The sequence below is a fragment of the Harpegnathos saltator genome, unplaced genomic scaffold, assembly GCF_003227715.2.
Source record: "Harpegnathos saltator strain DR-91 unplaced genomic scaffold, Hsal_v8.6 scaffold58, whole genome shotgun sequence".
In the NCBI taxonomy this organism is placed as follows: Eukaryota; Metazoa; Arthropoda; class Insecta; order Hymenoptera; family Formicidae; genus Harpegnathos; species Harpegnathos saltator.
Window position 1 is genome coordinate 2,801,800 of NW_020230404.1, and position 63,642 is coordinate 2,865,441.

The 63,642-nt window shown below is 45.8% G+C and overlaps 6 protein-coding genes across 9 annotated transcripts in view; 4 read left to right on the forward strand and 2 right to left on the reverse strand.

The window, feature by feature from the left end:
- Positions 1-517, forward strand: part of mgr (prefoldin subunit mgr) — a 1,515-nt gene extending 998 nt beyond the window's left edge. The window contains exons 2-3 of one of the 2 annotated variants that reach the window (XM_011148978.3): positions 1-278; positions 364-517. The exon at positions 1-278 is cut by the window's left edge and continues 257 nt beyond it. In XM_011148978.3, coding sequence (XP_011147280.1) covers positions 1-232 — 232 coding nt within the window. In that variant the 3' untranslated portion in view covers positions 233-278; positions 364-517. Of the gene's footprint in view, positions 279-353 lie in introns of both variants that reach the window. The other variant, XM_011148979.3, reaches the window with a different exon arrangement.
- A 232-nt stretch (positions 518-749) lies between these two features.
- Positions 750-2,445, reverse strand: LOC105187871 (c-Myc-binding protein). The gene is made up of 3 exons (XM_011148977.3): positions 2,068-2,445; positions 1,448-1,569; positions 750-1,196 (listed from the first exon to the last, which is right to left on the reverse strand). Exons 1-3 carry the CDS (start codon positions 2,068-2,070, stop codon positions 1,049-1,051), a joined length of 273 nt encoding a protein of 90 aa, XP_011147279.1. The 5' UTR covers positions 2,071-2,445; the 3' UTR covers positions 750-1,048.
- Positions 2,446-3,194: 749 nt separating this feature from the next.
- On the forward strand, positions 3,195-5,217 carry LOC105187870 (transmembrane protein 267). 2 transcript variants are annotated; one of them, XM_011148974.3, is made up of 2 exons: positions 3,195-3,657; positions 3,965-5,217. In XM_011148974.3, the coding sequence occupies exons 1-2, from the start codon at positions 3,370-3,372 to the stop codon at positions 4,292-4,294; spliced, it is 618 nt and encodes a 205-aa protein (XP_011147276.1). In that variant the 5' UTR covers positions 3,195-3,369; the 3' UTR covers positions 4,295-5,217. The 2 variants fall into 2 exon arrangements, with proteins under 2 accessions (XP_011147276.1, XP_011147277.1); XM_011148975.3 differs by lacking the exon at positions 3,195-3,657 and adding an exon at positions 3,667-3,805.
- A 183-nt stretch (positions 5,218-5,400) lies between these two features.
- LOC112589676 (uncharacterized) lies at positions 5,401-9,799 on the forward strand. Its single transcript, XM_025303903.1, has 3 exons — positions 5,401-6,178; positions 7,549-7,670; positions 8,978-9,799. Exons 1-3 carry the CDS (start codon positions 6,176-6,178, stop codon positions 9,171-9,173), a joined length of 321 nt encoding a protein of 106 aa, XP_025159688.1. The 5' UTR covers positions 5,401-6,175; the 3' UTR covers positions 9,174-9,799.
- A 7,304-nt stretch (positions 9,800-17,103) lies between these two features.
- Positions 17,104-57,593, reverse strand: sim (bHLH transcription factor single-minded). Of its 2 annotated transcripts, none has more exons than XM_025303922.1 (9): positions 57,290-57,593; positions 30,604-30,921; positions 27,080-27,165; positions 26,493-26,582; positions 26,022-26,240; positions 22,581-22,795; positions 21,110-21,216; positions 18,414-18,905; positions 17,104-17,920 (listed from the first exon to the last, which is right to left on the reverse strand). In XM_025303922.1, the coding sequence occupies exons 2-9, from the start codon at positions 30,776-30,778 to the stop codon at positions 17,229-17,231; spliced, it is 2,076 nt and encodes a 691-aa protein (XP_025159707.1). In that variant the 5' UTR covers positions 30,779-30,921; positions 57,290-57,593; the 3' UTR covers positions 17,104-17,228. The 2 variants fall into 2 exon arrangements, with proteins under 2 accessions (XP_025159707.1, XP_011147273.2); XM_011148971.3 differs by lacking the exon at positions 57,290-57,593 and adding an exon at positions 50,145-50,608.
- Positions 57,594-62,435: 4,842 nt separating this feature from the next.
- Positions 62,436-63,642, forward strand: part of LOC105187867 (putative nuclease HARBI1) — a 1,971-nt gene continuing 764 nt past the window's right edge. Inside the window, exons 1-3 of the mRNA XM_011148970.3 lie at positions 62,436-62,922; positions 63,040-63,180; positions 63,269-63,536. Coding sequence (XP_011147272.1) covers positions 62,702-62,922; positions 63,040-63,180; positions 63,269-63,536 — 630 coding nt within the window. The 5' untranslated portion in view covers positions 62,436-62,701. The remainder of the gene's footprint in view (positions 62,923-63,039; positions 63,181-63,268; positions 63,537-63,642) is intronic.

Here is a 63,642-nt window from a genome sequence, read left to right on the forward strand (position 1 = left end):
ACCACCTACAGATAAAGTATGTTTATGGCTGGGTGCTAATGTGATGCTAGAGTATACCTTAGATGATGCGCAAGAAATGCTGACTAAGAATATTGAGGCAGCAAAGAGAAATTTAGGATATGTAGAGCATGATCTAGACTTTGTCCGAGATCAGTTTACCACTATGGAAGTGAATATGGCACGTATTTACAACTGGGAAGTGAAGCGCAGACAAGCAGCTAAACCAACATGAAATAATTCATTTTATTCTTGCATAAAATTTGCCTAAAACCCAGGAGGTAATCTCTTATTGATTTAAAAAGTTTAATATATTCCATTCAATGTGATATATATTAGTTTTAATAATGCACTAGCACATTTCAGGGTACTTACAATAAATTAATAAAATAAAATTTCTGGATATAAAACACCATTAAAGTTGCTGGAAAAAAAGACTTGGGAACTTATTTGATTATAAATCTGATACATCAATAAAGTATTTATGTACATTGTTATTATAAATACATTTGGATTTCCAAACAAACTTTCTGTAATTTGACTACTAACATTTTCTATAATACCTACTATCCTTTGAACAATTTGGATTTTGTCCATATATATATATATATATATATATATATAATCTAAACAGAAGAAAATATCTCCAGCCTTAAGATATAAAAATTATCAAGTATTGGTAAAGATGTATATATAAGGAATAATACAAGTAATATAATAAACGTAAAAGAAGTATTTATTTGAACATTGAGATCTATTCTGTACAAACAATAGACTTAAGTAGATTTCATACAATAAATTTTTCCTTAGAGAAAAATTTTTCTACGAGAACTAAAAACTAAGCTTATGTATCTTAGGTGTAAAGTTTGAATAAACGAATTTATATGAATAATGGAATGTTTGCACAAAAGTTTGGTAATTTGCCTTATATTCTAACTTTCTCAAATGTCTTTCATTATAAGAATAAGGCACATTGTCAGGCTGATTTAAAAAAAAAAAATCAGTACATCTGGGACTAGTATGAACCGTGGTCACTTAACATTCATTTTGGTTACTCATCCGTGGCTTCCTCTATTTCGTACTTTACCAATTTTGATTTCAGTTCTGTAATCTTTGCTTTAGCATCATCCAATTCTTTTTTTAAGGTATCAACCTCTGAAGTATCTTCCATAACACCTCCTAGATGCTTACGTACATACCTGTAAAATATAGATGTCGTTAAAAGTATAAATATATATATATATATATTTCTAGTAATTAACATAATTATAGATATTCAATCAAAAGATGACTATTTTTATTCATATGACAGCACGAGTGAAGTAAAATCAATATTATAATAAAAAATAATATGATACATGGACAAATATTTCTTTTTAGAAAATTCATAGAATAATTTATATGATAAAATATTAAAGACAGATATTTATCAGTGATAAAAAAGGCATACTCTAAAGCATCCGTTGGTTTTTCTGGTTCCTCATAAAGCATCACCAGAACCTTTGTGAGACCCTCAATGACACCGGATCTCTCCAAGTACTTGCGGAACTCTTCACGTTTGATATCAATTGGCTGTAAGCACGGATAAATGTTTAAATACAAAATAAAGAGCAGAAACTAATGCATAGCAAAACTATAGAAGATATAGTGCTAAATATGAACTAATTGTAGGACAAATGACTCTGTTAACATATTAGGCTTTCTGGCTTGATCGCATAAAGCAGAATAATAAAAGCACTTTCGATCTTTAATGAGAAGGCGAGAAAATACAACGACCGTACCAAAGATTGTCATCGATTACCTTTGACATTTTTTTATAGCTATAATGCCTCTATCGTGTTGAGACAGCGAAATTCGTATACTTCGGGCACTCTCGCGAATCTAACAGACGTGTTAATCTTGACATTGACATTTAAGTAAGCTGTAATACGGTTCAGACAATTGACATTACATAAACAAAATATTGACGCATATAAATGATACGCGAACCAAAAGTTACGGTTCGAACCAAGTTGGTTTTTGAGAGTGACACACTAAACCGATCGATTAAGTTCTTAGTTAAATAATTACCATTTTGATAAGGTCTGATTATGCTTTCAGTTAGATTTGTCCCAAGTAAAAAGATTTGTTTCAAGATTCAAGTCGAGGAAGATTCGACACAGTCTACGTTTGCTTCTCTTACTTCGCGTTCTCAAGAGATGAAGAAGAGTTCGAAGCACAGGCAGCGATAACGCAATATACGCTTCTATGAGCGAATCTTGTAGTGATTTCCTTTTGTCTGACTTCCGAGAATAGATGCCCGTTTAGATGCTGTGTTTGCTCTACGTTTATAAGAATCAATTTTGAGAGATGCTCCTTTTTTTATCTTCTCTTCTGTCTCTTGCTCTCCGATCACTTTCTTCCACTCAAAGATCGACACATACGACTGAACAACTAGTACCAACGCTGAAGCGAAAGTTTTTTCTGTAACGAAGTGTGGCTTAGTGCAGAGAGATTGCGGTCCAGCCAATCAATCTTTCTCTCCTACGGGAAAGCGCCAAGCTGATTGGCGATCGTGTTGCTTCTTGTCTCATGCAAATACTGTCGCATCTTCTGTACAGAGCCAGAAACGTTAGGCTCAGTCAGGGGATCAGGGCTGTCAACCGCAGCTCAAAAAGAACACAAAATGCAACGACTGACATTAGAAAATAAGTTCAGTTCTCGATATGTAATATATTAAGTTTCTTTGGATATCTGAAAAAAGACCTTTTCAAACATATAACTTTTTACATACACTTAGCTCTTGTGTCTTCGCACAATACATACTCGATTAGAAAGATGTGTTGGCAATCGCGTTTTCAAACCGTCGTATTTAATACGAGCATAATTTTCGCGAATTTCAGTCTCGTACGTTTTCAGCGTGAAAATGTGACTACCGCCTGTAACATCGCCTGAATCAGCACATTAGTTCTGTTCTTCTGTGTTTGTTAGGGCGAAACTGAAATTCATTGGTACGTCATTTTGAAATTGGAAAATTCCAATTTTAAATTCGAACACCGTCGCCACCGTCTCGCCCGCTACCCATTAACATTAATAGGCCTGTTCGTTTTGTATGCACTGCTGAACTAGTGCATTAAGTTAAAGTGAGACAAACATAGGTTTTCTCACTTCAACCTGTTGCACCAGTTCAGCAGTGCAGACAAAACGAACGCTAGGCCTAATGTGACGCGTCGCGTACGCGCGCGTAACACACGTATAGCCAAGATGGCGGAATATCAGCAGTGATATTTAATTTTGCGGAGAGTCTTCGGGCTTTAAAAAGGATCGCGTGCGACGCATGCGATCGTTGACAAGGTCAGCGACAGGTCTCGGAGAATCAGGAGCTCTCGCACAATGTTGTGTCGCGAGCATGAGATCTACCTACGCACGATTTTGACGTGCGCGATCGGCGCTTGTTCGATGCTTGGCGACCTCGGACTCAAGTATGGCAAAAGCGCGCCGGAGCGCGCGGTGTTTGACAACGCAACGCACGCAACGGTAGGCGGTCTCACGTGGATGCTGGTTGTCGTCCTCTCGCGAAAATCCATCGTACGCAACCTATATGCTATAGTTTCTTGCTTCCTGTTATCATCCTTCATCGATCTGGATCACTTTATCGCGGCGCACAGTTGGCATATCCATGTGAGTAATGAATACGAGTTAGTACTGTAGCGCGAAAGAGACTTGATTTGATTTCTAGATCCAAAAACGATATTGTGATTGAGAAATGAACATTAATGAGAAAAAGCCAATGATCATAGTGATCAGAATGGTTAAGAATGTGAAGGATGTAAGTTATGGTGAAGAATGTAAATTTCATAAACAGAAATTGTGTAGGTGTGTAGTTGTTATGCATGTGTGTGTGTGTGTGTGTACATATATAGGAGGTTAAAAAATGTTACTTATATGATGTTTCTTTTCAATTCAAAATTCACCATATATTTTTCAGGATGCTACACATTTGGAGAAACGACCATTCCTACACTGCACTACAGTTCCTATCGTCCTGTGGATATTTCTTATCCTACTCTCCAGTGTATTCCATTCCCTAAAGCTGCAGCAAGCTTCCTGGATAGTACTAGCTGCCTTCTTGAGTCATCATATACGAGATGGTACCAGGAGAGGTTTGTGGTTCTGTCCCTTTGGATCCACCCGTCCACTTCCTTACTACTTATACGTGAGTCTTTGCATGTCCCTTCCTTACCTATTATATTGGCTCTCGTATCAACATACTTTTGCAGAGAGTAGTAGCGATAATGTTACTCTCATTGATATATGAAAGAGATTTATTCTCTCATTTATATATTATATGCAAACAGTCTGACTGGGGTCGGACATTAAAAGTACAAATTTATTATGTGCAAAACTACTCTAAGTGTTTGTCACATGGAAACTGTCTTTGACAACTAAAGCTCGACTGAGCCAATTAAGCTTTAAGGATAAAATTGATATATACGAGTCTTTTTCTATTTGGCTCACCCAACAAAAAAGTCATATCTAATTTTTATAAAAAAAAAAAAAAACAAAAAACAAGCGAGTAATTGAAAGAATTTTTATACCGTCGCTAAATTATTGCAAACGAATGGAACGAAGTTCGAGCACAACTTATAGGCGAGTCCCACGTTTGTTCTCCACGTTTGCATATTCACGAGTCGATAGACTGTCCATTTTTATGCAAAGCGCCGATATTCTCTACGACTCAACAGCAATTCAATGTTGCGATCGATAATATACACGACATACCATCGTCTACAATATTTGGAGCATGAAGAACATCACGAAACCACTCAACAGCCAGATAACATTTAAATAATGAGCGTAGTGCATATATATATATATATATATATATATTCTTTTAACTTTTAAAGACCATAGATGAAAATTTCATCCGTGCAAATTTTTGATCTCGTCAAAAAAAATGTAACCACACCGACAGTACTAATTTTATAGATATTTATTCACACTATCAGTAGTGGCAACATTATGATAAAACAGATCCAAATTTTCGCATATACTAATATAAACTACTATTATTATAAACAATAATAAGAAAAATTAGTGATATTTAATGGTAGGTGGCTTTTAAAGATTAAATTTATTTTAAACGGTACTTTCTCGGGCGGTATTTTAGCGGGATGAACACAAAGAACCAAAGTACGTCGATATATATTCTATTATTGCTAAAATATACAAGGAATACGACACGTTTTGCAGTATCTGTCTATTCCTTCCTTCTTCTCTCTGTCACAATATTCCCAGTACCTTCTTGACCAGTACGTCAAGTCTCCTCTGCTTATACAAGCAGTATCAAAATTTACAGCGAAACACCAGACGCATCTAGCGCGTCGTTATTATGTTATTCTTATATAATGTCGGTTCGCAACGTCACGCAACGAACGAATGAATGAAAACGTCGACAGACGGGCAAAATCGCGAGCAAACATTCGCGGCACACGCCAAGTCCCGCGCGCAGGTGAGCGCAAAGGTGCGTCGCGCGAGTGGCAGCGCGTGCACACACATCCCCGCGCGACACGCTGTGATCGCTTTGGAGGGGTTTATCAGCGTCCAGCATTGCTTAGCTGGCGCGTCACACCACCACGCTTTGCTTCACCACACTTAGTCGCTTGGTATCCGTTTGACTAGCCGGCTTTCCCGCATTTGTGCGCATTGTCCCGCACGAGCGACACGACTCGTTACTTTGTGTTTGTCGTTAATCGCGCCGCGATAACGCGAAAAGAGTTGCGGCCGTCTCTCTCCCTCCGTCTTTCTCACAAACACACCTGTCGAGTTCTCGCGGCTTCTCGGTCACGATTTCCTTCGTCGCGCGTCGTCGTCGTCGTCGTCGTCGTCGTAGATAAGCGGATCGTAGTGAATCCTCGCGGGATCTTTCTTGGGTCGAAATTGAGGGAGTCTCGACTCGATGATTTTCGAGCGCGAAATGCTCAGTAGGGCTCCATGAGGTGCGCTCGGCAAATTCTTCGGGATTTACGATGCCATTGTGCTGCGAAAGATACGCGGACGAACGCGATAACGCGCTGATATCTTGATATCTTGAGCAAGCGCGCGCGCGACATCTTACACGGACGGCCTGCGCGCGCGCGCGCGCGCGCGCCAGGTGTGTGTTCTCCTCGCGGATTCTGCTTCGCTCGCTATACTCACGATGGTAAGTACACACTAGATATTTTCTCCCATTTGCATTGTTTACATGTCTCGAATGATCTCGTGGACGATCCTTGACCGAATTCGCTAGAGTCGTTCTCGCGTGAAACACGCGCGCGAAATGTTTTTCCTTGCGGAGTTCCTGCCCGCGTCCTTTGCCGCGCGCGAACGTCTAGAATTAGCGCGCGGGTGTCGCGTCGTTAGTGGTCGGCAGCTTCGTAGACGGCTTCGTCGTAGACGTTGTTTACGCGAGACAAGTTGTCGCGAAAAGGATCATACATAGCCTTCGCGGCGAAGCGAAGCTGCCGCCGTTCGGTGCATCTCCGACTTCCATCCAACTTTAGCCTCGTGTGAGTCACGTTGAACGTTTAATTTTCTGTCACGCATTAATTTCAATCGGTCGAAATGTTTTACCATCACATACACACACTAATACACGCGATATCTCTTACGGTGGATGTTTACGGTACAAGGAGTCGCGTGAGTCGCAATTTTTGGGCAGGGAGATTAGTTGAAAATAACGCTGGTCGTATCGATATTGAGAGAGAGAGAGAGAGAGAGAGAGAGAGAGAGAGAGAGAGAGAGAGAGATGCAGGTGTCTTATTAGAATCGGAACGCACACGGCTCCGCGATATTATCTCGAATAGAACATCAATAATTCCATATCGATGAGTAAATATTCCTTCAATGGACGATAGCTGTGTGATTCCATGAAGAATGACACAAAAGCGCACTTGTCGATTAATCTTTTAGAGCCGCTTCGATAAGAACGGTATTCCAGAAGAAAAGTTCAAAGCCCGCGGAAAAGGACGCGACCGATCGCAGATTCCCTTCTCGCAGATCGTTCTCGCCCGTTCTTCCCCCGTTCTGTGGAATGGAGGTAGAAAGTGTTTACACGGTTGTACATCTCAGTATACGCTACGGCGTTGTAATCGATCACGTCCGTTCGCAGGCCTCGTTATTAGAGATGCAACAATGCGTACGCGAGGCCGGATGGCGTAAACGATGAAACGCGCGCGCGATAGATATTCATGAGATCAATTCTTATTGAGAGAATCTCATCAGTCGCGCCGTGTAAATGACGACGCGTGTGCGGAAGGTGCTTTCATGCTTGGTGCCTGGGTGACGCAATCGCGCGGGCTGAACGTTGGCTTGTCGCGAGTGCGCCCTTGCGAAACCCTTCGAGGAAGCGGACATCGTTCGTGCGTAATAAGCAGATAAGTAGGCAATAATTAATTCGATTCGCTCCGGTTTTGCTGTTAAATCCTCGGGTTAGTTGCTGTTTAACATACCCTTTCTCCTCCCTCTCTCCCTCTCTCTCTCTCTCTCTCTCTTGCTCCAAAAGAAAAAGTGACTTTGTATTCTTCTTTCTAGGAGACTGCCGACTTGACGCTATATTTTTACATTGCGTGTGGTATCGCCGCCGGCGCGCTTATCTTACTTTTCATTTTGGTGGCCGTGCTATTCGTGAAAGTAAATCGATTAGCTCGGGACGGGTAAGTATCGCTTGTTCTTAGCTTGGCCGATAGTCCACGCGACGATCGAAGGAAGGCTTCGATAGCGGCGTTATTACCGACTGGAATGCTCCAGTAAATATCGCTCCAGTAAAAATGCTCGAGCGAATATGATCGTTACGGGAACATTCGGATTTAAACTCGAGCGATATTCGAGCCTCTCGGTGAAAGCGCGCGTTTGAGAATATCACGGGCGTCTCCGCGCTCGCGTAACGCGTTTCAAAATTTCCGCAGCTAAATTATACCGTGGATGGATATATTACTCTGTATATTACTGACCGATCGAGACATCAGCCGGATATTTCACTAGGACTTTATCGCGCACGGAATGTCGTCTTTCACATACGCGGTGGAACATTCTCGTAAGATGAACGTCTTATGTTGATAACGATTTCTTACGTATCACAGTAATCTCAATCTCGACGTTTCTTTATTATAAAATTACTCGTACCTTGCTCCTCGAAAGAAAAAGAGGATTACATTCTTATGTTACAATATCTATCTATCGATGAAACATCACACCATGATGATGAAGAATTGATCGATAAAATGACCGAGATGCCATCGGTCGATTCATCGTTAATGAGCTCGTTAGTAAATTTAAAGATATGTAATTTCAATCACCCAATCATGGGTATTGCCCATGGATTACTGTTGTACGTATAAAGTGTAAACGCCAGACACGGCAGTTCGACATCTCACTACGAGTTCTAACGCGTTCGTCCAATCGCTTCGTTCGGCAAAAGAAAAGCGAAAGGATGCTCACGTTTGTGTAGGCCGAGCGGAATTTTCGCGTTTTTCTATCGCGACAATGGCAATATAGTAGACGTTTCATTTGTGAGTCACCTGGTCGGCGACAAGATCGCTGATAGCGTATCTTTATTGCTCGTGATGCGATCATTTGGCTTATCTCGTCCAAGAATGTGAGGTAGGAGCATTAAGACGGCGAGAGAAGTCACCTTGATTTTAGACGCGCGAACAATTCCTAATTTCCACGTAAATCTGTAGCGAGTTCCTCTCGATAGCGTCGTTCCTTCTCTCGCTTGTGTGAATCGAATGTAACTTTTCCGTAACTTTCGCTATCTGCGTCAAAGACGCAGATTCGCGCAGATTCCTTTTCTTCTGAATCGCTTCAACACGAAAAATCTCGAAAAAACACTTGGACTCTTCTTGATTCCTCGACGTATCCCCCTCCCCGATAGGATAAATCCTATCGAGCATCCTTCTTCCTCTCGTTACGACGCAAGTTATCGCCATCGCCGAAAAGTTGAAACTGAACATTGATCTAGGTCCAACCAACTAAACAGGCAGACAAACATGATGGCGGACTTTTGTTACACCAATCCCACAATCGTGCCAGGGGAATTGCTGTCTCGTCGTGGCTTTTCCATGTATAGCGGGGCCGACAATTTCGACGAGGAGTTGGGCAGGAGCAAGAATTCCATTCAGTATGGGACTTATCATGAGGCACGGTCGAAATTCTAATTCATCGATCAGACTGACGCCGCGTCTCTTCAGCGCGTCGTGTAACAATGGCGCGCGCGTTTACTCATGCCGATTAATCGACCACTGATGGGATCGATTAGAGATTAAGTAATTTATCGCCTCAGTTTAAGTCATTGCGTTAATTGTTATTAATGTGAAGTATATATATTTACTCTCTAACGTCTAAATAGGTTTTTGTTGTATAACTTATCGCGAAATGAATCAGATGCACGAGCTCAATCTTTCTTACCGACAGACTAAAAATCGAGGTCATTTCAAATCGAGGCTTTGTTTCTCTCCTTTTGCAACCAGGATAACCGTATCGTAGGCGAAGAGAATCGTATTGATCTCGTGACCGACACTCGTAAAAATGATCCTCAATGATGTGTTGAATATTTTCACGCCCGCGATACTTGGCTGTGACGTACAGGTGTGCGATTTGTGAGGAAATTAAGATCTAATTAACAGAAATCGAGACGCGATTCTACGACGCGATTAACGCGACGTCTTGGTTACGTTGATTTTCGCTCATGCGCAAAATCTCTCGAATTTAATTGATCGAAGCGATAGCTAAAACGATGAGGCACAGCGACGAAATTCTGACGAATTCTGACGAAGAGAGACGACACATACAAATAAGATTACTTCTTTATTTCGAGTGTCTCTTATATTAATGTTGTGTGCACAGTTTTGATTACCGCTTACGCTTATCGACCACTCGAGTCGCCGATACGGCTAACTTGCGTATCGGAGAAAATTCTATAGATGTCACTGTATATACTTTTTTACGTCGCAGCGAAATTACAGACGATGCTCCAAAATTACTGCACTGTTTGCAAGACTGCAAGAGATTTGAGAGAAGAACTTCCGAAGAACTCTTCGCGCATTTATTATGCCTGATACCGACAGTGTTTCTTCAATGAATAAAACATACTCGGCCTGTTCATTCCTCGATAGATTTGACACACGCGATAACATTTTTACCTGCCCTGTAGATCGATATAACAAAAACACACACATATATATATATATATATAAATGATTATATAACATAATTATAATAATGTGCGATGCCAAAGATAATCCCACATTAAGTTAATCGATAACTACTTAAAAGTAACTAATTATTTATATCGCACAAAAGACCTCAACGAATCGACAGTAACGTAAATTTTTACAAGAATTTAGCGTTTATTTGTTACACCGTAGTATAGATATTATAAAAAAGAATACATATGGACGAGTAGCCCTAAAGAACGAATTCAATTTGATGAAGTCGAAAGCTGACCTAAAAAACTACCGTACGAATCTTAATTTCTACATATCAGGGTAACATGTATGTACAAACTAAATCAAAACGCAAATAAAAATGTTTCACTTCTCTGAGATGTATATTTATATGTACACAAAGTAGGGAGAAGGGGGACGAGGGAAAGAGAGAATTGTAATAATTGTAATAATTGTAATAAATCATGAATAATTGATTATTTTTCTGTAAAATACACTACTTGTTATTTTTACCTCTCAGAGGTGATGTTATAGTTTAAGTTATAGTTAACCTCAACTATGCGTTTAGCCGATTCATTCATCGAGAAACGGAGAGAGAGAGAGAGAGAGAGAGAGAGAGAGAGAGAGAGAGAGAGAGAGAGAGAGAGAGAGAGAGAGAGAGAGAGAGAGAAAGAGAGAGAGAGAGAGAGAGAGAGGTTAAATTTTTATGCTGCTCAATCGTGATTGCTACAAGCAGCAGCTGACGATATGTTTCACCATCGAAAGAATAGCTGCGTTGAAAATCGAACAAATATCAACGCACGTATCGCAGGATTTTCATACTCAATATCGCAATAGATCGCTATTAGCTCTTACAATTCAAAGCACAACAGGTGCTTGAATATCGCATTTAAAGCTCGCGGGACAGCTTGCGCGAAAATATTGATTTCCCGTTGAGGCTGGCATTCCAAGAGTACGTACATAAACGTCGATACTCGGCTGCTTACCGATAGCAATATGCCGATGTACCGGCTGTATCGATAGTCCCGGTCCCGATACCCTCGCGCGGTCTTACTCGCGGTACTTGGCCGTCGCTTCCGTTGCGGAAGTGCCGTTACGCGAATCACGCGGGCGTACGGCGATGGCGGCGGCAGAGATACGCCAGCAGTGTAGGCAATGGCACGGGGATAGGCCGTAATTGGTATAAAATCATCGAGCAAACACATCGGACAAGACAGCCCGGGGGTTGTGGGCGGCGTTGCGTGCCGTCGTCCTGGATACCGCGGGGGCGACTCCGCTAAAGCTGCCCCTTCGCCCCCGATTGCGCGCAGGCTCGCCGCCGATACACACCTCTGTGCGCGCGTGTGCTCAGCAGCATCCGACGCGCCGCCCTTGCCTTGCCTTGCCTTGCCTTGCCTTACCTTGGCTTGCCTTGCCTACTCTTGCCTTGCCTTGCCTTGTTTTGCCTTGCCTTGCCTTGCCTTGCCTTGCCTTGCCTTGCCTTGCCTTGCTTTGTCTTGTCTTGCCTTGCCTTACCTTACCTTGCAATACGCACCAGGTTTACCGGCATCGAGAGTCGTCTTCGTGGAGCGTGCGATCTTCATCCAGCGATAATCCGTTCGTGTGGCATTCCGTTTCCGGTGCGACGGCGGTATCGCGCTCGCTCTCTCGGAGCCGAAATCTCCGTGTCGGCCGTCGGAGAGATTGTTGTATCCCGACATGAACATCTTCAGATCCATTCACTCCAGTAGTCACTGGACTCCTCGGAACGGAGTTTGGCTTCCCACTTGGAAGAAATGACAAGTGGCGATGTTTTCGCTCGAGGCGGTGACGAAAACAGCGGCAATCTCGCGAGAGCGAGCGCAAGAGCGAACGTTTCGCTCGCTCGCTCGCTCGCTCGAGAGAGAGAGGGAGAGAGAGAGAGAGCTTACGATGGATTCTGACCGCGTATGAGCGAACGTTCCAGTCCATTAGAGCGGGATACGGGTTCCTGTGGAATACGCTGGAACACGTCGGATTCATTCTTCATTTTCGAGCGAGGATATATCCGCTCCATGTGAGTGAAAAATCGCTCGGATTCGTCGAGCAGCTCGCTCGCTTTCCACTCGCCGGAGTGAAGTTTCACGCCGACGGATTTCGAGAGTACGGGGCGAGCTCGCGAACGCGTGTTCCCCACGCGGCGCAATCTTCAAGTGCCGGAGATACTAATGCACCGGTAAAATTACATATACGACAGGCAGGCAGGGTTTCGGTACGCAGGGCAATCGCGTGATCGTAAATCATCGACACCGCACCCTCTCGGCTGCGGCTCCTCTCCGCGCGTGCATCGTGGTGGCTCGTATATCGCGCGACCCTGTAAATCTTCCCAACTCGCATCTCAATGATAAGTAAATAGCACGTCCCTCGGTACAAATATTTCTACAGCGCACGTAACCTGTCGAGTGTTTAGTTTGCTTGAGATCCCGCCTCCCCCCAAATCCACGTTTATACTGCTAATCGTCGGGGATAACTGGTAGTGGAGAGGAGTCCCCGGTAGGACCGATGCATATGTCGCTCTTTGGGATGTCACAAGCAACGTGCGGGATGTTATTCCACCCCGGTTTGGATCAGAGAACGAGTCATATAGTGTGTGTGTGTGTGTGTGTGTGTGTACGCGCGCATTTTAGTACGCGTGTTCGTAGAATTTTGTAAAATTTCTCATGGATGAGACGAGGCGAGGAGGTTGAATGAGACGAGGGTGGTTGAATCTGAGGAAGCGCAACCGTTCACTTAAAAATCACCTATGACCGCGGTGTGTACTTGGAACTCTACCAATATGACACAGCCGTCTTTTTAAAAATCGATGACTCAAGCGTCGAGCTGTTCGAACAAGAGCGGCCATTGCTGCTCGTAAATCGAATCGATAGTCGTCGCACGAAGACAAAACGCGTTTGACCAGCGCGGGACAGGATCGCGCGCGATTCGACGTTCCGCCGCCGCTCGCGCGTCGCGCCAGGCCGGGCCGGGCCGGGCGTCTAAATAAATGACACCCGCGTATGTTGTTTCCCTAAAAAACTCACGTTACTCTTGATTACAAGGCGCGCGCGCGCGAGCAAACAACGGGCGAGGGATCAACGCGCGACAGGCGTGCGAGAGGGCCGCGCTCGCGCGACACGGTGAAACACTCGCGTGTTTCACGGCGGCAGAATAGACGCGCAGCGCGCGGAGACGTATAAAAGTTGGAGCCTTTCAGGTCTCGTATTTTTACGAGCGACCCGCGCGAAAAGAAACAAAACCACTCGGCGTGGCGGGGCAATTATCCACAGCCTACTCTGTGCTTCGGCTCGGCCTCCTATTCAGCGCGGGCTCCGCCGCGCCGCGCCGCGCCGGCTCTTTCGGTGCATTATGCTACTTCCGCGCGTTATAAATAATCGCCGCGCGCCGCGCGCGCATAAGCAGCGGCACGTTCGGCACGGCCGCGAGGAGAAAAAGGTTAATATTTCAGTGCGGTTACTAGCGAGCGTAAATATACAAGAGGCGAGATCATTGTGATCCGATTTGTCAGCGAGAACGGCTCGCCACGGTTCGCAATTCTCCTAATCGAATCGCTCCTAATCGCTCTGTAAGTCAACTTTTTTCGCGAGTATAAAGAGAAAGAGTTATCTTGTACGTGATAGAAGCAAATATGCCGGCGGCCGCCGGCAACGATCGAACGTCAGAGTCGCGCTCTTCACAATCGTCACAAGGTCGAGAGCAGGGCAGTCGAGCGATTTGACCGCGCGCGGGCCGCGGCGGCTTCCCCGTCGCCCGTCGCCCGTCGCCCGTCGCGAGCGGAAGAATACACCAGTCACCAGACACGGGTGTAATGAGAACGTGGAGGCGGGCTTCGTCCACGAGGGGTGCCATTATCGGTCGTGTGCGAAGCCGCGTGCGGCTCGTTAAATTCTTCGCTCGGCGAGCGCGCGACGTGACCGCGATTCTGTGAAATTGCGCGGTCATTCGTTGTGCAAAGTCTCGCGCGCCGTGCCGTGCGATCGTGCGAGCGAATCGCCGAATAATTGTCTCGCCGTCGCGAGTCGCTATCTCCGATCTATCTGAGGAGACGAATAATTACGCCCTCTTGCTTCATTAGTTATCCCCTCGTTTCCCCGCGTTATCCTTAGAAAGGGACGAACTTGTGAGGGCGCAATGTCGTTCGTTAACGGTGCCGGTCGACTCCGGGGAAACGTATCACTTTGTACGCACGATTCGTTTTTGTGCGTGATGACTGATTGTCGGGCAGACGACGGGGCAAGGGAGAGAGAGAGAGAGAAAGAGAGAGAGAGAAAGAGAGAGAGAGAGAGAGAGAGAGAGAGAGAGAGAGAGAGAGAGAGAGAGAGAGAGAGGGAGAGAGAGAGAGAGGGAGAGGGAGAGACAAGTTAGACGGCGATTATAAAGTGACACGTGGCCCTTCACGAGAGACCCCATGCCGGCGAGCACACGACCGCCGAAGGCTAACCGAAGAAGAATCGTACGGAACATAATTAATTTATTGTTTGTGCCAGCCGGGTAACAATCGGACTCGCGCCGCGGGAAAACGGGATCATTGCCTCCGCCGCTGGTTTGAAACGAGGGGGGATCTCGCGGACTCTGTGCGACACGAACTGCGCTCCCACTCGTTCCTAATCTATTCGTGAGAATTTCACCGAGCCGCGTGTTGTACCTGGCGTATATTCGTTGATACTCGCCGGCCGAGGTTAGCGAAGATCGATTGTTCAACCACCCTCTTTATTGTTATACATGATGCGTCTGGGCGTCAAAGATTTGGGACGCGTTGAACGTGTCAGCTGACGATGAAGTTTGCTCGCGGAGCAGAAGCTCCCAGGTACCCAGGTAAATCTGGTTTAATATCTGGAAGATATTAAAAAGAAAGAACATTATCGAGAATATGTGTACGGACACAAACACGAATAAAGCCAAACAAGAATGTTGGAAGGGTCCGTACATATGTGTATCTTTCAGAGGAAAATATGATATATTTTCTCGTATAAGCATGCAATATGCGTTATTCTTGTACAATATTTACAAGATTGAACGTGGAATTAATCTCGTCGTGACTCTTGCTACGAAACTTCACACTTTACATCGATATAAATAATCGAGTTTGCATTTTTTACGTTTCTCTGTCTGTTGCGCGTGTATGTGTGTGTGTGTGTGTGTGTGTGTGTGTGTGTGTGTCTATGTTTATTTATATGTGTATACATATATACCGATTTATACATATAATAGTTTATACATAATAGATTATATTATGACGAATTGTCCTATTCGGTAGTAAAATATTTCGTGACGATCAAAGTGTAGATCGGAGTATCCGCTACACAATTTTATTTACAACTCTCACATACTCTAACCACAACAACAGTACTGTTTGCTCGTTAAATAAGCGGGGATAAAAATATAACGGTACTAGTTTTCTCTCCGATAAAAAGGATGTATCTCTTTGGTCGATTGGTACGAGCACTTGTCAGTCTTTGCGGATCGTATATAAGTTCCCGTCCTATATAACTATATACATTTTATTATGTACTAATTAGAAAACAACTTAGAAACGTCTAGTATATTTACATATTATATTTATGTCCAAAATGAAATCTATCGGTATGTACAACAACAGCACCGGCTTTTCATTTCACCGGCGTATGTTTTATTATTAACGTCAAAACGCTTCGACGCGCAGGATCGAAAAATTCAAAACGTAAAAATAAAAATAATGTTTCCGACATCCGCTATAAATTATGCAATTAATGAAAAAGACTTGCAACCATTTTATTTCAGTGAATGTCAGAACGCATCCGACGTTCAATTGAGAAACTTATCCTCCGCATAGTACTAAAAATATAAACTCTATTGAATACAAACGCGCGTTGCGAAACTTATTGGAAACAAGAACGTTGCTTCTTTCTATATTCTAGAAGAACTAAATTAAATTTTATTTCGAGGCCACATCGAAAATATATAGTTATATCCTCTTACCATATATGCTTTCATCTTTTGTATACTTGATAACTCCGAATTGAAAAGTCCCAATAATTGATGCCTTCATCAATTATCTCACGGTCCGAAATTAATCCTCGCAGAAATTCTCGAGGAACTCTCCCAGAAAGTTCCTTACACTTTCCTACGTAATGTAATTAATGTGCTCAGTAACGATCGGTACCGATCGCAAAGTACTCGACTGTAGTGGCTGTAATACCGTCAACTAATAATTATCACCACCGTGTCTCGATACATGGTATCACATACATAAAGAATGGTAAACATTGCTACAGCTCGCAACAACTTTCACGACGTGCTAACGATCGCTCGTTTCGCAACCACCGTCGTCGGAACTAATGTTGGAATGTTGCGCGATTCCGGGTCGCGGGCTGGTCGTCATCCCTTGATAAAGACCAAACCAAAATACGCGTGGACGTCGGGAAGAAATCGGGCCTAAGATAGATAGGCAGAGTACATATTACCGTCTGCGAGTCAGCGAATCAGCGACGATTACAAGTTGCTTCTTAACGTCGCGACGCTCCTTTCTTCCATCTTGGAGAATCGCTTGTAGGGCGCGACGTAGGTGACGCGAGGCTCCGAGACGGCGTAGACTTCGTTACTCATACGTTGCTCGTCGTACTGCTCTCTGTTGCATTCCGACGCTGCGCAATGATGTTTCTCTCGTTGTTGCTGCTGCTGCTGCTGCTGTTGCTGCTGCTGCTGCTGCTGCCGCTGCCGCTGCCGCTGCCGCTGCTGCTGCTGCTGCTGCTGCTGCTGCTGCTGCTGCTGTTGCTGCTGCTGCTGCTGCTGCTGCTGCTGTTGCTGCTGCTGCTGCTGCTGCTGCTGCTGCTGCTGCTGCTGCTGCTGCTGCTGCTGCTGCTGCTGCTGCTGCTGCTGCGGCGGCGGTGGTGGTGGCGGCGGCGGCTGTTGATGTTGTTGTTGTTGTTGTTGTTGTTGTTGTTGGTGATGATGATGATGATGATGATTGCAATGATGAAGATGCTGGTGATGCCCGCATGCGCCATCGTCACGAGTGTCAAAGTGCTACGCACAGGGCACCTCGAATTGGTGTCAGCGAACAAACTGATGATGCGTCTCGTAATGATGCTGATGATGCAACGGCGGCGTGCCGTCGTCCACCGGTGTGGTCTGGTGCGTGTGAAGGTCCTGCACGGTATTGGGACTGTATTGCTGCGAGTCGACGATGACGCTGGTGTAGCCGGCCGAGGACGAAGCTTCCAGTGGATGCTGAGGATGCTTGACGGTCGCGTTACCGTTGCTATTGTGAGGCTGGGTCTGGTAGCTCTCGTGATGTTGGAGCGTCGCCGCGGCGGCGGCGGCGACGCTGTAGTTATCGTTGTTGTTGAAGCCGCAGTTGGGGTACATGATGACGCCGCCCGCCTCGTTCAACGTCGTGTCCGACATGTGATGATGATGGTGATGGTGATGATGGTGATGCGACGGGTGATAGCCTGATGAGGGCACTAAATTCACGGAACTCGCAAAGTGCGTCTCGAGACCGTCGCTGCTGCCGCAAGAGCTCGAGGACGTGGAGTAAGGTCGTTTCTGTTGGCCGCTCTGGGGACTATGTTGCTGCTGTTGCTGCTCGATAGTAGTGAGAGAGGTCGCGTGATGCAGCAAGTGCTGTGAATGCGGTCGTTTGTGCTGATTGTTCTGGGTACCGTGCTGGATGGTGGTCAAGGAAGGCGCATGATGCAAGAGATGCTGCTGCGCTTCTTGCTGATGTTGCAAGTTGGCCGGATCTTAATGTAATGATTAATATCTCAAAATGCTGATATTAGGCTGAAATCGGCTGAACCGATTGTACTCATCACGCGCGTGTGTGTGTGGAATGTGTCAATATCTCTTTCAACTTTGGGCAGCCGGCCATGTCGCATTTGCGACATCTTGAAATTTGAATTTTAAACTGCACTGAACACAAAACGAGCCTACACAGAAGGAGCTTGGAATACTCAATTTTATAGAAATATCAAACTGCCATAAGTATATCAGGTATATCAAGATTAGACGGTATTCCAGTCAAAGGATTAACATCTCTGAGAATTCGTTGTTGGTAAAAGCATTCGAAAACGCTTTCAAGAAGGAAGGTGCAGTGAGTTAACGTGAGAAATTAATATTCAAGATATTATTTGTGGAACTCGATATTTAACGATCAACTGTGGTGTTGCCGACGATACATTTGACTTGACTTCATCGCGAAATCAACCAACGAATAATTCGTAGCAAAAAACTTACCATTGAATTGGTAGAACATATCCGGATTGTAATAAGCGTCTTCCCCGTGGGCCGCCCCGTCCACGCTATGCGGTGCGTACGGCGACGGCGACAGGTAGTGATTGTGATTCGTCGCACCCGTCGCGATGTAATCCGAGTTGTGGTATCCGGAGCTGTCGGTGTAGTCGGTGTCGGGCGGTTCCTTGGTCCTGCCGGCGCGATAGGAAGGTGGACTCGGGCTGTGATTGTCCAGGTCGTTCGCGCCGACCGCGGGCGTCGAAAGGGGCGCGCTCGGTGGGTTGCCGGGACTCGAGCAGGGCAACTTCTGCTCGCAGTTGAGAATCAAGCCCGCATTCTCGGCGGCCGTTAACACGTAGTTGACGGAGACGATGCAGTGCGGCCGCGAGCTCCTCGAATTGTGCACGATCGTCACGTACGACTGCATCCACACCCAGCCGCCATTCTTCGTCAGGAACCTGTAGTACCTAGTCGTCACTTGACCCTTGCACAACACTGCCGACAAAGTAACGGCTAGACGTGAACTTTTAGCGGAGAATCGGAGCGTAGTGAAAGGGACGCGATAAGAGTGATTAATTCAGTTTCGCCGGTACCGGTTTGTTCGTTCTCTCATGCGACAAAGGGGAAGGAATTCGACTCGGTCCACGACCGCGTCACAGCATCCGAGCAAATTGAACGATCGCGAAGCTTCATGATTAAAGGAGGATTCCTTTCTTTACCCTTTCTCTCTCTCTCTCTCTCTCTCTCTCTCTCCTCTTTTTCTTTTTTTTTTTTATTTTAATATTCAACCACTTAAGATAAATCCTGTTGATGGGGGGTGTGCTAGCGCTGCCGAATTGTGAGAAAAATCGAGTAAAACGACGGCGATCGCGCAATCCGCAAGCGCAGACATTAGTGGCATTATGTCAGACTCCCTTCGAGTCGCGCTCGTGAAACTGCGAGTCTGTTCAAACAATGATAGCAGTAACAGTCTCCTCCCTCGCGCTCACCTCTCGCTAAATCTCTCTCGCTTCTCCTCGCTCTCCTTCTTGCGCCTCTCATTGTCGCACACACACACACACACACACACACACGCGCGCGCGCATATTACAGACACGCTTTTCCTCCCTCTCTTTCACGCGACACACACACACACACACACACACACAGACACACACGCGCGCAGACAGCCTCTTTTCGTCGACGCGCTGTGGCAGCATTGTTCAATCAATAATGTACACCCCAGGTACATCCTACACCACGTGTGTGCACATACTTAGAATAAGCGCGACGGTGCTCCGAGAGAGAGGAAAAATGGAAAAGAGTGGAAATACGTAGCTGTCTGCGCGCGCGAAAAACGTGAGCAAAGATCAAAGAATATTTCGTCAGCGAGGTAAGGGCGTGTCGCCGAGTTAAGCAGCGTCAGCTGCTTTCGTTCCCCGAAGAGCCTATCCTCTTCGAGTGCCACGTCGATGTCGTTTGAGAAAATTTTCGTCGGACCTCCTGCCGACGGAAAAATATCGAGGAAAATATTTTCGAACGTTTGTTTCGAAGTTGTTGCTCTTTTGGATTTGCAGGACGATTGATTCTCTCTCTCTCTCTCTCTCTCTCTCTCTCTCTCTCTCTCTCTCTCTCTCTCTCTCTCATTCAGAAATAAATGTTGACCGCTGTGATCGAGAAAAATGCGGAAACGACGAAATGCATCCGCGAAAAACAGCATTCACGAGTCTGGCGATCCATTCGAGTCGCTGTTCCATTGAGAAGTGAAAGATTGGAAGAAATACGCCTTCTTCGGCGTATATATCTCGAAGAGAAACTTGACGCGAGCTGTGTGAGACACCGGACGAAATTGATTGAATAGAAAGAACCGAGTCTCAAATACAAATTTTATTGCGAAAGCTGCAGCAATCGGATCAGCAATTGGACGGAAATCAAGTCGGATGAACAACCCGACTTAGCAATTTGTGCTACGAAATTTAATCGACACTGTGCAAGGTTAACGAAATTGAAGCGTGACATATATGATGCGTAGATGCTCTTTGAACCATCACACGATCGATCTAACCATAATATTGTGAATAATACTACTCTACTAACTCTCTCGTCGGAAGATTAAATTACTAAATCTGATGATAAATACGACCGACAGCGTGTTGATTCAGCTTATCTTAGCAACCGAAATGCTCGAACAGATCGACACGCATTTTGATTAACAGCGCTATTATTTCTGCGCTATTAGAAGACGAGTGAACAAATTTACGCGAAACCATTTTCGCTTAACGTTTTGAGCCACAGCGGTTGACACACATTGTCCCATATAAATTTTCTTCATTTTTGATGTGGTTTTATTAACTAACTTTTAGGCAGTCACAGTCACAGGACCGTATTATTCGACTGTACACTCTCAGAAGCATAAGAAAATAAAAATAAATAGAATATAGTTTAAATATTTAATCGTTTACTCGCTAGAAACAAATGGAAATGAAAAAATTGATAATTTTTTTTAGAAAAATTTACTTGCGAGCAAACTTTATTAGGAATCGACACATCGCAATATTAACAATTTATTAAAAACACTTTACGATATCCTACAATATCTGGATATTACGTTTGAAAAAATTCCATCGAGAAATAAAATGTATGGCTGAAAGAGTTAAGTCATCCGCGGCGGGAGTCGCGTCGTATTAGTCGCGTCGAGCGATATGAGAAAGGACACTTACGCAAACGATGAGCTTGTCTCAAATGCACAACATCAGCCGCGTGCACATAGTGGTACAAGGTCTTCTCGATGAGGTCTGGCGGATCGTAGCCTGTCAAATGAGCTACTCTGTAACAGCACGTCAGACACAAGTGGGTGATGATATATCTCTTAAGCAATGAATTCGCTAATTCGAGATGTTGATATTACACTAGAAAATTCCCTCGTTTAATAGGAAACATTTTTCTCCGTGTCTTTCATCGATGTTCAATCTCGCTCATCTCGCTTATTCATAAGATCCAACTCTCTGTCTACGTGCTTGCGCGACGATACCGTGTCTGTGTTCGCAAGCTGCACACCAACGACTTTTCTGTATTTTTTATTTATTATTTATTACAATATTCTATATCTTAATGTCCGTTTCATCTGTGTTTCTCTCATATGCATGTCCAACTGTGTGAGTTTTATCACTAACCGATGATCTTTCTCAGCGAGATTCTGCCAACTAGCACTAACATTTTAATATGCAATATTTCAGTGAGGACAGCACCGATGTCGCATGGTAAAGAACGTACGCGCAGCGTACGAAAATCGCGGGCAATTTTTTGTCCACGCAACGTTCCCGGAGTTTACGCGGCTACAGCCGAAAGAAGCATCACGGCTTGCCCGTCGACTCGCGTCATTCGAGCCGGGCTTGTTTTCGTCGGGCGTTTACGATGCGCGAGCGTTGCGCGAGTTTGCACAATCCGCGCGAGCCTATTCGATCGACGTGTGTATAAAATTTCATCGCGCACGCTTCTATCCGCGCTATATTTATACCGCGTCACATGTTCGTTTCCCAGCGAGCGAATGTAATGCTCCCACCGCCGCGCCGCGCCGGTAGCGGATATTTATTTGCCACGAATGGAAGGAGGAGAAGGAAGAAAAAAAGAAAAAGGAAAAAAAGAACGAGGATACGCGGCAGCGCGCGGTAACACGAAACTGATTTTAATGGTCATACCTCGTCTCCCCCCACTCCCCCCCCACCCACCCATACCCCCTGCCCTACTCTTTTGCCCTGCGCGCGGTCGAAAAGGGGCCTCCGTGCGGGCCCTCCATCGAAATATTAATGGCGCAATACGACACTCGACTATAATTACATTGGAAATAAATAATCCGCCGCGTCTCCCGATGCTCGAGTCAACACGCCGCACACGCTTCCTGCCGTGGACAAAATTCCACGAGAAAGAGGATATTCCCTTTTTCTCTTCCGCGGGATCATTTCTACGCGAGTTTTCTACGATATTTTTATACAAAATTTCAAACTCTTGGATACTTTTGGGAATCTCTCGTCGCTAGCTAGCGTCGTCGTCGGTCCGTCCGTCACGTTACGTCGGCAGAGAGTCGATGGAATTTCCGGCTCGCGAACTAATCGCGAACTGTTCTCTGACCGATCTCGCGATCGGTCGGAGGCCGATATATGGCTCGGCTTATATATGTTAACGAAAGCTTACCTCGCGTCGAGAAATATGAGCTTCAGGTCGAGCGATGCCCGGAACATGAACATGTTTTGGTGCAATTTAATTTCGGTTATGGAACTCGTCGGCAGCGAATGGCCGACCGCCAATAGGCCGACGTTTCGGATGAGACCGACGTTTCGGGTAAGGCTGTCCTCGTACTCCACAGGTCCGTCGAAGACGCATTTCAGGTAACCTGAACAATGTATCACCTGGAACACCGCGAATATTTCGCGAAAGATCGTCATTAGCCCTTTCGCGACATTTCTGACTTGTTTCAAACTGACTTTCAACTAGTTGCAAGTGTTTCTGATCTCAGTCAATCAGTCAGAGGAGTATTTTATCGATATAATCAGCACGCGAGTGCACCCACTGATTTACAATAGAAACGTTCCCACTTTGTTCCTCTCTCTCTCTCTCCCTCTCCCTCTCTCCCTCTCTCTCTCTCTCTCTCTCTCTCTCTCTCTCTCTCTCTCTCTCTCTTTCTGTTTCTCCTCCCTCTTGTACCCCATCTGTCTGATTCTCGCCGGTTTCCGGAAACAAGACTTCTACTGCGAAATCTGTAACACACGCACGCACACGCAGCTTCACGTTCGTTACATCACTGTATGTGTGCACTGAGAGTGTGCATTTCTCTCTCGGTGTGAGTGCGGCATTTCAATGGAAATACGAGTACTCTTCACGCGAGCGAATTTTCGAGCGGATAAATCCCTCTTCGGCATTCTCTCGGACGCTTCCCACCTCCGGAGTGTAATCGCGCGGCAAAATTCGTGTACGCATACTCTTACGATACATCGCAATGCATCGTGGTCGCGTGCACAGATGCATTCACGCGCGCGCGCGCGCGCGCGCGCACGCTCGGCTCAGCTCGGCGCGTTAGAGGCTTGCGCGTTATTCTTTCGGTCGAGCGATAAGTGCGACACTCGACTGCAACGTACCCTCGCGCGCGCGCGCGCGCGCGAAACAACGTGCTCCCGGCAAATTAACAATTCCTGCTTAATTGAATGTAAGGCCGATGATAGGAAAAAAAGCGGAAGCTCACGCTCCCGTCTCGAGTGGCTCGGGGGCGTATTTGTGAAGCAAATAGGCTCCTTATTATGCCCGCGTTGCATATATCACCTCGTATGCAATGTCCCTCTGCATATCGCGCGCGGGGAACGCGAAGAGTTAAGGCAGAGTATAATTTGACACGAGGGCGCGTCCAATCTTATCCTGAAAGTAGACTCGCGCGTGTGTGCTCCCCGGGACCCGACAGTAACCGTCGTCCTCGTCGTCGTCGTCGTCGTCGTTATCGATGACGAGCGGAGCTGAGAACGAGGCCTTGTTAAGACACGAAAAGTCGAGCAGATCGGCTTGATTTGGTATCAGCTACCACCGTGGATTTGTGTCCTCGATGTTCCGCGAACGTCCCTCTTTTCGCCTCTTCAGCGAGAGAGAGAGAGAGAGAGAGAGAGAGGAGAGAGAGAGAGAGAGAGAGAGAGAGAGAGAGAGAGGGAGAGAGAGAGAGAGAGGCGACCTGGAAGTTTGCAGAATGCTCTTCTCCTCGAAGAAGTCAAGCGAACCGGAACGTCGTCCGCGAAACGTCGGGAACCGAATGAAATATTTCTTTACATTTCTCTTCTCGACCGAAATATCGAGTCGCGCGTATGCGCTCAGCTCTCGTGATCCGGATTGCGCGAGTGTTCAGATAGCTCGCGTGAATAAATCACCCCAGGATCGAACACCTCGCGGAGACTCGCGAATCTCCCCGCGCCGCGCCGCGCCGCATAATGAGCGAGACGAAACAAGCGGCGTGTTCTCGCGCGGTCGCTCTTGAGAGTCGCGTGCATTCGTTAATTCGCCGTTAAATCCACGCTCGCGCGTCGACAAAGAGAGAAGCCAACTACGATCCACGCTCTTTGTGCGGCCAAGTGCCATAGAGGAAAACTCACCCCCGGCCCCGCGCGCGCGCGTGTCCTGACTCTCGGCCCGCGCTAGCTCTCTCGCAGGGGTTGCATTCATGACTTCGCCCGACGCCCATTGGGGGATCCATCGTGAACGCGATTTTGTCGAGGGTCCACGGTCATCGCGTGATATTGTGGCACGAAAGAGCTATTTGCCAAACATTTCCCTCCACGAGGGCCGTCTTCCCTGGTTAGCCGGCGCCTAGCTCTACGTGCCGCGCGTAGGGATGCTCCTCTGTCGCCGCCCCGCGTCGCGTCGTTATTGCCGGGACATATGTCGAAGGTTTGGCTTCGGATTTCGGATTTCGGAAAATTAAGGCGTCGCGCGAGCTCTCTCGTGAAATCAGATCAGCGCTGATCCGCGATCTTTCGCGGTCATTCGGCGTATTTTTCGCGCGCGCGCACGCGTGTCCTGCGCATTGCTGTCGCGAGTAAGTCTGACTAATGGCGTGACGTTGATGACACGTCGGCTAAGCGAGACCCCTCGCTATGTTGGCTCGACATGTTGGCGGAAATTAATCCAGTTGCCCAGTTGCCGCCTATCCCATTTTTCGGCACAAATTGCAACATTTAGCAGTTGGATCAGAAGAGGCGACGATTGTCTCAAGAAGCGGAGGAGAAATAATGAGGAAGTGAGAGTGTACCTAGGCGTGAGATACATTGCGAGAGTTCACGGGTGAAAAATATCGCTATTGACTGACGGACTAATGGCTGATACTCTTCTTTCTATCTAATCCGATACGTATAATTATATTTATTTTTGATATGCCAGAGAGGAATGAGTCAAACAATGTCGGCGAATGAGCGCGCGGGAGACGATAGCACGAGCGATAGCAGGACGATCGTCAATATCGTTCAATTAAATCCTTAGTAAGCACCGCGAGATGCAAGATCTGCAAGATGGCTAGAGGACTCTCGCAGAGCCTGTCCGGCTCTCGGCTGTCCGTTCCACCTGCGCATGAGCGTTATATCGCTCTACCCTGTGTACAACATACGTTATACATCACTAAAAAGGAGAATGTAGGAGAAATATCACAGACAGCGATATACGCTCTCGGAGCGTAATTCTCGTTCTCCTTCTCCCTCGGCCGGGCCCCGGCCGTGTACCTACCTGGTGCGCATTTCCTCCCGGGCGCGTGACCGCAACAATGGTGTCCCTACTTAGCTAAGCAGTTCTTGCCTGTTACTTAGAGTTTCAACTTTTCATTCTTTTTATGATTTCCTGTATGAAAAGTCACAAACTTAAGCTCATGCTAATCGCCCGTTTGTTCTCGCTCCCCCTCCCCCCTCCCCCCTCCCCCCCGTGATTTCGCGCGCGGTCTGTTCTGCTCGCCGGTAATCTTACCATCTTGCGCTTTGCGGAATTGGAAAATGATCGATAACTGAGCATTCGACGTAACGAGTAATTAGGGAGTGACTGACGAGAGATTTCTCTCTGCCGAGAACGTGTCGAATGTTTACGAGAGAGCTCACGAGAGGGGGCGTGCGTATTTACCTTGTATCCTTCGGAGACGAGGCCCGCGTTCCTCTTGGCCAGGATGCACTTCATCCTGAGAAGAAAGGCACGTTCCAGCTCTATCTCGCCTCGCGAATTCGGCGGCGGATATGTAAAGCGGTGATCCGGGGAATTGGACGGGAGATTCAGCATGGAGATCATCTCGTTGCGATCGTCCGGATAAATATACTCGAATATGCTGTTACCCGTTAATTCCACCTGCACGCACGAACAACTTCTGTCAGCGGTTTCCGCAGTGAGACGCGAACTTCGCCGTTCCCTTATCTATCACATTATTTAACACATTGTCGCTATTTACTTCGGCTTTAATGAAGTAAATACTTGCATGTCGCACTGCTGCACGCAATTCTTTAAGGTACCTATTATATCGTGCAAGTGTATTCGCTCAAGTCGCGTCGAGTCAACTTTTCTCGCGAATCTTAATTAAATAAATGAGGGGATATCTCCGACCTGGGACAATCCTAAGTGTACGCTGGCAGTCTCGCTTATGTACATAATTTTTCCGTCTGGCGCCACGACGAATATAAATCCATCCAGAGTCTGCAGACAGAAATGATTGCTCGTGAGAATCTTAATCGCTGAGAATTATTATACATGTAAATTTAATGAGAGAGAGAGAGAGAGAGAGAGAGAGAGAGAGAGATTGATGGATAAATACATATATTATCGCCTAGATCTCAAAAAGAGCATACAGGAAAGAAATGAAATTGTTAAAAACAAAAAAACACACGAAAAAGAAATTGAATCGGTAATTGTAGACGATACACTTAAGATTACGCGCCGTTGAATGCGCTTAATCAATGCGATTGTTCTCAGTAATTTTCAACATGAGCTCCTCATTAATCGATATGTGTTTTCTGATTACGTTGTAAATTTTTTTTACACAGACGCTGGAGTAACGTATACATTTTGTATTCAGTGTTGAACGTTGACACGCGACACACGAGGATACATATTCATATTTGAAGAAAACAAAAAAATGATAAAAATGTCCAGTTACGTCTTCGGGTATTGATACTTTTACCTCGCTTACTTACTTGTAAAAGATGAGAGCCCAGTTCTTTGATCGCGGATTCCAGAGGGTTGTTGGGCGGTGGTGCGGCTCCCCATTCATCACCAAGGCCTGGAAAATTCATTCGAATTCGCAGACAAGACTCGCTAAACGTTACTACCCCTCCCCCCCCACTCCACACACACACACACACACACACACACAGACATTTGGAACATTACCATAAATACTAAATATTACTTAAACGGAAATCGTCACTTTTCGTCTTCCTTTCTGAGAATTTTCCACGGATTAACAGTATCACGTAAATGAGATGGGGAAATCTTCTTTGCATATGGATAAACGGGCTGATATCGCAGCTTTCTTCTTATCCTCTATGCGATATGTATGTTTGTAACGACGTTTCATGCACAATGCGTCGTTAAATCTATGACCACGTGTCTGCGTGTCCGCGCATTTACCCGAGGCAAAAACTTATGTCATAGCTCAAAATGCTCAAAAGATAGGCGTAGCATTTATAGCATTCCCTCATTTCATAAAATATATTAGAAAAGCCCCAGTGCTCCAAAAGCTGCTTTTTGAACAAATACAAGAACAAATTAGAGCACTTTTATGAGTGCTCAAAATTCGACTTTCTTGACGAAAAATTTCATGCTCCATTTCGTGCTCTATGTGCTCCATATGCTGCTCTGATGATAAAATACATATATACATATGTGTGTGTGTGTGTGTGTGTGTGTGTACGTACCTATGTAGAATCTACAAAAGAAATATAAATTAAAATTTAATTTGTAAAACTGAAAGCAAATAAAATGTAAAATACAAAATCTTAAATAAAATATTAATTCTTTATTAATCTTTTTAACGAGGAGCATTTTGAGCATTTATAACTAAGGTAGCATTTCGAGCATTCATCTGTTTTTCCGCGAAAGAGCTCTTGTATGACATAATGCTACAAAATATGACGACTTGCTACAAAATATGAGCACTTGGATGACACGTCTGACAGCAACTTATGAGCTGATTATGACTTGGAGCATTGAAAATATGACGCGGAGCATTCGCAAATAGAAAAGAACAATGGGAATTGAGCATGTATCTCATTTAATGATGACTCGTGTGACTTCGGTTTTTGCTTGCATGTCGTGCGCCAACGCAGAAGGAAGTAGTTTCTATTATCGTGCAAAAATTTCCATCCCGCGGGGCAAACCGCTCGATCTGACGGTTTTCTCGGCAGTCGGCTGCCGCGTCTTTTTGATTTTCTTTAAGTTTGGTTGGCCACACACGGCATAATAAATCGACACGCACAGAAATTCATCGTCGCTAAACTAATATTACGTTTAGCATCAAAGTTATTCACTTCGAAATTATCAACGAAGTATGTTAATAAATCAATTGGTAGGGTATAAACTCGAATGAGATGACAATACGAAAAAGATGGCCATATTGTAATTTCTCCAATAATCGCTAAACAATTCCTTTTTTCTAGTAATTTTGAGAAATAAGTAAACAATAGTTTACATCTTAGCCGGGTTTATCCCATCTATTAATCGGTTAGTACAACGAATCGACCGACACTGAATTAGCATACCGTCGAGATCATTGTTAAAAGCAGACGGTCCACAATAATGTCCACAATAATGCTTCAACTATAATCGGCAGCTTACGCAATGAACGTAACGTACTTTGAACGTACAATCGCGCGCAACAAGCGCGATAATTCAGAGTGAATGAGTGCAGAGAGGTTCTAATAATTTTCATTTTTGTTTTCTATATTTCGCCAAAGTGATTGATCGCACGGTTATTGCACTGCGGTTATGTACCACGTTGAGAAATATCCCTCGACGCTCGGTCGTTTCGCTCGCAGTCGACAATCAGAGCGAATCAGCTATTGCTCTGATACTCTCGTCGAAATTCGTTGCTCTCGCAGAAACTTTCGGCGAGCGTGCTGCGTTCACACGCGCGCGCGCGCGCGAGACATTCCGAACGTTGTGTATTTTTCAAAGCACCCATTCCTTCAGACTTGATTATCCGCCGACGCGACGTCCTCCTCGGAGGAATCACCAATCGCGAGCGTTTCAATAAACGACGACACGTGTCAGATTTTCTGACGACGCGCACAATGCGTTGCGCGCTCAATGACCCGCCGCGCCTCGCTATCGCGGCGTTTCATCGGGAATTTCGTATCGTTGGAACGCAACGATGTTTTTATACACACGTGAGCGTGGCGCGGAAATCGGCGTTAAGAAGCAGGTCGTCTCATCGAGACGTGTCGAGACGTGTGTGGAGATCGTGTGGAGATTCTCCTATCGAGCGATCGTCATCTCGTCACCTCACCTCACCTCACCTCTCACGGCAGTTTACACGCGGAAAGTAGCGCGTTTACGTCGCGGGAAGATCGCGCTTCTCGATCGCTTCAATTCTCGATCGAGCGGCCGTTTAACTCGGCCTCTGCCGTCTGAATCGTCGTCGGATAAGGGGCAAAGGGTTAAGTTCTTCGCGGCGGTAGCAATCGGCAGACACGCGCGCGCGCGCGCGGAAGGGAGAAAGCCCCCTCTGAAAGCGTTATCGTGGTGAGGACGTCCGCGTCTCTTTTCCCAAGAATAAAGACGGTAGGATCGTTCTAGAGGGATGCGGCCACTTGAAATTCAATTCGCCGGTACCGTAAGAGGGGAAATCGAACGAGAGAGAGAGAGAGAGAGAGAGAGAGAGAGAGAGAGGGTGGCCATTGTAACACTATAACGGCCCCCATGCTTTGCTTACAAAGCGCTAGGGACTAACAATGCATTAAGTGCGCAATCACATCCATCTCATCCGATACACTATTTGCCCTTTGCGCGTAAGTGTCCGCTGCTTGAATTCACCGCGGCCGTCGCGCCAGCGGAAGAAAAAAAGGACGCGAATGAATTCGCGCCCGTCTCGACGAGATCGACTGCTGCCGCCGCTGCTGCTGCTGCTTAAACTCGACTGTCGCAACAATTCGTCTGTCTAATCTATCGTCGCGCGGCGAGTAGCGAGTCCAATTATTTGTTGGCCGCTCGGGCCGCTTTCGACTGCTCGCGGTGTGATGTGGAGCGACGGTGGAGCGAGCGACGGCGTGCGAGCTGAAAATTCTTGCGAAAGCCGTTGAAATAAACAGATCCGTTTGCAGATTTGCAATCGAACGAGCAGATCTGTCAAATCCGCTCACGAACACGCTTGCCTTTTGCTGTAATCGATAAATCGCCGCGGCAAAATCTGCAACGTGCCATACGACGCGGCGGCGGTGCCTTTCAGTCGAGCAGTCTGACTCGTCCGTCTGACTGGCTCGATCGCGGTCACGAGTATCAACATGTTTTTTGACAATTTGTTTTACCTCCTCGATGTATTTTGCAAGAATTTTGAAAGTGCTTCTCCTCGTGTCGCGTCGTAAATCGAGGTGACCGCGACGGTGAATAGCTTCAAGGAAATTAACAGCCTGTTGTTCTTTGTTGATTATTAAGAAAAGAAAAAAAGAAAAAGAAAGAAAAAAGAAGGAACAGTGGAGATATAAAGATATAAATTCATTACCGTGAGGAAAGACGGCTCTCATCTTCAGATAACTCGTAGTCAGCCTGATGATACTAGCCTTGTCCAGTTGCGTAGTAATGGCGGCCGGGAGCGGCAACAACTTCGCCAACTCCAGAAACTCCTGATTCTCCTTAACGCGACGCGAGCGCGCCGCGTTCTTGCTTTTCTCTTTCATCTCTTTCTCTTGCGGGCCGGACGCGCTTTTGATGAAATCTTTATTATTATTGTTCTTATCTCCTTCGTTTTGGCTGTGTTCTTGATAATAATAGTTGTCGGCGAGATAAAGCGAGTTCAGTAGGTCTGTGGTAGAGCAGCCGCCTGCAAACGAACGGAGAATGATTTTTCCAAATGCGTTCACCATTTGACATGCATCTTACAGCCTAGAATGACCTCTTTGACCTCGGTGTCGAATTGGACAGTGATACGGCGCGCGATTCCTCATTTCGGCGTACAATCGAATAGAAAAGTTCACACTAGCGAATTTCCATAACGGAAAGAAAAGAAGCTGCGTCACGCTGACGCGTTACGTCACGAAATTAATACAACATTAGAGACTCGTTCATGCGATTGGCGTGCTAGCTAGGCATGCGCGGCCTGTTCTGTGCAAAATCGATCGCGGCAATAACGCGAATCGCAATCGCGCGTTGCACGGCGGTAGCGTAAAATAGTCGCGCTGTCGGTCCCCTGCCGGCTTCAATTCACTCCGCTATACTGATCCGACACTTGGTTAAGCACACAGGAGTTCAAGTTTCCATACGCGTCGTAGTCGTGCGATTTCTCGTCATCGTCGATGTCGCCAGTGGAGATCGTCGACGTGACACCGATAAGGATATGAATAGAAGCGATGATGAGAGACGCTCGGCTAGAACAAATAAGCTACGGATAAGCGTCCAGCGAGTAGGAGTGTCTAGGCAGAAACGACCGCAGCCACTTGGTCGCGGCTTCCTAATGATTATTGTACCTGCCGTTTGTTGTCGTTCAGAAGAATCGTCAAGCATTGTCAAGCGCAGCGAAAGAAATTCCGCACGCCGTGCGGAAATGCACGTGCGGTATGGCGCTCGCAAGTGTATGGGAATATTTGAGCAATAATATGAGAGCGAGATGCGGGAACATCATCGCCAAAATTTCGCGCGAATTTTTACACCTTGCCCAGAATCACGGGAAGCGATCGAAAAACTCGTCGGCGCCGTACAGATAGAAATTTTGCAGGCGCAATTATTTGTCTTGCAATATTGGGGTCGTGACTTTATTTCGAAATCACGTCCGAAGCTTTCAAGCCGAATTACAATTTTTTCCAGATGAAATAGAATCGTCTATAGACATCGCATACAATCCGCAATATTCGGGCGACGAAATTTTTTCCATTTTCCGTAACTTTGAGGACGCGTGACGAATTTCAAAAGTATAAACTGTCAGGGAAATTAGAATCGTTTCAATAAAGAGCTGCGCGACGGAAGAGAGAGAGAGAGAGAGAGAGAGAGAGAGAGAGAGAGAGAGAGAGAGAGAGAGAGAGAGAGAGAGGAATAAAGATTCGAAAAAATATAAGAAACGTAAACATAAGTAGTCACGGAGACGAATGAAATCTCCGAAACAACGCGAAAGAAAATGATAATGGGATATAAGGTGAGAGAGATAAATGATAAGAACGCGCGAGTCCTTTGCCGCGCACATATATTTCTACTGATTTTGATTGGCTCGTAAGCATCGTAATTTGCGATGAAATCGCGACGATATTCAGAATGAAATGAACTCGCGCGTTAAATCGCGTTCCTCGAGCACGTCTCCTTGACACGCACACGCTTCATTCGGAAGGAACTTTGACCGCATCGCCGTTCGCGTGAATGATACAACGCTCGAATGACGCGTAACAATGTCGAAGCTCCTCGTTATAGGAAACGAAAGCAAAGGGAGCAAGCCGTCATTAAAGCGCCAGCGAGAGAGCAACCTAACGACGCAGCTACCCGGACTTCTCCCGGATGGAAATTCGCCTGAATAATGCATTTTTTCCTTTGCGGCTCCCACTTTTGCATTCACCGGCTCTGCCCCAAACTGGCGCAACCGTCTCGAGCCGTCTAGTTTCGATTTTCTCACCGAGCGCGAATTCACCCTCGAGCTTTGAGATCGACGCTGCATCTTTTATCCTTTTATTTTGGAAAACTCATCATTCCCCTTTCTTTCTCAGTGAACACGAGTGAAGAATGAAAATTGTGTGTGGAACAAAGACGAAAAACTTTCGCGGTGCTGTTTGTTATCGGTGCTCGCATCATAGTAAAGCAAGGTGTCCGGACGCTAAATATCACCAAATATAATATAATAATCGCGTTTGCTTCGTAATTACAAAGTATATTTCTTTCCCAAATTTTGATCTCTCGTTATTTTATTCGTGCGCGCACGTGCATCCCATGTCTTGAAACCTTATTCATTTCTTAATATCTCTCAATATCTCTGCTGAATATTTCTCGAAGAAAGGCATCCGATTTTCCGGGATGAGGGAATTATCTATAGAGAATTACACTTGTATTGTATTAAAATTTACATATCACTCACGGAAGTATTCATTAGTTTATTTAAAAATTCTATTTGTTTATATTTCTGCATTTCTCAAGTCCATGACACTGAGACGCGAACTACTATATATATATATATATATATATTGTTGAACGAATACAAAATTTATTAAAAATTATTAAGAAAAATATTAAAATTTACAGTAATTTCTAATAATTTTTATGTACACTCGACAAAATCGAATAGAATGCTAAAATTCTTGCACACCTTTAGAAATCTTAAAATCTCATCCGAAACAAGTGAAGAATTTTCATTAGTATTCGCCAACAATTTTTTCGACGTGTACGGCGCTGTTTATAGCAGCACTGACCAATGAGGAAAGGACGATGAACCTCAACGGACTTAGCAGGTGCATACACTTGCCAGACCTTTGTTTTGCAGACAACTAACCATGATGATCGAATACCTCCCTTCATATTGTTTTCGTTGCCAGAAACAATTCTGTAAATTATAAATGTTTTTCTACAATGATCGAAATATGAACATTCCACGTTGTTGCCAAACTGCTTTGTCACAGAGATTATAGATGCCGCCCAAGGCAGCGAAGAAGGTAACGTGGTTGCACAGAAAACACATGCAAAATTCATATGATCCTTGCACCTTGAAAAATGTTTTATCGTTCAAATGGACTTCGCTGTCGTCCCGTTGTCGTCACTTTCCAAGTGGAATTTCAGACGAAATTTAGAAAGCGTCTTTTCTTTCCGACTAGGCACTTGCGTTTTCAGGCGAACACGTGAAATGGAAACAAAGAAAAATATTAATACCTTCCTGACTCAAATAATTATACAGTTTGTTTGACACGTGAAAATTATACATCCGGCCGTCGTCCGATATCCCTCCATCATTTTCTGCTTCGATCGACGGCATGTTTCACACTATTTCTCGTCCAAATCCGATCCGTGTCGTCCCTTTATGTAAATCGCACTCACTCGCTCGAATCGTCACGACACGCTTTATCGCTTGGCGAAAAGAAGAAGTAAACAAAGAAACTTTAATTTAATCTTAACACGAGGCGGCAAGTCCATTTTATACGACATCCAACTCCAATGAATTTCGGCTTGGAAGTCCTTTTCGTACTACGAAGTTTCTTTTCTCTCTCTCTCTCTCTCTCTCTCTCTCTCTCTCTCTCTCTCTCTCTCTCTCTCTCTTCCTCTCATCCTCCCCCCTCTTCCTTTCCCTCTATCTATCCATCTCTTCCTTTCCATCTCTGGCTTCTATTTTCGAGGCAACCAATGTCGCCTCTCAGTCTATAGCCACCGTTCTTCGCTCATCCTGTTTCCCAATGGGAGATCAGAGCTGCCACCCTTATTTTAAGCTCCACCCTTGACGAAGAGGGGTTGGCTTCAAACGACTCGTATATATGTGCACACATGCACACGTTGCTTCTTTGTGTGTGTCCTCGGCAATAGAAAAATATAAAGTGAAGAATCGACGAGAAGATCGACGGCAGGTCTTGCAAATAGTATAACATTTTTCATTGTTTTTTGCGCGCCGCATCGCGATACTCTTACAATCTAGCCGATCGGACCGATGATTTGAATATCGGCTGAGAGAGCCTATACAGAGCGCAAACGACGCAGCCGAAAAAGTTTCTCCAGTAATTCTTTGGAAGCGGGAAATCACAGAAAAAAAAGTCACAAAAGATCAATCAAACTGAAGATATCACCCTTGACGTGTGTGTGTGTGTGTGTGTGTGTGTGTGTCTGTCCTCTCTCTCTCAATGAAGCTGAAAGGGCTGTTTGTCGCGCGGAGAATGTCCAACTGGAGAAATCAGAAATGGAAATTTCGATAGTCGACGAAACTCGCGAGCTCTTTCACGGAAGATACTTACTTCTCCAACCAAGAGTACCTACTTCTCGAGTTTCTCTCAGTATTACCGATCGTCAATTTTTCGAATATATTTCCGAATATTAATTTTCTCCGTGTCTACGACAGGGGGATTTGTCGGAAGATGCTTTTATAACGAATTCCTCGTGCCATGTGTCTCGAGAAAGTTCAGGTCAGTTGGATCCCCTCCGTTAATGGTCATTTAAAAAGTGTGGATAATTTCAAGCAGGTTGAACTGTATTCAGCCGAAAGGACTAAAGGTCCTTTGTGTATTCCGGAGGCACAGGTCGTTATAATTCAAAGATTTCGCAGTAAAAGTATCTGAACCATGGAGAATTTCAGAAATGCAAAATTGCAAAGAGGAACGCCCACCTGTGCGCATTCAGCAGGTAGTAGAAGATATAACATTTCTGAGATTCTCCGAACTTCCTCGGTTCAACACTGCAACATCGTTCGACGTTTGTGTTAAGACATGCTGATGAAGACTGACAAGTTTTTCGACCCTGGAGCTGAAGAATCCTGCACACACCTGCGCAACAGAAAAAATCTTTGCAGGTCAATACCTTCGGCGGTTTCATCGTCAGTGCAGATTCGTCAAAGAATGTTCCCGGAAGCACCCTTATTATTTACATAGGTATGTATATTCTGTCCCATCCAGTTTTAGAATTTTCTTCAGGCTTAACTTCTATAGTTGTCAAAATACTGGCGCGATTAATTTCACGTATTCCGTTTATATATTCCGAGAATAATTATTTATAACATTAGATGATACAAACATTTTTTTTTGTGTGTTCGATTTACCGTGGTCGTCGGCGATGCCTAACCTGGGCCTAGGCAATGTTTATAAAAAGTTATTAACAGCCGTGTCTCTCTCTCTCTCTCTCTCTCTCTCTCTCTCTCTCTCTCTCTCTCTCTCTCTCTCCGAGAGAACGTTCATTCTCCGATGCTCATGAGGTGCTCGGTGAAATGAATTGGCCGTCGTCGTCGCGTGCAAAAGGGCAGAAAAAAGGTGATGAAACTGGCACCCCCCCCCCCCCCCCCCGGTGCCGAACGGCGACGCTTATTCGCTCGCTATTCTTCGCCTACGAAAAACGTGGACCGCTCGCAGATTCCCTCGCAGTTATTACATACCATTACGACTATAATCGATATCGACGGTATAGTAAGTAAGCGTAACCAGGGAGGGTGAGGCAATCCAATTTGCGGCCACTGGTACTTGCCCCATCGTCCAATTAACGGATCTTTCTTCTAATCTCATGGATTCACCTGACCCGCCGCGAAAATCCCGAGCTTTTCGAGCTCGGGAATAAAAGAGAAGCGGCGGAGGGACGAGGCGAGGGAAGAATGACATGTGCAATTATCTAGCCACCACGATCGTACCTCGAGCACGAGTAAATGCCGAATTGCTCGGGATCGAGAGGCGGCTCGAGAAGCGAAAAGCGATATCGCGCGCGCTCGCTAACGATTATCGATATCGCATCGCATCGCACATACGCAGCGCACGTGTGTACATCGCTACAAAGACGAAAAAGTCCGATTCGAAAGCACGAAAAACGAAACGAAAAGAGGGCAAAAGGAAAAAAGAGAGGAGAGGAGAGGAGAGGAGACGAGACGAGAAACAACAAATCCGGAAGCGAGCACGGAGCTATTTCGATTTCGGTAGCGAGCCGCGCGCGAGCTTACCCGCGAGCGAGGAGGTAAGCGCCGACGAAACGTAGCCGCTGGCATAACCGTGCTGCTGCTAGCGGGGAAAACGGAATGGAAATCAGCGTGGAGCGGTAGTTTTCGCGCAAATATGAGAGCGAGGGTGAGAGCTGGAGAGAACGAGAGCGAGAAACAGAGACGCGGCAGCTGCGCGGGGCGAGAAGGGGAGTAGAAAGAGAGCCATATATATATATATATATGTCGTATGTGTGTGTGTGTGTACACGCGCGCGCGCGCGCGCGGCAGAGATAATATTTGTCAGGATTTGCACGCGTGCCGGTCCGACCGTTATTTTCGTATCGTAATACCGCTCTGTCCGTGTGTGTGTGTGTGTGTGTGTGTCCTGCCCTCGCTCTCCGGTTCCACGCGGGATCCGCATATCCGTGAGAAATGAACATTGGTACGCGCGCGCGCGCGCGCGTGCGCGCGTGACCTCGCGATGCACACGTCTCGACATGTGTGTGTGTGTGCGTGCGTGCGTGCGTGCATATAGATGGGTGGGTGGATATGCCAGGGTAAATAGGCGTTATACTACGTACCGAAGCTCCGGTGTTACCCGAATTAGAGAGGTACTCTCTGCGCGTTCTCGCACTCTCCCTCTCGCTATTGTTATACATGGCCTGCACTGTAAATTCACATTGCGAGTCTGGCGTAGGCTGGCAGTTGCGCCTCCTCCGTGACATTCTCTCCCTCTCTCTCTCTCTCTCTCTCTCTCTCTCTCTCCTCTCTCTCTCTCTCTCTCTCTCCCTCTCTCTCTCTCTCTCTCTCTCTCTCTCTCTCTCTCTCCCCCTCTCTCTCTCCCTCTCTCTGTCTTTCAACTATGCGCGCCGTTTGTACAATTTTACGATTCCGCTGATCTTACGCGTACAATGAGCGAGAAATCTCGTGGGTGCGAGCTGCGCCGCATGGTGGAGATTAGCTCGTCCTGCCTCGTAGCCTGCCTCGTACAAAGAAAGCGGATGCGGCTTGCAATCGATCCAGCTTCGGCGGATCGCCGAATTCGGCGGCCGAAATATCATCGACTGCATGGCGCGAGAGGAGCGCCGAGAGGAGCAGGGTAAACAGTTACGACCTAGAACAAGTTTCGCGCGTTTTAAAACATGCGGGAGCACGCGCGTAGCGTTTTCAGTTGTACGTTGAATGGGTCTCACAACTCCGGACGAAACGCCGGTCGAAAGGGATGATGAATCGCGTGGCGGGGCCCAAGAGCCCCTGTCCCCTTGTCTTTTCGCTCGATCGCTGGCCGTGGCGGGGGGAGATGAAACGGGGGTGTTTCAGCGGTGAAAAATGTCCTGTGAGTGAGTGGAGTTGTACCGATAGACGAATAGAGAGTCCAGAGACCGTGGTCGGAAATGTAGGTGAGCCGAAGTTAAGCCGCAACAAACTTGCATGCTCGCGCCTCTCCGCCTTGCATTCAACCGCGAACAAAAGTCAGAGGTCTGAGTCCCTCGCCGCGTGACCTACTACTACTGTACAGTCCCTTTACCGCTTTACCTTTTTATTGTTTGCTGAGTGCCGGTAGCCAGGCTGCTCAGTGGTTGCCTGCAAAATTTGAGGTTTTCATGGGCCTCGGAAGCAGAGAACCCTCGATCGAGAGACTGCGAAAAGTGTGCGACACAGTCGATACCACTCTTTTACCTTTTCAATCTCTCTCGTCGGTAGCAGAAACATTGGAGTATTTGGGCTTCCTAAAGCTACTGTTCGCTAGCACCGTTTCTATTTTCTTTGTCACTACATTATCTTGATCTTGACACAGGTAACTTTGAACGGATTAATAAGGGCGGGCGATCTGTGACTTTGTCCAACTGTGTCTCTCTCTCTCTCTCTCTCTCTCTCTCTCTCTCTCTCTCTCTCTCTCTCTCTCTCTCTCTCTCTCTCTCTCTCAACCCCTCTACCCCCCCCCTCTCTCTCTCTCTTTCTCTCGGCTGGCGCAACAATCGCTGTTGCTCATTTTTCCTGTTAAAAATATATTTTAGCAAGCCAATCGCGATCTTCAGACTTGTTAATAGAGATCGCTCCCGCTTCGGTCTCGTTAACCCCGTTTTGATTTCCGTTGATGACGTCGATAACATAAGACTGGCAGAGCGGTGCGAACAGCCCAAATTATTAGCATATTACGTGTCCCGGCATACAACGGCCAGTTTATCGCCAGTTGTATATGCCGAAAATAGCCGTTAGCCACCATGTCGCGTCAAAGGAACAAACAATTGAAACACCAGATTTCATCCCTCGTATTTCGTCGCATCGTCTTGATCGTCGTGATGAGGGGCTCGCGATTTATCGCCGGCCGCCGCCGGTCACCGACCACGATGAGGTGAGAGTAAAGGCCATAAGTAACGAGATGAGATTAAGGTGAGAGAGAGAGAGAGAGAGAGAGAGAGTCAAGTTTCGTGAATTTGATTCCAGTTCACTTCCTCGCGGAGAAAAACAGTCCACCAAAACTCTGTTTTAACGAAATTTAATTATTTCTTTGCATTACAAAAATCTAAAATGTCAGAATGACATTTTGCCTGTGTGGAGTTGATAATCTTCAACTTCCGATCGACTTCAACTTATCATCAAAGAATAATCTGGTATGTTGCATTGAGAGAGACCATTACCAGACATGACATATATTTGATGAACGAAGCTCTGTGAATTTAAGAGAGATGCTGAGATAACGGAGCAATTTCATCCTGCGCAAATTAATGAATTTTGCGCGAACTTAATCTCACACGCCGGAGCTTCACTCTTCACGGGTTTAAATCACTAGGAGACATCAAACGTTGGATGTTCAAGAAACCCGAAGGAGATATCTACATGCGTTCTGTCTCTGATATTGTCAAAACGTTCATGACGATGTTGAAAATGTTCCACAAGCGAGAACGTCGAAAGTGTTTTCTTTGTTTCAGCAATTAATAATTATATCACGACGATCAAGACGACGCGACGAGAAAAGATATATTACTTGGGCATTACTTAGATATTAAGTATTTCTGCAAGGAGATTTAAGGTGACACAATAATTATTCGTTAAAGAAGAAAAGCCACCTCGATTTTGAATTCGCGCCCAAGGGCAATACGCAAATTGGCTACGTTCAGCAGAACGAAGCTGTTTTAAACTTTAAAACTGTTGTAAAACTCGTCGTAAAATCTCATTGGCGGCTCATGTGCTCTTAAACTCTTAAACACTAGGATGAATGAAAATCCGCTCGATATTTTCAAATTTTTTTTATTGTCGCCGCTAGATAACAGACAGCATATTACACAGCGATGTCCTGTTAGGATTTATAATGTTATATAACATTTATAGTTGGTGTACGCTAAACAAAAGTAAAAAAATTTGCGAGTGAAAATTCACCTAGTAGTAATAGTAATAGGAGGTGAGCAAACACGTCTTGGTGTTGAGGGTCAACTTTGGCTGAATTGGTGCACTCTGAAGAGCGTGCACGAACGTTTTACAACGGTTGCAAAGCAAGCTCTCTCCATTGTGAACGTAGCCATTGATCAAATGCCGTGCTTTCTCTCCCTCAGCCTCTCCCCGGAGAGGCCCTCCTGTATACCTGGATAGCTGTATCATTGGCTGTTTATACGCAGATAATTGTATCGTTCTTCACTCGTCGCACATTCCTCGGCCAGATAATTTCGCCGGCATTCGCGTTACACTCGCGTGCACTCGCACGTGGAACGCGGCGCGGCACTCGGGGATACTCGGAATCGCGCTCGCGCGCCGTGTTTCTCTCGTATTGTGCTGACCATGTATGATCCCGAGAGCGACAGGATCCAATCGTACCAACCACGCGCTGCAGCTCACTAATTACAGTCCGCTAATACGCCGTGGAGAGAATCGGCTCGATTGGTAAAGGAAGGTTGCAGGAAACCCCGATAACGCACCTCGATCATGTACGAATCGACACGACGATTCACCAAAATTCCGGCTGTGAAGCCCCCAACCTCCTCCCTCCCTCCCTCCCTCTCTGTCTCTCTCTCTCTCGCTCTCGCTCTCTCTCTCTCTCTCTCTCTCTCTCTCTCTCTCTCTCTCTCTCTCTCTCTCTCTCTCTCTCTCTCTCTCTCTCACTCTCTCTCCTTCCGCGCTATCCCGCTCGGCTCGTTTACTTCTCATTGTCGGAAACGAGCGTAGTGCGATAATATATAGTGGTGGGCACTGCCGACTGTCGCGGTCACACCATTGTCACTTTTGGCAACGACGCAACGACATGAACCTTTTTCATCGAACAACTATTTCAGCCCCTCTGTTTTTTCTCGTCCCTTTGTCATAATTTCCGGTCTTAATAACACTCGTGAAATTCCAGTCTTAATTTTCAACGTCCATGTTGCCTGTGCCGCGCAGTATATTTGCGATTGCAAGCGGCCGCTCGCGCTGCCGCGCCGTACACTCCGACACGTAGACGGTACAAGCCGCGAAACTTTGTTGCTCCTTCTCTCCTTTCCTTTCTCTCTCTCTCTCTCTCTCTCTCTCTCTCTCTCCCTCTCCCTCTTTTCACTCTCTTCACTCTTTTACCCTCCGCGATCTCTTTGCTCCGGCGCGCTCTTCGCTTGCTTACAATGTTGCCCGCGCGAACCGGCAAACATCTCGGGGCGGGCCGGCGCAGCCGGGTAACCAGCGTACAGCCAGCAATTCTGTACGCATGCAACTCGAATTTCCACGGTGCGGCTTTCGCGCACGAACGTCTCGCGACAAGTCTTCGCTCTCACGTGAGAGAACGTGCGCGGTGAGCGAGAGAGCCCGAGAGCAGAAATCAAGCGACTCGTTTAAAAATCAGCGACGCGCTTCGTGTTTGCTGCTTGAATGTTGCAGCTGCGCTGTTGGCTGTTGGCTGACTTGTTGAAACCGCACGAGGCTACCTCTGAACGACGACGAAGGGAAACAAGGAAGGAGACATTTAGCGATATTTCGTGAGCGAGGATATTCTTATGGATTGAGGATGCCTCACGACTGGGAAGGGGGAGGGGGGAGTAAGCTCAGTCTTCTTTATCTGAGAAAAACCTCGCGAAAGAGCCGAGAAAGGTTTTTGTTCAGTTTCATTGCCATCTGGCAGTATAGCCTGTGCACATGTGGGCAATGGAAGAAAAATGTAACTGTTCTCCGCGCCTTTTGTCTTCCGAGCCTTCATAAGAAGGCATGATTTATGCGTAGACTATCAATGGGGCTGTCAACTGTATTCGGGCAGGAGAGTTTTCCTCCGCGCGGGGAAAAAAGTTTCTTCCGATTTTGTCGTTGAATTATTTCTTCTGCGAGAAATCGGCGCTTCAGCCTCGACAAAATATTGCTCTGTTCACTGGGAATTCAACGCGTTGACCAGCAGCGTCATCGCTGCCCGCTACAAGCGTATGCAACTAAGTGTATTTTTGTTGTACTTTGAAAGAGGCAAGACGAAGAGGAGAAGGTAGAGAGAGAGAGAGAGAGAGAGAGAGAGCGCCACAGTTGATAGGTCACGTAGTTTATCGATCGTGAATTCGAGCCTGTGTTTAGACGCCAGCATCGCGACGTAGTAACGCGAGAACTGATCCGCGACACGCTAACGAGTCGGGCACGCTAATCGTCTGACACTATCACACGCGCCATGTTTCGCCTTTAACAGACGTCCTCAACTCAAATCGAACGATATCTTCCGCCGACGTTGCAACAACAAAAAACCCGATCCAAAATTGACGTAACGTAGACATGAACTCGTACGTCCACGTGGAGGAAAAAGGTAAGAAGGGAAGGGAAGGGAAGGGAGGAGGAGGAATATAATTCTCGCTTCTAGATTCGGGACTGATTCCGCTTTTGCAAGTACAGAGCAAAATAGGATCCCTAAAAATAAAAAGAAAATAAAAAAAACGACAAGCTCGAATGAGTGTCAAGGAACAAAGAGGAACAAAGAGGAAAGGAAAGAATGATGTACGCGTTCCCCACCGAGAATCCCTCGGTGCTGCGGATGCATCTCTCCTCCGTGAGCTTTATAGACAACCGCTGCTAGCCGATGGAAGTTTCGGACGGCGCAATTAGCGTAATAACGAGTCCTGCTTTCTCTTAAGGCTCGCCGGAATTTCCAACAACCCTACACTCGAGGGTAAAGCTTCACGCTCGAGGGTAGGTAAGGTCGCGTCATGCGTGAAAACGTAACGAAAGCGTAAAGCCCCTGTCGCACCTAACCACGAAGCACTTGGGGCCGCTTCTCCGATCGCTACGAGAAATTTCGGCTCTTCCTCTTTAACGAATAATTATTATGTCATCTTAAATTTTCTCGCAAAAAGTAATCCAAGTGTAATCCAATATATCTTGTCTCGCGTGTAATAATTATTAATTATACTGGAGCGAGGAGAATATTCTCGACTTATTTTACTCAAATCTACTCAAACGATCATCGCTTTATGAACGTGTCTTTATCTCGGCGTATTTCGCAGGAATTTTCTGCAAGTATTTCCTTGCTTCCGACGTCACTGCCATCAAAATGGCCGCAGCGAGGGAGCATTAAGATGGGAAATATACCGTTCCGTCTTTTTCATTTAGAGACGCATAGCGGTGTCTGACAGAGTCTCGCAGAGGGAACAATACACCAAATAAATGTCGCTCGATAAATATCTGCTCATGCATTATGCATCGGTGTGTGTGTGTGTGTGTGTGTGTGTGTGTGAAGTAAAAGATAGTAAAAGATTCAGCAAGAGAAAAACAAGGAAATTTATATTGTTCGACAAGGGCTTTATATACTTTCATCTTGGAAGAGCGAAGGATAAGGAGTTACAAGGGGTTGCTTGGGTGAAAAAGCCCTATTCCCCTTTCGTTGTAATACCGTCGGGAGGACAGAGAGGGTGGAACGGCATCAGCGACCCCTTTGGGCTGCCGAATGAGCGAGACCACCGTAGCCCTTTCATACGAGCGAACAGCCCTAAACCAAGTCACTTTAGTCCTGACGTTAAGTGTGACTGATCGTCCAGGCGTGCTTTAAGCAACTTTTAAAATGGCCACGACGCTGATGCGCACCGCGGCGCGGGCGCGGGCGCGGGCGCGGGCGCGGCGGGGAAAAATTAATACGCCCGCCGTACGCGGGCTATGTGTAGGCTGTTCGAAACGTCTCGCTCACTCATTCATACCTCGACCTATACCTGGGATGGGGGGTGCGCGCCTATATACGTCCTGCCTATATCTCCTGCAGGATACACTCCGGAAGCAGACGATTATACTACAAACTTTCGACCACGCATCGGGCAGTCGCCCGCATGCGTTTCGCTTTTCGCATACGCGTTTTCCGGGCAGCGCTTTCACCGCCGAGCTTTCGCGCTAATCGAGCTGTCACGCGCGCCGCGCGCGCGAAGATCAACGCGCGGAGGAGCTGCGAGGAGGAAACATTTGCCCGCGCATCGTCGGAAAAAGCGCACGCACGTGCACGTGCACGGACAGTGCGTTTCGCGCTGTGTATGCGCTGTGCTGCTTTTGTAAAGGACGAGGCGCGTGTGACATTATCCGCGCGGCGGTGTACGTGTACGTGCCCAAGTGGAAAACACGCTCGGCACCAATTATCCATTTTTGCACGGTATTATCACCGGCGGCCGAGATAAAGCTATCCGTGCCCGCGCCATATACCAATCACTCGCGATGATTGCATGCAAATCAGTCGCGGATAAGTCGGGAATTCGCGCGAGCGCTGTCACGCTCGAGGTCTCGCGGCGCGCGACTTTGCCGCGACGCGACGGTCGCCGAGGCGGATAAATCCACACGCCTCGAGAAGCGCGTCGTCGTCGCGCCGTCGCTGGCCGCTTGCTTCTCAAGTCAAGTTGATCGAAAGATCGCAGCCTCCCGACGATGTTTCTCGATGATTATCATCGTGGTCTAGTCGATAAATCGACAGACCGTTTTATCCGTGGAGACGAAAACTAGGCCGCAATTTTGCGCTGTTAATCGCTGTTTATCGCTGTTGACCGTTTTAATCGTTTTAACCGTTGACGAGGAAAATACCCACGGGATGAAAAGTGGCCCATACTGTTGATGACGGAAATAGCTGAGGGGTTGATATCGAGAGATACAAATTAGGCAACGCGAGGTAATGTACACTTCATAAAAATGCTGTGTTTGCGATCAAAAATATAGTCCGTTTGTATCTTTAGCATTGTAATCAGCAAGATCTCGCGCTGTTTTCAAATGAAAATCAACGGATGCTCACTTAGATTAGCGATTAAATACTCCGTTTACCGATTCAATCAGATAACCAACCACTTTTCGAGAATTAAGCTGAGCTGAATTTATCTTTATCGATTTTCTCCAGGAGAGAATATATATTTGTGTGTGTGTGTGTGTGTGTGTGTGTATCTTTTTCGTCGAAGGGAGAATAACTCGCGCCAAGCGATGAGATTAGAAAACAAAACGGACACCGAGAACGGTGTACCGCGACGATATATCGCGAAGGGCACGAGAGAAGAAAGCGTGACATCGCGGGGAAGAAATCCTTTCGAGATGACACGCGGCGCGTATGAGCCCCGTCACGCCCTTATGACCGAAGGAACGAACGCGGGAAGAAACGTGAAAAAAAAAAAAGAAGGAAGAAAAAAGAAGCGTTCGTAATGGCCGTAACGTCAACGAATTACCGGGCCAAGTCGGGTCACCTGGCCGAAAGCCAAGCTGTAAAATAATGGCGTGTTAGTCCCGGCCCTAATCGCCCAGATCGACGTGCCTTAAATTACGGTCTAATAACGTTTGTAATAACGCGAACGCAACCACCGCGGCGCGTATATCGCGTATTTTTAACCTCCTTCAATTCCGTCATGTTCGACACACACTGCGTTCGTTACGATATAATATCATATTATTTTTGCCGATTATAATATTCGTTGCAAGACGATCGCGAGATGGGCTCTCTCTCTCTCTCTCTCTCTCTCTCTCTCTCAATTCATCATATCGATGGTTTGATTTTCCCAGAAAATGACACGAGTACGTGTATATTTTGTATAATAATTAAATATTTTTTCAAATACTTCAATGGAGTGCGATAATACGTAGATAAAATTCGCAACTTCCGGCGAACCGGGTAATTGTGCCTCGTTAAATACTCCTCATTGCTCCTCGCTGTTTTTACATTTGAACAATATTGAACGTCCCTGTAATTTGTGTTCACTTGTTTAACTCTTATTGAATCCGATGCAGGGGTTAATTTGACATTTTACAGTTTGATAGAGTCAGAAGCCAAAGGATGAAATGAATATCGGGTCGGCAGGAGAAAAAGTTCCGTTCAAATGAATTTCAAAAAAGAGTCAAATTGACACTAACGTCCGATAATGATTAACGAGGATTAAGAAGGACGAAAAACAAAAAAGAAAAACAACAAGGAGGAGAATTATCTCCGCTTTCTTCCACAGAAAATACCGTCCCGTTTGTCAAACACACTCCTCGCCGCCGCGGCCGACTCGCGCGACTCAAGCAACGTTCCTTCCCTTCGCGGAATCCGCGCGACCGCGCCCGCGGATTTTTTCCCTCGCTTTGTTTCGCGCCGGCCGGGCGGGCCGGCCGTCGCGTTGATGTATCACACGGGGCGAGAGGGCAAGAGCAGGGAGGTGATAATAAGCCGTAAAGACTGTGAGACGCATCGAGTGAGAATGCGTCGGCTAAGTATTTACTCCCCTTAATTTCGCGGTCCGGCCGATTCCAGCGAGACTGACGCGCGGCTCAATCACCGTCCGTTCATAATTCAGCGACCTTACGGCAAAAGAAGATGTCACTCGCGCGTGAGATGTATTACGGCGCCGTTTAATCCTCGGTTAACGGTCGCCGCGCAGGGCCGTGCTTATAGAACTCTGCTCGCTTGAACCCTCCGGAATGCAATTTCGACTTGTCCCGTTGCAACGCCGTCTCTCTCTCTCTCTCTCTCTCTCTCTCTCTCTCTCTCTCTCTCTCTCTCTCTCTCTCTCTCTCTCTCTCGCCGTCTCGTTATTTGTTATTCGTTGTTTCTATCGTCAACGCGACGCGTCTCATCGCCACTGAAAAGATATTTGAAATCCGCGCTGAAGAGATGATAGATAGCCTTTAGACCTCCTGCGAGCGCGAACACTCATTGCCGCGGCGTTTCTCGCCGGAGGGAAATGAAACGTCGAACGAACGTCGTGCGCGTCTGATATCTCGGCAATCTCGGCTTTTTGGAAAGAAGCTTGGAAAGAAGCGAGAGAAGAGAGAAGGACGAATCGTAGACCAGAGGGGTTTTTTGCTCCTGTTAACGTGACGGAGATATATGCCGCCGAAAGAAAAATGGCTGTCTATAAATTGACGACGCGCAACGACTGCCGAGTGTACACACGAATGTACACATTGACGAGGATGCTCGTGAAACGTTCGAGCATTCAAATCCCCGGCATCGCGCGTCCTTATCAGTCCTCAGCGCTCCTCCACCTTATGCGACCTAACCCCACCTTATGCGAACACGCAACAGGAAACAAACGGGTGGAGGCAGGAGGGGGGCAGGGGGGGGGGCAGGGGAAGAGGGAGACGGAGACGGGGAAAAAGAGAGTCCGCGGTGCGCGGAGAGTTATGAAATACGACGGGAGGACGGGGGAGGACGCCAATATCCGTCGTGCGTCGGCTCGCGGCAAAGTAACGCGCGAAATAGAATTTATTGGCGTAGACGAAGGAGTGCCGTCGTGAGTTTTTTCGAGTCTCCGTCCGCCTTTGCCATTCGATTCGCCAGTAAACCACGACTCGTCTCGTGGAATCTCGCAGAGCATGGAGCAGCAGCCGGGCTGAGGCGATGGTGCGTCAGCCTGGCGCAGCTCTGGGTATTCGAGCCCTCCTAGATTCCCGACCAGAGCGACTCCCAGCAGGCGAGAGAGAAAGACGGAGAGAGAGAGAGAGAGAGAGAGAGAGAGAGAGAGAGAGAGAGAGAGAGAGAGAGAGAGAGAGGGGGAGAGAGAGAGAAACCATTCAGAGGGAAGAAATCCGAATTGTCCGCCGTGTTCGCTATAAATCGTGACGAAAAGCGCGACCGCGCGGCTGTTAATTGGGCAGTACAAACCGCCAATTATTTCTCGAGAGAGTGATCGTTGACGAAAGTGGCGTTATGTGCGGAGCACATCGAATACACAAGAATTTGTACCGAGCGTTTTCTCTCATATGAGAGAGAAAGAGAGAAAGATCAATACGGAAATTTTCCTAACCGCGGAAAGAAGAATATATGCCATCGTGATTCGTCTCTTCGTTTTTGCGTCATTCTTTGTAACACCATGTTTGTAATTTCGTAATTTCTCGTGATTTTATTATTTTTCTTTTCGCAGTCACGCATTCCGTCTACCTTAACAGCTGAAGGATTGATGAATTAATTAAAGTTGGGGAAACAGTTCCTCCAGGAAGCCGTACAATAGAGCGGCTCTCTTCGCGCTTGGAATCAGCAGAGTGACCGAGTGCGATCGATCGATACAGCCGCGCGCGCGCGCGCGCGCGCGCACGATTCGATCGATCGGGCCGCGTACAACGCGGCCCGATTTTGTTGCCGGAAAATCGGCGCGAGCTCGACGAATCGCTCGACTCAAGGTTACGGCTCGTGTCTCGAAGAGGCTTATAATAAGGTGGACATGAGCGAAGCAGCCTTGGACGTCAGTACGATAACAAGGATGTTGTGCTGACGGTGCATCCTCTGCCGTAATCAGACTTGTGGAGCCGGCCGTCTGGAGGCATCGACGACTCGCGAAATTAAAGTATCGCGGCGTGCGAACACGCGCGATTGTATTTCGGGAAACGACGGCATCGCTCGTGTTTATCACACAAGGCGCACGTGCGCGCGATTATTTTCGCGAATGTTACCGCGGACGGCATCGCGATTACCGTCCGATAAACAAGACTTTGAAGAATGCGAGAGAATACGTGTCAGGCGGAGGCTTTCTACCTGAGACGATGACAGTGTGTGTGTGTGTGTGTGTGTCGGCAATTACGGGCCGTTGAGAATTAACGAGAAAGTTAACGCGCAAGCCGACAATTGCCGGTATGGCCTGCCGATAGTTCGCTCCAATTCCTGACGTACTAAAAGTCGTTGTATTTCTTCTCGATTGTCGAAACGAGAGAGTCGGCCTGTTGCAAAGGAACGAGGAGGACAATGCGACGGGCCTCGGTTGCAGCCGTATCGCAACCGTTTGCGCAGTGCGATAGTTGAGAATAATAATAATCACGTTAATGAAGACATTGCAAGAGTGAAGCGCGAGCTTAAACGTACGTTTAAACGCTACGTGCGACTTCCCGATTAACGCTACCGTAAACTTGACGACGTGCTCACTTTAAGTAAACACAATAACATCGCGCGTCATACAAAAAAGTACAATGAAAACGATGAAGACAATATTAATCAAAGCGAAAGATTGATTAATATTGCGTCTTTTTGCGTGTTTTTGCTTCGTCACATGTCAAAATGGATATAGCAGAACGCCGATAAAGAACGCTCGATCGAGAATCTTGATGTATCAAGAATGATCTTTTATATGTACACACTGGGAAATAAAAATCAATTATCTCAGTTATTATCATTTAATCTCACTGAGAAGTAACAATAATTTTTGTTGCCAATTTTATCTTAATAAAAAATTATATATATATATATATATTACTTTCACATTTGAAGTTTGATCATTTTTTGAGAAATGTATCAATAACAATACGCATGTGCAAATATGTTTGTTGTTCCGATAAAAAAAGTATTTCTCTGACAACGCGATTGACAACAGTAAATGTAGCAAATAGCAGGCATACGTTTTGTCGGACTAAAAATATCGTGCGTTATGCGCGGGAAGAGCGAAAAATGGAGACGAATTGTCATCTTGTAATTTGCGGCATGTAGACACACGGAGGGGGGGGGGGGGGAGGTTATTTCCCTCGAGCAATCTTAAACCTGAATGGCAATCTTAAAATCTCTAATAACTTTTTCGTCGGCCGTTACGTTCCGTGCGAGGTAGAGGACGATGACGAAATTGTGCAAAAAGGGCTTGACGGAATTTTCGAGTCTCACATGGCAAAATGCCATAAGCACCGACGGAGCTTGACTGCCGTGGCGACCCGCGATACTCTTTTTATTATTCCGCCCGAGCTCCCCCTCAGCTGCTCCGGTGAGTTCTTTTATTTCGCGATTTCTCTCTCATTTCGCTGACACGAGAGAGCGCCGACCCGTCGAGACACGCTCGAACTTGGACCAGGTCGCTCTGCCAATTTGGCGGGATTATCGCGGAAGTCGCCGATCCGTTTCTCTCTCTCTCTCTCTCTCTCTTTCTCTCTCTCTCATCAGCAGCACGGCAGCTGCGATTATTATTAACACTCCTGTTCTTGTAAAAAAAAAGAAAAAAGGAAGAAAGAAACCGCGCAGCGCACCATGGTGCCTCGGTCTTTCATCCCTCGGTGTTCCCTTTTCCCTTTTCTCTTGAAGAAAGTGTACCTGCGCTGCGCTTCTTATTATCTCCGCGAGCGCGTTTCGCATTGAGGAAAACGATGCATGTTGAACTCACGTTTCATGACGTAGGGAATTCCGTTGAATGTCTCATGCGATAGAATCCAAAAGTCGATTACACACGAAACACCGGTATGATCTGTGTGTGTGTGTGTACAATATGTAATGTGTATAGCAAACTATCACTCGAAAGCGCGAACTTTTTTCAAAAGCGACCGATCAGAATCCGGCAGAACAGAGGTCATCCCCCGACCACCTGAGCCGGGTCAGGGTACGCGAGTGGTGCAACTTAAAGTCGTCTTAAGCAAAACTAAACTTCGGTCTTGTGCCTCGACATCCCGGTATCACGTATCCCCCCACTACGTTCGCCTCGTTTCAGTCGTGTGGGATTTACGCGTACGGGGAGTATAACGTGTATTTCTCACCCGGCCAGGGCAGTACTCGTTTAAGGAACGAGCGCGCGTTCGCTGATACCCGCTTTGATCATTCGTTCTCGATGATCGTTCATTGGACACTGTCGTGTACTCTCTCTCTCTCTCTCTCTTTCTCTCTCTCTCTCTCTCTCTCTCTCTCTCTCTCTCTCTCTCTCTCTCTCTCCCCCTCCCTCTCTTTCTCTCTCTGTCTCTCTCTCTCCCCCTCCCTCTCTCTCTCGAGAGAGAGAATATCATCGTTGTCGCGTCTGCCGGGACATGATATTTGCTGATAAAGTCGCGCTGCAATTCGACGTGTCTCCTCGGCCCTCGACGAAGCGCGATACTACAGTGTGATGTTCACTTCTCGATGAAATGGAAAAATTTTCCATACCGTCTACGTCCAACCTCGTCGTCCACATCATCCCGCAGGCGGCTTGAGTTTGCCGCTTGAGTTTGAGATGACACACCAGATGAGATATCACGCCAGAGCGCCCCTGAGTCACTGCACGATGTGCTGATTCCGTGGACTCGGCTTAGGATTATCGAATCGCGAATGCATTTCGCTCGTCGCGAGTCCTGCGCCGAATGCGTCACAACCGCGCGCGTTCTCTTGCTCAGCTGATTGCTACTGGATGCTTGACAGATTGTTTATTGCAGGCGCGGAGATTAAAGTAAACACAAAGAGGGAGAGAGGGATAAATTATCGAGGATCGGATGTGAGGTACGTGAGAATCGTTTGGCATAAAACCGCCTTGTGAATCACTAAATAGGGCGAGGCGTTAGACTGCGAAATATCAACTAACTTTATTAACAGGCGAAAGGCGTTCATTTTTTATCGTCTCGATTCGGTCGGCTTATTTCCCTTTTCGAGAAATTATCTCCCGCGACTCTCTCGGAGCGGTGAAATTCGGAGCGGTTGGGTGAATCCCAACGCTCGCGTTTACCCGCAGGATCTCGTCATTCGCAATCTTGACGTAAGACTCCGGATTTGGGGAGATTGGCAGATTTTTTACTCGATCCCGCTTATCGAGCATGGAAGAAGCAAGCATTCATCGAATATCCGATCTCCCGAAAATCCCGCTTCCCGGGGAAATTGCAAACGGACATTCATCATCGTCCTCGACTCATTCGAGGTTCGAGATCGTAGATCTCATTCCGCTAATATCGATCGAACAGCCGCCATGTCCGGCGGCTTGTAGGAAGTATCGAATTTCGTGTTTCTACATGTGTCCAAACGCTCAAGTCCTTCCTCTTCACCTAGCCGATCGCCCTGGCTGATCGTGCCCCAGCTGCAGCTCGCGGTCTCTCTGATCCTCGACCACCGACGGACAGGATATCCACGAGCATGGTTCGCATCCGGAGCGGAGCAGAGTGATGATGGAAATCGCGAGTCGCTGGGAATTATTTCGCCGGGGGGCGGGCGGGGGGGGGTTTCGCCATGGGAAACGGGAAATTGCCAGAGTGACGTCGGTGGCGGGGAGGGGGGGAGTGGAAGTGTCGCGTTTTTCCCAACCCCCAACGGAATGGAAAAGTATTGCAAGTTTTGCAATCTCAGGATGCACCCGCGCGGCGCGCGTGCGAGGTGCACGTCGAAACCCTCGGCGAAACCCGAGATCGAGAAGATCGTGAACGCGGAGCTACATTGCGCATTTCCCTTGGCGTTGCCGTAAAAGCCGTAAAAGTAAATAAATCTGCCGAGCGCGAACGCGTGCGCGTGCGTATCTCCGCGCGTTATTAAAATCCTCGTACGTCGGAAATGCGCAGCTATCGCGATCACCTTCTTACCAGTCTAAAAGCGCCGCTCAGGCGAAAAGGGTTGAAGAGTGTGTGATTTATGCCGTCGCGGCGAGCGCGTCGCGACCTGGGCGCGCGTGTGAGAAACGAACGGATCGGACTATTTTCGAGTCAACCGCGTACTCGCGCGCTCCGGATTCTCATTTCGTCGGGCTGCGAGGCGGGCTGAGGCGTGGGCGCGAAAAGAAAGCAAGAAGGGAAACGGGTGTAAAGTAAATAGGAGGAAGGAGCGTAACGCGTCGCGGCAGCCGCGAAGGGGCGTGCCGTTTCCTCGAGCGATTTGTAGAAAGAGAGAGAGAGAGAGAGAGAGAGAGAGAGAGAGAGAGAGAGAGAGAGAGAGAGAGAAAGATTTGTTCTCGCGCTGCCCTGGCGAACGTGATCCTTGCTCGTGATCCTGCCCCGACGGCACCCTTCCGCGGCTCACGTCGCGGCGCCGTCGCAGCGCGGCAGCGTCGCGAGGACTCCCGGCGGAGCAGCAGCTGTCGCGACGTGCTGCCGTAAATCTTCCGATCGCGTCGAAATCTACTACGTCGAAGCTTTATTTTCAAACTCTATTTTTTTCTTTCTCAAACGCCGAGTTTTACGACGTTCTGTCGCTCGCGAGAGCAAACGAGAGAACGAACGCCCGCACCCCGCGTCATGCTTGAATCCACTCGATTAACCGGGAGAGATCGCTCGCGCTCCTTGCTCCTCGGAAGTAGTGCGCGTTGCACTCCTCGCCCCTTTCCCCCTTCCCAAGGAAACCGATTGAAAGCCGGTGTGTCCCAGCGATGGTGTGGCCAATTGAATCACATGATTTTGCACGCATCGCGGAATGCAGCCCCGCGAACTCACTCATTGAAACATCGCGATCAATCGGGTCAATCCGCGAGGCATCGAAGGCAGCCCCCCCCCCCACCGAGGCAAAAACTTATACAAATGTACAAATGCTCAAAAGATAGGCGTAGCATTTATAGCACTCCTTCATTTAATCGTAAAATATATTAGAAAAGCCCCAGTGCTCCAAAAGCTGCTTTTTGAACAGATACAAGAACAAATTAGAGCACTTTTATGAGTGCTCAAAATTCGACTTTCTTGTCGAAAAATTTCATGCTCCATTTCGTGCTCTATGTGCTCCATATGCTGCTCTGATGGTAAAAGTTACAAATGCTCCTTGTGCTCGAAATATCGCACATTTCGTGCATCCCGAGGAGGAGAAGAGCCAGAAAGATACAGCCAAGTTTATATTTTTACTTATACGCTGTTCTATTGAAGTCAGAGATATCACATTTACAAAAAGGAAATAGTAATAATAAGTTAAAAATTTTTTAATAGTGTTTTTTTAAGTGTGTAATAATGAATTGCTCAGTTGAAGTTTTTAAATGATAAATTTATTTATTTATTGTAAAATATTTTATAATAAGAACAAATTTTATTACATACCTTACGTACGATATGTGTTTTGATTCTCTTTTTCAATATAATTTATGTTCAAATTTTAAAGAACATTCATGGTTGACAAGATCTGTTGTCAAACTCAGGTTTCTAAATTTCACTGGCAATCACTGTGCGCATCAAAACAATTACAATCTTTACCAGAAGGTAAAGTTAAAGATTTCTGCTTCCGCAAAAGAAGAAAGTCTTTGAAGATATGTGATAGAATTGATAATTATTATTTAGTTGTAGGTTCTTACGTGAATAATATTAATGGACAAGCACTTGTAATCGAGGGTTTGCGAGATTGTGGTATAGTATATGAGAAAATTCAATTTTTTCATAGGCTTCTCAGAAATGGATTATTGTATGTTGCTGAGAGCTATTCCCGAGATCATCTTTTGTTTTATATTATTTAAATAATGAAAAAAATTTTGGTTCTATATATTCTTTTGTATAGGTAAAAATCTGTCATTGTGAGGATAATAATTGTGGGTGTGAGAGTAGACGCTACGCAATAACAAAAGAAATGATAAAAGTAGGTGGCTTTCATGTCACATCATGATGAACAAGACCGTCACATACAATTATTTACACATACAATCAATATATGTATCAATTTGAAGTGAGTGTAAGGGTTTATGCAATTCCTGTTAGCAATCTTGCATCTGTATGCTTTTACATACCTATCAATGATCAGATTTTCTTAGCCGAACAAATAAATTCAAATGAAGTAGAATAGAAATATATATGTATGTATGTACGTACCTATGTAGAATCTACAAAAGAAATATAAATTAAAATTTAATTTGTAAAACTGAAAGCAAATAAAATGTAAAATACAAAATCTTAAATAAAATATTAATTTCTTTATTAAACTTTTTAACGAGGAGCATTTTGAGCATTTATAACTAAGGTAGCATTTCGAGCATTCCTCTTTCTTTCCGCGAAAGAGCTCTTGCATGACATAATGCTACAAAATATGACAAAATATGACGCGTGTACGGTGTATAACGGCGGCAATAATAGTAATTCATGAATGGTTCAGTCGCGACGGCCAATAATAGCGCCATCGTAACGTGGTGGTAGCGATAATTGAATGGACTGCGCGCGGGTGGACGTCTTACAACATCCTGGCACGTGCGTAAACAGCTCTTAGGTAATTCAGGCCGACGCTTGTCGTCTTATATATAAAACATGTTGATGAAATATCCTTCGAAAATTTGAACAGTCATTCCCAGGGTAACACTGCATGACACGTAGATGCGATACGTGTTATCTGTTGTAAATAAAAAGTGTTTATATAACTTGAAAAAGAAGCGTTTCTGGACTCATGTTTTTTTTTATCACTTTGTTCATCCTTACAGTGAGTAGGATATGCTCTTACAGAGTTTGGCCATCTATTTCTGAATCACCCTGTGCGCGCGCGCGCGCGCGCACACACACACACACACACACACACACACACACACACACACACATACACACACACACACACACAAGACGAGTTGATGAAATATCCTTCGAAATTCGAACGGTAATTCCCAGACGCTGAAGAATACTTTAGCGTCGATTTTTTGTTGGTTTTTTGTTGGTTTTTTGTTGGCCCGTAACTTTTGCTCCGTGGCTCTTCTCTAAAATCGTCCGATTTAAAATCACCGTCCTGATCGTTTGTTCGTTTTTCCGATGCGAACTGCCTTCCAGGACCGTTTAGAGCTCTCAACACTTGGAGTGAAACTTCCTCGCGCGCGCGTTCACGTCCGGCAATTAAAATTTTTATCAGCGAAACGAAATTCTAGACACCGACCTCCCCCTCTAGGAATAGTTGACGCGTCATCTTTTACAGCCTCGTAAAATCCGCGGGATACAGAGAATGGCTTTGTCTCGTGGTCCTCGAAAGCCACGCGACGTAAACGTGTCCGAGGGAATCACAATGTATAAGCGCATTGAGTTTCTCATAGACAAAGCGGGAAACAGAGAGAAAGGAGAAGGAAATCTTTCGTTTGCGTTTTACGCTCTCCCCTGTTTATTGTCCTAGCTAATAGCGTCGAGCGATATTAGCTAGGACAATAGCTAGGAGGATAGCGATTTGTCCGTCGGCCATCAGTTAAGAGTTACCTTTCGTCTTTAAGAAACATCCGGCAAACAGATTGTAGTTAGGAATATTTTCCGCAAAAACCTCCGTAATACCATGTGAATTTGCAATTTAATTACAATGCACAATTATTCGTGTATATTACATGTAAGTACAAAGAAATATTAAAGAATAACGATTCTTCGCAAATCTTATGTATCGGAAACTTTAGACACCTTTCTTTCTCAAAATCATGCCTCTCGACTTTCTTCGTCACTTTTCCACAATTACGATCACGGAGTTATTTTCGTTATATATTCACTTCGATACAAAGCAATCGAAACGTTATACGGGGGTATTGGGATCGATTTGTCTGATTTTCTCTCGAGGTTTCTTTCCCCGTTCGACCTAAATTAAAAAAAAAAAAACCTGCCGCGATGAATCTCTCTAGCTGCTGTTAAATTCAAGCGAAGAAAAAAGAAGAGTGAGGGGGGGGGGTGTACTTTTCAATTCACCCTGGGTTCAGGGATTTTTCGGTCGGAATGATCGGTGAGATAACGTTTCCCAAAAGGAAATATCAATCTCAGGAGAGTATTGGCGAAAGGGTTGAGGTTTATTGTGCGTCGTGCGAAGGGCCATGCGGGTGCCGTAACACAATATCGAGATAGATTCGACGCCGCCGAGCGAACTTATTTATCTACATCCGCACACTCGAATTACACCTGTGACGTGATAAAATTAATTCGCGTTTCTGATCAAACAAAAAGTTGAGTCGTCAAGGGGATGCTTTTCCTCTTTAATCGCGTCGCGACTTTGGCGATGCAATTATTATATTATATGTACTTGTTTTATCGTCGGTTGAAATATCAATTAACATTGGCGGGGAACGATTACATTTGAGTGCCGTCGTTGTTCCGTTAATTTCCCCTTAAAAGCGGCTATATCATGGACATTAATAAGTTTCTAAATTCATTAGAATCGTAATCGAAATTTAGGGAAACAATTTTAGACAGCTAGTCGATTCAGCAGGTGCACATCCCCTTTTCTCACACGCTGATGTGAGAGAAGGGTCTGCCAATGCGCGCCTGTCGATCGTTTCGAAACGCGAAGATGTCGATGACGATTACGGGAGACGACTCGTGCGAAACACCGAAGATATCGAAGAGAGATACTCGGAAAGTATCGATGAGAGCAGGGATGCGGGTTAACATAGTAAGTTCGACGACTCGGATATTCGGCGTACAACAAACGACGCCTAATTGTATGTATAGCCGACGCTCGTATGTTGTATATCTTTCTCTCTTGACACGCGGGAATGATTGAACAACTAACCTTGCCTAAATGAAAAGTCTAAATGAAATTCGCACTTTTTGTCCAATTCACTCGCGAGAGGCATCTTCTCAAAGTCTTCTCAAAACGTAGGTGCGCGCGCGCACGCGATATGAAACATCCACGCGAAATTCCATCCACGCACGTTCGTTCGCGCCCAGAATCGATCGTTTTACAAACCTTTGATGAGTGCAGACCTCTCACACTGATGCTCCGTGGGGGAAGAAAGGGGTAGAAGCAATTAGTCTCCCTCCGGGCGGGAAAGTGATTTCGGCACGGTCGACTTCTCCGAAGACGTGCCGACTTTTATCGAGCCGACGATGCTTGACACATTTTCAGCGGTGCTTCGGGTTTCTCCTCGCCCGATTGTCACCCTCACCCTGTCGCGCTCTTGCGAATCCTAGTTCGTCGGCAGCGTCGTATTAAAGTCGAGACAAAGTCCGTTGCATTTTCTTCCTCTCTCTCTCTCTCTCTCTCTCTCTCTCTCTCTCTCTCTCTCTCTCTCTCTCTCTCTCTCTCTCTCTCTCTCTCTCTCTCTCTCCTCTCTCTCTCTCTCTCTCTCTCTCTTCACGCTCTTGTTCACTGCAAAGCTTTATTCTTCGGTCACGCGTTCATTTTAACATGTCGATACAAATGACAATTGCTCTCGTTGCACATTCGAGTGCACTCCCTCGAGTGCACAGCTTTAATTCACGCCAACTTTTCGTGTACGCGCGCGCGCGCGCGTACACGTTATTATCGCGCACTAAAATAGTGATTTACACCAAAGCGCTTATAGTAATCTTGTGGAATTTGTTTTCTCTCAAGAGCGGTGTCACCTACGGTTTATCCCACCACTTCTAACTATAGCACGATTCGTATCGCTAGAGATTCGCGAAATGAGACACGACGATACCCTCTCCTTCCTCTCTTTCCTTCGAATTTATCGCGCGCACAACTCGGCAACTTGATCGTTGCTATTATCGTGGCTGCAGGCCACATATTTCTTTCTTCGTTCGTTCACACCCTCGATCAGGTCAACTTATTACTTATCCCGGTAAATCTTCGCATCGCTCGCGGTTGATGGAATCCTGCTGCGCCAGACTTTCCGTCGCGAAGTTCACGGCTGTGACAGCGTTGAGGAAAGTTCAAAATGTCGTTTAAGATGCCGGCTAAATCACCAGTGTCACCAGTGTCGACTCGTCGTCAAGCTCCGAGCGGAAGCGCATCATTCTGCTTCTCCCGAGAGAGACTCACAAACTTCTGTACTTCTTCTCGCACAGTTGCTCCCTAAGCCGAAAATACGGAGAGATTTTTGGTTTCTTCTCTCCATTATTTCCCAATCGTACCCTAAGCTCCGCTCACTGCGAGAGTCCGAGCCCGTGCCCGAGAGATTAACTCCAAAGTCACGCGACCGAGATCCTTCTTACAGTCACACTTTCCCTCAACCGTCCGCGTCCGTTCCAGCGTGGTGGCTGGAAAATGTGAGGAGGACTCGCGGCGACGAAATGCGCGTCAGCTTCGGCTAGCGGCAAAGCGGGGCCAATTGACATTGCACCCTGTCGACTCGGCGACCGGCGAGTCCTCTCGCTCGCGCGCGCGCGCGCGCGCCGCGCGCGCGAGTCGCACCACTCGCGAGGCAGCCCGTGCTCTCGAATAGCGCGCACGAAACGACGGATGATACCTCGCGCTCTCCTCTTGATCTTGAAAAAGCCTCTCTCGCTCGGCTCCAACGGCCGGCTTACTCCATCGTGCCAATGACCGCTTACCAATTACAGCTGCAATTCTGATTGCAGCGACACGCTGGACGCGCGACGCGCGTTCTCTTGCCGCCGCGGTGCCACCGCGGCCCGCCGAAGATACCGCCGGGAAAGCGCGAGACGATGACGCGTGAACAAGGCCACTCCGGCAAGCGCTGCGCGACAGCGGGACCTCCTCGAGATTTCCCCCGAGGAGTCCAGCACGCGCGAATCTACCACGCACGTACACGCAAACGTCTAACGCTGATCAATTGGTTGCTTTGTGACCGTAGCACGCGTGCTTCATTAAACGGCACCGCGCGTATTTGCTCGTACAACTGGATGCACCGTGCACGCTCAACTCCCCACCGAGAGCATGTACCAACAGCCGTCGCGCGCGGACCGATCTGTTGCCTCCGCTCGCACCCCGCTCCCTGCTTCTCCTCCTCTTCGCACCTTCATACACGGTGCTCCTTCCTCCCCCGTTCTCTCATGTTCTCTCATTCCCCTCCCCCCCCCCCCTCTCTCTCTCTCTCTCTCTCTCTCTCTCTCTCTCTCTCCCCGTCTTTCCTACGCATCTGATTTATGTGTATAAAAGGAGACAGATAAAATATACATTTCCCCATTATTGAAAGCACATGTATACGTTTCGATGTCGTTATGCATTATTCTCCCTCCCCCTCTCTCCTTCCCTTCCTCTTGTGCTTTCTCTTTCTTGTGTTTCTCTTTCCGTCGACACGTGAAATCACGTGTTTACGTATTACCGCTTTATACATATATATATATATATATATATATATTTTTTTTTTTTCCACAATTTGTCGACTTTAAGAGTCTCTTCGTCCCTGGACGGAACAAATCTCTCGCACTTTCTCGCTGATTTTCATGCAATTCTCATCATGTTTCCTCCTTCGTCCTCTCCACTCCTGTCCTCCCTGTAAAATGTGCGTGTAAGCGACACGCAGTCGCACAAGGCTACGGACTTTCGCTCATGTGCTGCGCACCAGAGCAAGACTATATTCCTGGATAACGCCTCTCGCGTGTCATTGGCGCAAACTTCGAGACCTCGGCCACGCCTACGTGTCTCTATGTAGGCATCCCCTCCACATCTGCAAAAATATATAATGTATATGTGTGTGTGTGTGTGTGTGTGTGTGTGTGTATACATATGTACTATGTATTCTTCGGATTTTTCTCTGTCTACGTCTCTTCGACGCGCTCCTTCTCTTCCGTATCACCGTACGAGTATCTTCTCGATCTCCTCTCTTTCGTTTTTAATAAGGGCACGTTTTAACACGAAATCGTCCGCGGTACATCTTTCACATCCGGAAACGACAAGTTCGTGCTGTGTGTTATTGCGAATTTGCGCTGTACCCGGCGATACGTGAATTTTTGAAATTGGAGGAAACATTGTGACAAACATCGAAAATTATCCAGCGTGTGCTTTTTTCATCGATTCACATTCGTGCGACGCGCATTTTTGACGTTAAACGCGACTGAGAGGCGTAGAGGCAGGTTTTACGCAGGTGAACGTTGACTGATATCAAAATGGAATATTGGGACAGATTTGTGTGTTTTTCGAAATTTCGATGTTAGAATTCTTCCGACAACCAGTTGTTCTGTAATTGATCATGCAACGATGATAGAAACAATCTTCTATGTTTTTACGTCACCAACGATTCTGTTAACAGTAATACTATTTTTTCTGTAATACGAACATATCAATACCACTTTCGTTATAGTACCAACCTCTATTTTATCCGTCCATGTATCCGGTTTGCATTATTTGTTATTAGAAATTATAACCTGTAAGGGAAACAATATATCATACAGATGCAGAAGACTTTATTTATTCCAATTAACGACATATTACATCAGTTTTTTTCACTCGCAGTGGAATTTCATTAACATGAAATTTCGAGGCGACGTTAACTCAGAATTTTGTTCGACTGGTCTTAAATCAAACTACTGTGGCTGTGGTAAATTGCAATATTTTTCTGATTTCTGCGAAATTCAGGAAAAAGTATATATCATATATTCTAAAGAGAGTTCTAAACATCTCGCGATTCTTCTCTGCACAGTTTGTAATCTTCAGTAGATTTTTAACGCCGCATTAAACACAGAAATACGTTGTTTCTTAATTTTATTTCAATTATTTTATATTCCGCTCCGTTATCTGTTTATGTTTATTATGTTTACGCTTATTTAAAATTTGAGCAAAAACCGATCATTTCTAGTACACCTTGTAAATCTTTTCTTTTACGAAATTCGTTAGTTGTGTTTTTACGTCTTTACAGAAATCCACGTTTTACGATGTCGTCGTAAAGAAAATACGTTTGCACAGGATGAAGTCCTAGGTAGAAACAGTTTCAGCATCACGTGTAAAAAATGAACTATACAGAACGTTCTTTTACAACGGATTTCTATAGGTGATCATTCTGCTACAACAGGTAGCTGCATAGTTTTTCGAAATTCCTGACTTTTTCTGTCAAAAGTATGAGTTCTTCTCACAGCTCCAAAGTTTCACTAAATAACTTTGCCAATATTAAAAATAGCACGATAAAATTCATATTGTTCTATAATTTGTTTATAACAATATCACGTAATTGTAAAAGGGATTTTTAATTATATATACGAAATATAGTAAAATAATGTAATGTGATTATTATTAAAAAAAGAAAAGAAAAGTCATCGGCTTTGATTTATAAATAGAAACGGAGATGATTAATCAATATCGTAATCATGAGAAATACATAACTGGAAACGATGCGGTTAGCTGCAATCTTTTAATAACTATCAATCTATCGAACAATATATATATATATATACATATATGTGTGTGTGTGTGTGTGTGTGTGGTGTGTGTGTGTGTGTGTGTGTGTATGTGCGTGTATACATATCAATCTACTGACGGTAAGCACCTGTAAAATCAAGAAAGAGTATATCTACATAATACATACAGAAAATCTACATAATACATACTGATTACTTGAGAAAAGAAAGAGAAAGAGATATTCGAAGTATTTGCATATTTTCTTCGTCTCTTCGTCTCTGTAAGTAACTGAAAAAAATAAAGATAGTAATTGGCATAAGAGATTTTTATTCTTTCTATTTTCTGAGCTGTTTTGTAATCTTTCTATTTTTTATTGGCTGCATATATTATTCAAGATATATTAAAAAATAATATATAATCAATAAAATAGCTTTGCATAACACAGTGTTTCTTGCTGGAAAATTGCCGATGTAAATTTAGACAGTAAATATATAATAAAAATGCATATGATTTCCCCCTCTCTATTAATTGCAACGCATTACTTGATAGGTACAATGAAAAGTGATAGAATCCTGCTACTTCCCGTACACACTTATTTGCTAATACTATTTAATTAATTTTTTAATAACTGTTACAAAATTTTCAAACCTGTTAGAGGAGTTTCTTTTACAGTTTGATCCATTCTACTTGTATGCAAACACTGTTTCTATTCACAGACACGTGTGTGTGTGTGTGTGTGTGTGTGTGTGTGTGTATGTGTGTGTGTGTGTTACATATTATAGATTTTAGTTTACGTATTTTTTGTTTAGATGGCAGCACAATGGTTGAAGAGTCTAATGTGGCAGTGTCTCCTCTTTGAGTGTTACTTTGCCAGTGCTTATATACAACCGACCTGTCAGTTTTTTCAATGTTTCATTTTCGAATCGTCTCATTTACAAACCGAGAATATCCTAAAAATAAATGTTCCATATATTATAACTTTTGGTTAATAGGACACAACTTATTGTTATACATCTTATTGGCTCTATATAATTATAAAGTACAGTAATTGACATAAATCTATACTGTTATTGACCAGTAGCGAGATATTTATGTGCAAAGATGGACATGAAGATTGCTTTAACTTCTATTGTAAAGTCCTTTCTAGAGCCACTTTCTTATATTTATGAAGACGAAGATGAGAGCATTTTGGAATTTCTGATGGAACAAATAAACACTGCTCCTACAGTAAAAAATCACGGTCGACGCATTTCTCAAATCGACGATTATGTCGAGCATATAGTACCATCGCTTAGCAGTTCACAATTCCAATATCATTTTCGGTATGCGTTATTGTATTGTGTAAAACTTGTGTATTGCGTATATATAATACCATGTGTGCAGATCGAAAACGTTGAAGTTCACAATCTTTGACATTTAATTCTTGATTGCTCGATTAGAATGCTACCTGCAACGTTTGAGTTTCTTTTGAATGAAATTGGAAAGAAGCTAAGCCGCAGCATCCATGGAAACGAAATGGTACCTGCGGATAAACAACTTCTGTTAAGTTTATGGCGTTTTGCAACCCCAGATTCATACAGGCAAGTAAATAATAACAGACACTATGATTAGAATCATCTATAAATATTAAACTTTGACACAGTTGTATCATACAATTTCATCTTTTAGCTCGATAAATCAACGATTTAATGTAGGTCAAGCTACAGCTATAAGATCTGTGCGCCGTGTAAGCAAAGCAATATGCGCACTCCTACCAAAATATGTAGTATGGCCTACAGGGAATAAAGTACCGGAAGTTGTGCTTGGTTTTTCTCAGATAAGTGGTTTTCCTGATGTTATTGGAGTTATAGATTGTACTTATATTAATATTCCCGCACCTAAGGAAAATGCAAAGAATTTTGTAAATGGGAAGGGTTGTCATTTGATTCATCTTCAGGTAATTTTAATACTATTCTCATGAGATGATCAGTTGTCCGTGTCATCCATTGTAAATTTTTGCTATTAATGTTAATGCTTATTAAAGGACAGCTACTTTTTAAATA

Bases quoted from the DNA above. Each gene is read 5' to 3' on its own strand.
- LOC112589676 (XM_025303903.1), top strand. The intron at 7,671-8,977 runs GTAAGTATCGCT...ACATTGATCTAG, and splicing joins AATCGATTAGCTCGGGACGG to GTCCAACCAACTAAACAGGC.
- LOC105187871 (XM_011148977.3), bottom strand. The intron at 1,197-1,447 runs GTATGCCTTTTT...TATATTTTACAG, and splicing joins AAACCAACGGATGCTTTAGA to GTATGTACGTAAGCATCTAG.
- sim (XM_011148971.3), bottom strand. The intron at 26,583-27,079 runs GTAAGTAAGCGA...TTCTGTCTGCAG, and splicing joins TGGGCTCTCATCTTTTACAA to ACTCTGGATGGATTTATATT. The intron at 26,241-26,492 runs GTCGGAGATATC...TCGTGCGTGCAG, and splicing joins TACACTTAGGATTGTCCCAG to GTGGAATTAACGGGTAACAG.
- LOC105187870 (XM_011148974.3), top strand. From the start codon at position 3,370: ATGTTGTGTCGCGAGCATGAGATCTACCTACGCACGATTTTGACGTGC. The intron at 3,658-3,964 runs GTGAGTAATGAA...TATATTTTTCAG, and splicing joins CGCACAGTTGGCATATCCAT to GATGCTACACATTTGGAGAA.